At 35.2% G+C, this 72089-nt stretch overlaps 1 protein-coding gene and 2 pseudogenes across 4 annotated transcripts; 1 reads left to right on the top strand and 2 right to left on the bottom strand.

Moving 5' to 3' along the window:
• The first annotated feature begins 11919 nt into the window (after positions 1-11919).
• On the top strand, positions 11920-14997 carry LOC145016798 (protein FAR1-RELATED SEQUENCE 5-like; annotated as a pseudogene).
• Positions 14998-21679: 6682 nt separating this feature from the next.
• On the bottom strand, positions 21680-25266 carry LOC145017748 (uncharacterized). The gene is made up of 7 exons (XM_078975716.1): positions 24476-25266; positions 24189-24404; positions 23401-24085; positions 22690-23193; positions 22484-22603; positions 22266-22404; positions 21680-22074 (listed from the first exon to the last, which is right to left on the bottom strand). The coding sequence occupies exons 2-4, from the start codon at positions 24198-24200 to the stop codon at positions 22943-22945; spliced, it is 948 nt and encodes a 315-aa protein (XP_078831842.1). The 5' UTR covers positions 24201-24404; positions 24476-25266; the 3' UTR covers positions 21680-22074; positions 22266-22404; positions 22484-22603; positions 22690-22942.
• Positions 25267-27241: 1975 nt separating this feature from the next.
• Positions 27242-47224, bottom strand: LOC145017229 (putative long-chain-alcohol O-fatty-acyltransferase 5 pseudogene; annotated as a pseudogene). Of its 3 annotated transcripts, none has more exons than XR_013666436.1 (2): positions 46009-47224; positions 27242-27288 (listed from the first exon to the last, which is right to left on the bottom strand). The product of XR_013666436.1 is annotated as a putative long-chain-alcohol O-fatty-acyltransferase 5 pseudogene, transcript variant X3 (transcript). The 3 variants fall into 3 exon arrangements; XR_013666435.1 differs by lacking the exon at positions 27242-27288 and adding an exon at positions 33246-33827; XR_013666433.1 differs by lacking the exon at positions 27242-27288 and adding an exon at positions 41365-41552 and having other exon boundaries at positions 46009-47223.
• Positions 47225-72089: the final 24865 nt, after the last annotated feature.

Raw genomic sequence — 72089 nt, 5'->3', positions numbered from 1 at the left:
GTACCTTCCCATCCATGTCGGTCTTCTTCTTGAAGATCCATTTGCACCCAACTGTATTATGACCTTGTACATTGTCAACCAAGTTCCAAACTTGATTGTCATACATGGACTGAATCTCGCTGTCCATAGCCTCCTTCCACTTTGCAGACTCAGGACCTGCCATGGCTTCCTTATAATTATTAGGTTCATCCAAATCTATCAGTGTACTATCACTGATAAATGTATCACCTTCAGTAGTGATATGATAACCATAATAAAAATCAGGTGTGTTCCTAACTCTAGTGGAACGCCTTGGACGTACAGACTCATCTATCGGCTCAACAGGAGTTTCCTCTTCAGGTTGACCGATAGTATTTGAGGTTCCTTAACCACTTGACTCTTGAAGCTCTTCAAGGTCAATTTGCCTTCCACTGTCCCCTTGGCTTATAAATTCTCTCTCACGAAAGACTCATCTTCTTGCTACAAAGACCACATTATCACTGGGTCTGTAGAAGAGGTAACCAAAGGATCTTTGCGGATAGCCGATGAAAATATACCTCTCACTTTGAGGTTCAAGCTTGTCATGAGTCTCACACCTCGTGCCTCACAAAAGCTTCACAACCCCAAATCTTGATGTGGTCTAAATTGGGAACTTTCCCAGTCCACATCTCGTGAGGTGTTTTGGCAACCTTTTTAGTAGGGACTAGATTAAGGATATGGGTGGTAGTCTCTAAGGCATACCCCCATAATGAGATTGTTAACGAAGCTTGACTCATCATGGAACGAACCATGTCCAAAAAAGTTCGATTGTGCCTCTCAGCCACACCATTCAGCTGTGGTGTCCTATGAGGTGTTAATTGTGAGACAATCCCACATTTCTTAAGATAGTCAAGGAACTCAAGGCTAAGATACTCTCCTCCCCGATCGGATTGGAGCATCTTGATGTTCCTACCTAATTGATTCTCAACTTCCTGTTTAAACTCTTTTAACTTTTCAAAGGTTTCTGACTTATGCTTGATTAAGTAGATATATCCATATGTGTTGCAATCATCAATAAAAGTCACATAATAGCGATTAGCATCCCTTGTGGCAGTTTTGAAGGGTCCACACACATCTGTGTGTATGAGGTCTAACAAACCTTCACCCCTCTCACAAGTTCCAGTGAAGGGTGACTTTGTCATTTTTCCAAGTAAACAAGACTCACAACTATCATCCGACTTTAAGTCAAATTATTCTAAAACTCCAATCTTTTGGAGTTGGCCTATGCGCTTGTTGTTGACTTGTCCAAGACGACAATACCACAAGGATGCTTTATCCAAGCTATTTGAAGAATCAATATACAACACATTATTTCCTAGATTGTCTACAACATTCACAGCTTCATATACACCATCACAAGGTAATGATTTAAATTAAAATACATCATTGTAATAAACATTAATAGCACCATTATTATTATCAAACGAAAATGTAAACCCTTGTTTGTACAAGCCATGAAAGGAAATAATATTTCTTGCTATTTCGGAGTTCGGACAAGTAACAACATTTATTCAAATCTAACATTAACCTATTATTAAGCAATAAAGAATAAACTCCTATCTTGTAACGGGTGATGCTTTCCTATTGCCCATGACTAAGTTTATCTTCCCGTTCTCCACTTTCTCACTTCTTCTTAGGCCCTGCAACTCAGTACAAATGTGAATACCACAACCTGTATCAAGTACCCAAGAATTAGAATTAGATGAGTTATTAGACAATACTGTATAAATATTTGCATGAGTGGGTTTAAATTTCCCACCCCTTACATCTTGCAAGTACTTGGGGCAACTTCGCTTCCAGTTCCCCTTTTCCTGACAATAGAAGCACACTGCTTCCTTATGGTTTGAAGAAGGAGTAATGAGACCTTTCTTTGTCCCACTTGAAGAGGATCCATCAAGGGACTTTCCCTTGGTACCCTTCGAAAGGGTGCTCCTCTTCTTCCCCTTTCCCTGCTCAATTTCCAGAACAGGGGCTGTTGAAGGAGTAGGAGTAGAAGTAACAACCGCTTTACCCCTAAGGCCATTTCAGTTGTCCTTAAGAGTCCTTGAAGTTTGCTAAGAGTGACTTCCTCCTTGTTCATATGATAAGTCATACGAAACTGATCATAACTTGGAGGTAAGGAATGGAGAATGATATCAATCGCCATGTCCTCAGGGAAGTCAACATTGAGCTTTAGCAACCAGTCAACGAACCTTTGCATCTTCTGCAAATGACCGGTGATGGGTTCACCATCCTTCATCCTGGCTGTTATCATGGAGGAGATGATTTCATACCTCTCCTAACACGCGCTCTGATGGTACTTATCCATCAGATCCTGGTGCATCTCATAGGGTTAGAAATCTTCATAGGATTTTTGAAGTTCGGGAGTCATGGTGGCCAACATGATGCAAGACACTTTAGTAGCATCCTTCTCATGTGCAGTAAACTACGCAAACTATTCAGTAGTAGTAGTGGCTTCATTGACAACCTTAAGCTCCCTGTTCAGGACATACTCCTTGTCCTCATAGCGGGTAATCATCCTGATGTTTCTAATCCATTCATTGAAGTTGGACCCATCAAAAGTGACTTTCCCACAGATGTTCATGAGGGAAAAGGAGCCTGTAGGGTTTGAGCCAACAACATTTTTGGAAGACATCTGAAAGAAAGAAAGACAAGTTTTATTAGATAAAGAGTCCTTAATAAGTCACCCAAATGAAATATTAAGGATAGGATCCAACAAACTACTTATAGTTGGAAGAGGGATGCCGTAATCCAAGCTATAAAATATTTGAAGGTAGGTAAATGATGATTTACCAATTTCCACCATAAAAACGAAATATTATATTATTAGGTTTTATTGGATTTGAAACTCCTAGATCTTTTGAGATACATTGAACTTTTCAATGGCATGTTTGAATCTCGATTGTGCCCTCTCAAGTTTGTGATTGGGATGTCGAGGATCACAAACAAGGTGTGAATAACCATGAAAATTGACTTGGTACCCTTAACTTTATTACATAATCGATGTGCCGGTTAACCACACACGCTCCACCGATCTATAATAAAGTCAAGTTACCCTTTGCCACTCTTACTAGTCCTTGTCAGTGTACCGGTTATTCACACACGCTCTACTAACGACTTTGTAAGGTACAAAGTATAATTTCATGGGTTAACACCTTTTTCACATTTTCCTAAAGTAATTAAGATTGGAAATAAATAATGTATAGTTACTTTATATTTTCATTATACTTTTAATGAGGATTAAGGTCCTATCCTACCTTTTCGGCTAACGACCCTCCACCAGTAAAGGAAACGGTGGGTGAGAGTGGACACCCATTAAACTGCCATTTTATAGGCAGTAACCTTATACCCACTTATAGACCGACTTTGTGAATGAGGCCTACTAATGGTAAGACTGACTTATTCTTATACATACATATATATATATATATATATATATATATATATATATATATATATATATATATATATATATAATTAAACTCTTAATATTATAGAAGTATAAGGTTTGAATTTTAAACTTTTAAAATTCTAAGGTCTTAATTTGGAATTAAAGTATTAGAGTGTAAGACTTTACAAATTCCAAAACTTGAGGGCAAGTTTTGAAACTATTTCAAGACTCTTCAATTCATAACTTATGAGTTTACTGGTTCATAAAAAAATGAAGACTCTTCATTTTATGAAACCTCTTGTTCTTTAATGAAAGTTTTAAAGAAGTGACTTTTGGTTATCCATAACTTGAGGACAAGTTATGGACACCATCATTAAGCATTAAGATCAAGAATTAATCAACCATGTAAGTTACAAATAATTCCTATGATCTTCTAAAACTCATAAGAACAAACTTTCATATCAAACAATTTCAAGAAATCATATCAACACATATAAAACTTGAAATTTGATAATAGCCATTTGAAATAGATTAACATAATCATTACCACATTAAAAAACAGATTTTACAAGTCCAAAACAGTTTGGGGCAATGATTCTAGCCCATTTCCAGCAACAAAACTAGGAAAACTACGCAACACGCACCTACTCGTCGAGTACATGATCCTACTCGACGAGTAGGATGAATTTTTCCTTGGACTCGTAGCGTCCCCTATGAACTCGGCGAGTCCAGAAGAACATTGAGCAGTTTTTCGATTTTTCAAGTAGTTTGCATCAAGTATACAGAAAACAAGCCTAGGCTCTGATACCACTGATGTGTTTTGAGCAATCTAACACTCCTATGGTGTACATGCAACCATAGAAACCTTGGATCTATGTTTTCTCTAATATACATGCAATTTTGATTTTTCCAAGGTTTACTTCCTAGCTAGCATGGCATGGGGAACATGTAACATAAAACTAGTAGAAGAACATACCTTTCTTGTTGCTTGAATTCCCTTATGACTTTGTGAGCCTAGCACCCCAAATGTGATGCCTCAAATGCTTCACACAACACCACAACACTTAGAATAACTTGAGAGAAACTTGCTTACACTCAAAATCAGTTTTGCCCTCTTATTTTCTTCTAGTGGCCGATTTTGCTAGCTATGAGGCCCCTTTTATAGTGTGTCACAATTAGGGTTTACACATGTATGCCCTAATTGTTATGACTCTTCATATCTAATGATCCATGGGTTTATAACCCCTATGGACTATCCATGGAGCTCCTTATGGGTTATAGCCTAACTCCATAAACCATGGATCATAGCCCACTATAAAAGAATGAGTGATTTACATAATCAACCCCATATATTTAATTAGTCTCATCTTGATCACCAAATTAATTCTAAAATAATTCTTGATCAATACTAATTAAATAATATTATTAATATATTAGAACTTATAATATATTAATAATCTTTAAGTGTCCTTTTTCTCTCATTATAGTCTACCTAAGTGTTGCAATGCCATGCAACCCAAATGGACCATGCCGGGTCGGGTCAAGTACATACCAAATATAGTTATGGACTTAGACACTATATCCAACAAGAGCCACCAGATCGTTGAACCTGGCCGTGTAGGCTACTATGTCGGAGCCCATCATGGTTAGGCTCTAGTGTTCCTGTTCAAGTTTCTGAACCTCGCCCCTCGGGTAGTACTCTTCAATCATAAGCTCCTTCAGAGCTTCCCAGCCCATTGCAGTAGCCACTATCAGTGTAAGTGACTTAACATGACTATTCCACCACGTTAGGGCTCTATCCGAGAAGGTGCAAGCAACAAATTTTACTTGGCTTCCTTCAGTACAGGAGCAGATCTCAAAGATTGACTCTATCTTTTCAAACCATTACGACAAAGCAATGATTCCACCGCTGCCATTGAAGACTCTGGGTTTGCAGTTGGAGAAGTCCTTATAGGAACACTCTCTCTAGTGTACAAGGACATCACCTTGAGTAGAATGCACAGCTGTTCCACCTATGCTAGTACCGCTAGTGTTGAATTGAGCCAAAGCTGTCGCAACAGCCGCAACTACTGCAGCTTGAAGAGCTATTGGATCAAATTGTGGAGGAGGTGGTGGTGGTTGAGTTGGAATTATCAGAGGATTGAGCCTTATTGATTTACGTGGAGGTATATTTCAACTGTAAGTTTACAAAGATGAAGAATATGATAAGAATTCAATAGTAAGTCCAGTGAAAGTGATCCACGAACTAAATCACCATAGTTCAACAAATAGATGAGAGTGTGAATTTGATAGAGTTCTAGCAATATAATGATGAAAGTAATTGGACAAAGATTTACACCGCATATTAGATTTCTGTCAATATCATTGGTATTAAAGATGTAATAAGTTCGGGAAAATTAACCTTGGAGTAGGTCTTACATCATACCAGAAGTAAGAAAATTTTGACAGCACAATGACCTAATAGACTGAATGTTCGAGGTCTTAACATAAGCAGAAAAATTACTACTTGCGTCTAAACATAGACCTAATTTATACCCAAAAGATAGAGTGGAGCACAGTCTACTTCCTGCTAGATCATGCTTTGGATTTGGACAGCTAGCGCTCTAGCTCGTACATACACCTATCCTGTACCATCTGACGATCTCGCAGTTCTTGAACTTCGGCTTGGGATGACGCTAGCTCTTTCTGCAAGAAGTTGGTACGATCCATTGTTGCATTATGATTGTCTTCCAGATTGCGAAGATGGACAGCGTCGACACCAGTGGTAGCTTCATTCTGCATCATACGATCGATGATAGCTCTTCCCTGTTCAGCGTTACGATAAACATGACGAACCAGCACGGGAAGTGCTCTATCAGCTGAACCTCCAGCTTGTAGATTGTAGAAGCTTCGGTCTCCTTGGTAGGGGTGATTCTAACCTTGTTCATCACTCCACCTGTCTATGTTTATGGCCCACAGAGGCATCGGGCCCTGAAATTTTTGACAAGGGTTAGGGTGCTGAGCGATTTGAGGCGGGTTGTAAGCTTCTGATCCAAAATCATCTTCCTAGGGAAAGTCTTCATCAAATTCGTCGTCTAAGGGATTGCAGGTTCTTCTTCTAGATCGGCATCGTGCCAACCACCATTCCTTGATTAGGAAAGTATGGATCTCCAGAGAGATGGAATCCAACCATTTTTTATCTAAGCGAGAAATAAGGGTAAGAAATATTTAATAATTCTAAAATAAAGCGATAAACAATTATAAGTTTCCATAAGAGTAACTCGCAGATTACTTACTAAAGTAATTCTGTTAAATATGACTCTTATTGTATCCTTCTATTAGAACATAGTGCATACCGATTATATAACATTTAGGTCGAATAGATCTTCGAATAAATGATCATACTCTAAGTCCACATCCAAACAAGGAAAAGGAAGTAAAGCTTAGACCACACATTCTTAGTCTATAAAACCTAAAACCTAATTATATATAACTGTGATGCATGCACTTAGTACTCATAGAACTATCAGTAAAAGCCTTCTCTTCTCATGAAGTTTGTTCTTTGAATGAATAGTGCCTAAAATACTCCTATAGTATTTTACTTTATGTTTTGTTCTAACATTCTTCTGTATGCATTATATGTATAGTTAGGTAAGTTTTAGACCTGTCGCAACACCACTATCACTCCCCAACACATGTTCATCATATCTCAAATAAATATAGTTGATCAGGCTATATTGATCCCATATATGATTACATAACTGCTTAGGTTTGAGTGTAATGTCCAACATCTAATACTTTTGTTATGTTCTAGTATGACACTGTTCTGTAGTAAGTTGTAGATATGTATACTTTAGTTAAATATTTTATTATTTAAAAAGTATATACTCTTGGTTAGAGTGTTTTAATCTCGTTGTGTTTATAGTTGTATATCTTTTATGGGTTGATATAGTCAATTCACTATAAACAGAGCTCTGATACCAATCTATCACACCCCAAAATCGGAACGGCGGAAAACATTCTGGGTGGAGGATTTCATGTACAGTATCATAACAATGCATAATAGTAAAACAAGCAACAACATCATCAATTGCAATAATAACATAATGTTTTCTACTTGTATCCCTCCCCCCCATAAAAGCATTTAAAAGTAATAAAAGGAAAGTTAAGGGGTATGAACTCACCTGTAGTGAGTTATTCGAATGTAAGATCGATATAAGATGCAAGTGTCAAGTGAAGCCTCGAGCATGAACGGATCCTATTAAGTATATAATGGCAGATATATGTATATAATTAGTGTATATAACAACTAATCATGATAGGGAACCACCTTAGGGACTAGGAAATACTTTGATTGAAGTGTTACAATCACATGTGATTGTACTAAAGGGGTTTACGGCCGCACAAGTATGTTCACAGCCATATTGTTTACGGCCAAGGGAGTTTACGGTCAAAGATGTTCACGGCCACTGATGTTCTTCATAGGGGTTTACGGTCAAGGGAGATGCTATGGCCCCAAACTCTTATTGTTCTTAAGGAATGGTTGTTTTCAAGGGTGTATGTCAAGAGCTTCTAAAGGATAACTAGTATATGGAAGGATACTTACGTTTTGAAGCTTGAAGGGGGGGGGGGTGTTCACGACCCAAAGAAATAGTATGTGTTCTTGGTGTAAGTGATGAAGATTCGAAGATCTATCCAAAATAGATAATTTCATGGATGAAATCATAGAGTTTCACTAGAATAAGCAAGGTATCAACTAATAAATGGAAGAATCACTTACACTTTTGAAGATCAAGATGAAAGTTCTTGATGATACTTGAGAGAGAATCGAGTTTCTTGAGTTGGAATTGTGAGAAATGGTGAAAAATGAAGGAATATCATGTATATGGGAGGAGTTCACAGCCAGTTAAGAGATTACGACCGTAATCTCTAGTTTATGGTCGTAAACTCCAAGTGTTGGAGTTTTCCGGCTTGAATGATGCACAATGAACTCTAGCAAATACTTCCTAACACTCGATCCTTGAATGTACTAGGCTTAGAACATTCAAACGGACCCTTAAAAAGCTAAAAGATAGCAAAAACAAGTCTGACATTTGATTGAATTAACTAACTTTACAAGATAGAAATTTCAGGTTGTCACATTATTCGAGTATATGTTATATGCGTGGACATTTGACAAATATTATGTGTATATAATATTTGTGTAAAAAAAGTTTTATTTTTAAAACTTAATAAATGTGGCTAAAACAAACGTTAAAACTAAAAAGAGTATTTATGATAAATAATCTTAACGAAGGTTGTAACGAACCTAAAACTACAAATTATATGATGTAAATACATTTAAGGGTGAACCCACGTAGTGAAACGATAATTTTTCCGTTACACCCGTTTTTCGATAATAATTGATCTAATACTTTTTACGACATTGGTTATTGATTATAAATTTGGATAAGAACAAATTAAATGATTTGGATAAGATTTTATTATAAACGATATAATGATTTTATTAATAAATAGTTAAGGGACTATAGTGTAACTTGAATGATATATGGTGTTAATACAAGAATAACTGAGGGACCATAAATGTAAATATAATTTGTAAATTGCAAACCAACATACCTATAAGAAATATAAGAAAGGTCATACATATTTTATTAATTAAATATAACACATGTTGTTTAAATATGTAATCGTACAATTTCAGGTATATGAGTTTAATTTTTCTATAGCCTCTTGTAATTAGAATTATACGTGTCCACCAATGAATTTGATAGTCACCATGTAACACCCAGAATCAAGAAGGCTAATTATGAAAAATAAAACCTCATTTTAAGGTTAACTCGTCAATTTTAAGGCATAAACTCGACGAGTAGGAATTATGAGTCACACGTATTTTTGAAGAACATCTCCACGAGTTGGAGGGGACCAACTCGACGGGTTGGTCGTGGCATGGGAAACCCTAAAATCGGGACTTTGCACCCTATTTAAACAAATTAAGCCCTAGCGTTTGGCATTGTTTCCAGCCTCCAAATCTAAAACCCTAATCTCGAAACCCTAAGGCAATTGTTAGAGTTTGTGAGTCATTCTTGAGAGAGTTTTGTGTGCTTGAAGCTTGTGGAAGAAGGAAAGGCATGAGGACTCAAGAAGGAGCTTATAGATCCATAAACTCTGCTTCATTCTCATCATTTTATGGTAAACAAGTCTGTTGAATAATTGCTTAGATCTCCTTCTTAGCATTTTTACTTGGTTTTTGGTCACAATATCATGATCCTTGGGAAATGAACGTCCCAAGTGAATACCTTTTCAAATCTAGGGTCTTGAAGGGCTTTCATGGCATAAATGTGCAAACTTTATGGCCATAGAATCCCCCATGCAACCTATAAACCATCACTTTGTCCTTTTAAGCTCCAAATAGCCATGCATGAAGAGAAAGATGAAGACTTACGTGTTCATCTAGTCTCTAAGGTCTAGATCTCTGTTTGTATACCCTATCTTGAAGTTTTTATGGCTTTTGGATTAAGATCTAGGTCTTTTAGAGTTAGGGTTTGAGCTACATCTCCTAAGGGGGGGTATTAACGGGTAAAGTTGGACACTTTACCCTTTTAGAGGCATTTCTAGCCTAGATCCAGAAGATAGGACCTTGGACTTAAAGAATAAGGACTTAATGCATGAAGTGGTTTTGACAGACTGAAGAACTCGAAGAGCTCTTAGAGGGACTCGGAGAGTTGAGTTGGGATTGCTCAATCCTGATGAAAAAGGAGGCAACTCGTCGAGTTGCAGGGGAAACTCGACGAGTTGGGTCGGGACTCGGCGAGTTGAGATGGGATTGCCCGATCCCGAAAGAGTTTAATGTTATTTCACCCACCAAATGAATGCCCGAGAGGCCAGAGTTTCCAATGAATAAGTTTTAAACGCAACAAAAAATGAGTATCGCGAACAACATAGCAAAAAAAAATTCCTTACGAGGCAGTGTGAAACACTTTAAAAAGTCATCATTTTATTTAGAATTTATTAGTGATTGTAGTTGGATTTAATTTGTTGGTTCTTTTTTATTTTACTGTTTGTAATACTTCAATTATTTTTTCCATTTTAACTTTCATTTTAATTTTCATTTTAAGATTTTAATTTATATTTTATCATAGTGTGTTTTTTCAGTGAAATGTTATTTTTAATCTTTTTATAGTTTTTTTATTAAATTATTTAAAGTTTAATTTGAAAAATGAAAGAAAAATGAAAATTTAATAAGTTGGAAGAGATGTGAAAGATGAACTTTCATATGTTATGGGATGAGAAATGTGAAAATAAGAGAGTAAAAAAAGTGCATATTCTTTTTTTTTTTTTTGAATGTTTATTGGCATAAAAATATGAATACGAATAAAAAATGTATTTTTTATATTTTTTAATATTAATTTTTGAAATTATTATTAACTTTTTTTAATGCATTTTTTTTACAATGCACATTATATATATATATATATATATATATATATATATATATATATATATATATATATATATATATATATATATATATATAGGTTCATTTGAGATCACCTATATTTTGTGAGACATGGGGACCAAATCTGAGCCTTTGATTAGATTTGATCTTGTGGCTCATAAAAAAAGGATTAACATTAATTAATCTAGCTGATTAGTTAATTAGGGGTAGATTAGTCACTAGGTTAAATTTAAGATATCAGGTTCGCTTAATTTTCACGTCATCCAGAAATCATCTCACCTGTTTCTACCAATTTATACGATGAAACAACATTCATTGTTCTTCAATTCAATTTGATCGATATTCTATCTCCAATCTTATATTCTTTCAACCGATAATCGATTTTGATTTTTGACATTGATCGAACGATGCTAAATCAGAGCTTTTAAATTCACGATTTTTGTGTTATTCGAGTTCATGTTCTTGATTCTTCTTCATCTGCAATTCACGATAAGCTGAGTGATTTTGATCAATTTTAACTTTGTGATCATCGATTTCGGTAGAGGTTCAAGTGTTCAACGATTTCTTCTAATCCTCATCTTCAACAATTGTTTACGATCTTTCAAGCCGTGAATTTTACTCAACATCATGAAATCATTAATTGATGAAGGTTTGAGTTTTCATCGATTTCACTGTTAGTTGCATATAACGTATTCAATTTCTAACCTAGTTCATGAATTGAATCATCAACTATTATCGATTTCTCCAATTTTATATTTGTATGATTTGTGATTTCAGAAATCAAACATCATCTTTTGTTGAGACATCCAATTCAGCAATCAAAGATCATTTGTTGTTGAATTTGTTTGAGCTAGAAAACAATTTAATCTATAATATGTTGTTTGACAATGCATCACCTATTTCATTGTTTGTTTTTTAACTTTTCATTTAATCATTATGTTTTTCAGCAATATGTCATCTGTTTTCTTTTGATTTACATCTATTTGCTTTTCATTAACATCATCTTAGTGATAAGTTCATGAGACTGCATGTTATTCTTATAGAATATTTTACATACATTGATATATCAATAATGATAACAGTTATGGATGATTTGGATATGCATGACATCGAAAACAATCATCTTGATGAAGAAAATCATCAGTTCGGTTATACTGATTCAGAGTTTCTTCATAACGAGGAAAATCAATCGGAAACCCAAGGTAATCATTGTTTTCATTGTTATTTGCATATAACATATTCAATTTTTAATGTAGTAACAATTATGTATGATTTAGATATGAATGACATCGGAAATGATCATTACGATGAAGAAAATCATCAATTCAGATCTGGTGATTCAGAGATTCTGGATAATGATGGAAATCAATTGGAAATCCAAGGTAATTCTGTTACTGATATCGGTTATTCTTTATAGAATGATGTTGGTGATAAGTTCATGTTACTGCATATTATGCTTATAGAATAATGCACATATAAGATTGTGGTTTTTTAGATTACATTCATATGAATGCAAATTATTATGATTATATGTTAACATGGTAGTATATTCTTTTTTATAGTTCAAAGTGACAATGTTGCAGCACAATATGGCTCTTGCAAACAATTCATTGGAGCTGATGGTTCTTTATTTTGGATTCCAGAGGTTGAACCTGGTTGGATACCTACTTTGGGTTCAATTTTTAAAGATATCAAAGATGCTATTAAGTGGTATAAAGGATATGCATTAAGATCTGGTTTTGATATTAGAAAATCAACAGAGAGGAAAAAGAGTGGAATCACAACTTCGAAATATTTTATATGCAATAGAGGGGGATTGCCAAACACTTCTACCTTAGACACAATTAGTGATGATCATAATAAGCAATTGAGAAATAGTAATTGTAAACGCACAAATTGCAAAGCTTTTGTTGCATTCAAAGCTATACCACATTCTTCAGAAGTTTACCTGTGGCGCTTTGAACAACAACACAACCACAAATTGATCAATCAAGATTGTATGCATCTTTCAAGAGCTAAACGTCAGTTGAATGTTGTTGATCAAGCTTTTATACATAAGCTTTCGAGTGCAAAGGTGGGGGCAACTACAACATATAGACTAATGTGCGTTATAAAAGGAGGATGTGAATTTGTTGATGGAATAGAGATAGATTGGAAAATTTTTAAAAGGGATATAAATTGTCACATCCGGGGCACTGATGCAAATTTGTTGATTACAAAGCTTCAGAATCGTAAAGAGAATGTTACAAATTTTACATACGAATACAGATGTGACAAGAAGCAGTTAAATGCTCTCTTTTGGGCTGATGACACTTCAAAACAAAACTTTGAGTTATTTGGGGACGTTGTTTCGTTTGACGCAACATATCGTACAAACATGTATTTATTCTAGAAATATAAACATTTTTAGTTATATATTCTAATGGTATTTTTTTGTGTTTTTTTAGGTATTGTATGGTATTTGTACCTTTTACTGGCATTGATAATCACAAAAGGTGCGTCACTTTTGGAGCTGGTTTGTTGTGTAGAGAAGATACAAATTCCTATATTTGGTTACTTCGGTCATTCTTGAAGTGTTTTGGAAAAGCACCAATCATGGTCGTGACCGATCAAGATCCAGCAATGAAAAAAGCTATTGAGATAGTATTTCCATACACAAAACATAGATTTTGTATGTGGCATATCACAAGTAAACTTCCATTGAAGGTACTAACATTATTGTTATATTCTTATCAGAATATTCTTATCAGAATATTAAATGAAATATTTTTTGTAATTAGGATAATAGATTAAATGAAATGCCTTTTTATACTATATTATATTCTAACAGAATAATATATGAATTGTTTTTGAAGGTAAGCTGGGAAACAATGAATGAATAAGATTTTAAGGCGGACTTCAATAGTATAGTATGGGACTCCAAAATTGCTGTCAATGATTTTGAAATGAGATGGGATGCATTAATGGTAAAATATAAGTTGCAAGACAATAAATGGATGAAAGATATGTTTGATTTGAGAAGCAGTTGGATTCCAGCCTATTTTAAAGATGTACCGATGTCAGGTCTAATGAGAACAACTTCTCGGTCAGAAAGTGAGAATTCAACATTCAATAGGGTATCGCATCATGGTTATACGTTAACAATTTTATGAATGCTTTTGAGTCTGTTATGGAAAGGCAAAGGAATAATTAGATCAAATTTGATTTTGATACATCTACTATAATTCCAATCATCAAAACACCTCTTGAAGATATGGAGAAACATGCATCTATGGTATACACCAGGACTATTTTTCTCATGGTGCAGAGGGAGATTCTTCATTCATTGTCAAACACAAAAGGACAAATATATCAAAGAAGAAGGTAGTAGTTGAGAAAAAAGAAAAAGTTGACATCGATTATGAATGGAATTTTAACACAAGTGAAGGTGATTTTGAGGTAATGTTGACATTTTAGAATATACTTAATATTCTAATAATTTTGAAAAAATATTCTAATTTTTCTTTTTTGAATATGCTTATTATGCTAATACTTTTTGAAACAGGTTGAATTCAACAGAGAAGATCTAACGGTGAAATGTTCATGCATGCTTTTTGAGCGGTTTGGAATTTTTTGTAGACACATCTTCTGTATTCTAAAGATTTATGACATACAAGAGATTCCGTCAAGATACATTCTTAAGAGATGGAGAAGAGATATTATCCCCACCACAATTTTGAAAAGGACGTTTAGATATAGTGATTCGTCTGGAAATGTTGAGAAGGTTGCATACAAAGCTTTTTCCATGCTTGATCAATGCCTGTCTTCATTAAGTAATGATGACAAGAAGTTAGAAGAGTTCATGCAGAAGCTTGAAGTTTTTATGACTGATATTGGTGAACAAGGTTCAGACAAATTACTGGTTACAAAAGAAGCTCATATTGATAAACTTTACGGAGCTACTACGAATCCTGAAGTTGTTGATGTTGAAAATCCACCTATGGTGAAGAATAAAGGTTCTGGTACAGGAAAACGTTTAAAAAGTGCTTTGGAGAAGGCTACTATTCAAGGTAACAAGCAATCAAGATCATGCAAAACATGTGGGGTTAAAGGGCATAATTCAAGGAAATGTTTGACATTGTTGAATAACTCCAAGGTACAAAGTGCATAGTTGTGTCTAGAAATATATTTCGATTTTTTTTGTATTTCAATAAAGTTCAATAATACCATATAGATAAAAGTTTGAATTTTTTAGTTTGGATTTTTTTCTATTGTTTTGGTTTGTGATGATGTATGAGACATTTGGGTTGTGATGATGTGTTATACATTTGTGAACATATTGATTCTTCTAATATTTTCAATCTTTAATTTTTTGAAGTATATACGAATGATTGCAGTATAATGCTTTGTTATCAAAATATTATAATACAAGATTATGCATGTAAGAATGTTATATAGGTATATGCAACATCAAATATTATTCTAATAGAATACTGATGCCATTATACATTATTCTATTAGAATATTCTACCATGGTCATTAAGAAGTGATCATAATACCTACTATACATTAAGCATTAATCACCTAATAAACCATATCATTAAGAAGTGATCATAATACCTACTATACATTAAGCATTAATCACCTAATAAACCATATCAAGTTTCTTACATAATACTAGGCATCATTTTTTTTGTCTAATTTTTTCAAAATAATACAGATATTAGAAAAGGAATTGTTGTTAAGTCACCATCACCACATTTATAAAATTCCAAACTTCTATCAAATTCTATTACCCATTTCCAATTCATCCATCCTTTGGATACCTTCCTCTAACATCTTTTTTCTAGTCGCATGATCAAATTTTCCAAATTCGATTGCCTCTTTGATAACTCTATCCTTGTGGTTGTTGATTTCATGTGTAGCAATCTTAACAACATATAAGGCACGTAATTTTACAAATTGAACATCTTGCACATCACTTCCTTTTTCCATTTCCACATTCCACTTTCCTTGCTTTTCTCCATAATATTTTTCCATATGTCTCATTAAAAGTGCTCCATTCTCTGTTGTCAATTCCTTTGTGTTCCAGTCAATTTTCATCATCTTCACTGTTGTTGATCGCAAACCTTTGATTTTATTGATGATAAATGTAGTTTTCTCCAAATATCGTATAAAGTACAATTTCTGCAATGTATATTAACAAAATTACATTATTAAGTATATTATATTGTAACTTTAATACAATTAATAAAAGTAAATGAAAACTTACTAATGATGTTGGTGTCATTCCATAAGTTTTTTCTAACGATTTTGTTTGTATGCTGTCTATAATATGAACTTGTGGATATGTTAGGTTGAAAACAACAACATACATCTGATCACCGTTATGTATTGGGAAAACCACCTGCAATTCCAACAAATTCATCAAAAAGTTAACATAATTCCTATCTTTTAATAATGTAATATTTTAATTAATAAAATATTCTTACGAGTTTAAGATCATTGAAATCTACATTTGCCTTGAAATTAGATAGAAACTTATCAACATAAGTCTCAAAAGTTAAAAAACGCTCGTCAAAAGATTTAGTTTCATCTAACAACTCAGAACTCTGTAAACATAGAAAAACAGAAAAATTAGAATATCTTGTTACAATTTACAACTAAAATATAGAAGTTCCAATTGTAAAAGAATTTACCATAATTTTGGTATTGAAGAACAGGCGGTATGGTTTACTTTTTGATTTTTGTTCCTCGTAATTTAGAACAGCAGCCCAAGAATCAATCACACGATGATGTATAACATGTTCAGGCCACATGCTCTCAAAATCCTGTCTATGCATAATCTCTCCCATATTTGTTTCAAAAAGTACCTCCCTTAATTTTAAACATGAACAAAAAATATGTCATCAACATTAGAATAAATATACACATGTATTATACCAAGAGTTAGTGACTTACATTCTATTTTTCTCCTGTGCACATCTTATTAGAACCTGAATCAAAAGAACATTCTGCAAATCGATTCTATCAAATAAATTCACAGCTTTATCCATATATGGTGATTTGTAAGAACTTATATAATTCTCCCCTGTGTCACCATTTTGAGATTCAACCCTTTCATCACCATTTTGAGATTCAACCCTTTCATGTGATCCCTTTTTTTTTTGTTTTCATTGTTTTGATTATCAGCACTTGAAAAAATAGGATCTGAAAATAACTTAATGAACTTCTCTTTCAATTCATTTGTTATATTGACATCTCGGAACTTTGATATACAATCAAAAACAATTCCATACATGTCCTCCTTTATTGATGAAACTTTATTGAACATCTTATCAAAGTTATCTTTATATTCCTGAAAAATAATAAAATAATATAATTATGAGCATGTAATATTTTATCATCTCAGAATATCTAGAATATTTACTATGAACCATAAGCATGTAATATAAGAATATCCAGATTTTTATAAAATCATACTTTAACCTAATATAAAAAGACATTAGAATATTTTTCTTATAATAAGTTACGATATAATTAAAATATATTCTAAAACATAATTTAATAATATATTCTACTTAGAATATACCTCAATACGCGTGTCCTGATTTTCATTCTTCTCAAGCTCTAAATTTGAACTTTGTTCAATTAGATTCCCAACCCCAAATCCACCAGCTTCAATCTCAAAAGATTGTCTTTCCTTCAACTTATCTGCTGTCCACATCGTAACTAATGGTGTTTTACGTTCCATTTTTTGGAGCTTGCATTCAATTTCATCACAGTAAATTAGCTACATTATTTCAACATCATATTAGATATCCATTTTTAAGAAAAAAAAATAAGTATATGAAAAAACATACCAATAGCAACAACATCGGGCCTTTATAATAACACTTGGGGTCGTCTGGACGCCATCTCCCTTTTGAATTTGTCACACAGTACAACAGATATGCACACCAATCGATTTTAGAAATGTCATCTACTTCAACAAGTGCTCTAACTGGAACTAAGTTGTTTGTCCCCATAGGAATGGATTCTGCAAACGTATTAACAAATAAAGCTATGAAACCCAGCTTGAAATTCATATCCACGTGTTCGGATTTTTGAATAATCTTCTTGTAGTTTGTTGCATTTGCCTTTCCGTATTCAAGTTCCTTCATCCATCCATCAAACACTTGATGATCTTCACTAACCTTGTGCAAATCAAATAAGCTTTTTCCAGTTTTGGGTAAACCAAACACTTTATGAATTTTTTCCTTTGTGATCTTTATTCTTTTTCCTTTAATCAGATACTGTTTGTGCCTTCATCGTAATGCTTAAGCACAAAATGGCAAAGTTTTAAGGGAATACTCTTAATGTTGATCTTCAAAAAGGCTTTAAATCCCATCCGTTTCACCCAATCTTTTTGTTCTGATGTCAAAGAACTTACAGCATCTGTCATCAATCCAGGTGTTGATCTAGTGTTTATTGAAGGCAACTCCTTCAATATATCTTTCACAGTCTTTTGCTCTTTCACGGTTTTTTGTTTCTTTATTGCTGCACGATTATCCCCACTATTCGTCTTCTGTTTTCCTTCTTTAATCTTTGTCACTACAAAGTAATATTCCAAACAGAATATTATACATATACACTTATTATATCAGAATATTCTATGAAATTTAATCGAAAAATACTATATCATCTAAGTAAAATGTAGATATTTATTCAAAATATATTATTTATAAAAATTTAAACTCAAATGTTGCAAAATCCTATATCAGCTAAGTAAAACAACAAAAAAATCAAGTATAACATGATTTATGATATAATAATATATAGAATGTGTAATATGAACCATAAATATTTCATATCATAGAAACATACTTTCACATCAACAAACAATAGAAAATACTTTCACATCAAAATACCAAGAATTTTCAGTTATGATCCATAAGCAATTGATGTCAAACATAATATTGTTCCATAATATTGGAATTGTAAAGTATAAAATCATAATGATGTAAAATGCTTATGCTAACTCTAATTGTAAATGCATAATCAATAATAACAAATATGAATTTTATCTATATATGACATTCTTGCTATTAGAATAACATTAATACACAAGATATTATAGTACAAATACAATAATTGATGATATACCTTTTTTTTCTTTGGCTTTTGCTGTTGTATTGGCTGATTCATCAATAAGCTTCAATGATTTTCTTCTTTCAATTAGTCGTTCGGCTATTGAAGTTTTTTCATGAGTTTTATCCATATACAACCTTCTTGCTGTTTATTGTCATTTTCATAATCAAATTAGGAAATAATAATTGATTTATCATATCCAAATATCTAGAGTAACATTTAAAAATATTCTACTAGAATAAGATTAATAGAACATAGAAAAACATTAATAGAATATAGAATATTTTATTTGTAATACATAGAATAACATAAACAAATGAGATAAATATTTTATTAGAAAACATTGAATACACAATATATCATTTATTCTTTTATATTTTATTATAATACATAAAATAGTTTATTAAAGTATATAGAATAACAGAAACAAATTAGATTAACAATTAAAAATATTATATTAGAATAAAATTAATAGAATATAGAAAAACAATAATAGAATATAGAATATTTTATTATAATACATAGAATAATAGAAATAAATGAGGTAAATATTTTTATTAGAATAGAATAATTGATGATATACCTTTTTTTTGTTTTTCTTTTGATGTTGTAGTTATTAATTGATTGATCGACTTCGATGATTTTCTTTTTTGAACCAACTGTTTGCCTGTTGAAGTTTCAACTTCACTACTTCTACCCAGTGTCATCATTTTTATTTTTGATTTTGTCATTCTTGTTATAATATTATTTACATGAAAATAATTAATGTTAAATACAATTTAAATGTAATATGTAATAGAAAAACACTTACATTTATTTCAAAATTATATTCTAACTCATCATAATACATACACACAAAGAAAACAACATATAAAGATACACATAATAAATTTAAAGCAAATTGACCAATATACCCCTGCACTGTTTCTTTATGAGATTAAAATTACTCGAATTTTCTATAAACACAGTTACATACATACACATTAAAAACATAAGCAAATTGATGAATATGTCCTTGTACATAGTATTTTTTCCATCCACTTACCCTAGTGATGCTTGACTTAACCATGCATAAAGTTTATATAATGATTAAAGTTTTGTGTAAAAGAACAGTTAGAAGTTGAATCACATAGTAAGATGTCAAAAGTGGAATGATAACTCTCTATTTTATCAGAAAATGCAGAAAACACATATAATAACGTGATTGTTAATTACACAATTTTGTTTTTGTTTATGTGATGAGTTATATACTAATTCAGATCAAGTTCTGAATTATTACAGGACATAATATGCAATTGTTTAATGGAAAAACTTTATTATTCTTATTCAGACCAAGACCACCAGGACCAATACCATGAGAATGTTTCTTTTCATATCTGCCTTGAAAGCACTTGTGTATATTTCCTTTTTCACATACACACAAAATCTCAAAAGTAATAAATAAATGTGTTTGGTTGAAATCAAAACTGAATGCCCCTGCAAATAGATGAAAGGCTAAAGCTTTATTTATCATTAATCCAAAGAATCCCACATAAGAATGTATTAAATGTAATATAAGTAGGGGCATATTTTTGTTATAAATACATACTCAAACAACACAAAAACGCCCATATTCACTAAGAAACAAGAGCCCGATGCCCTAATTATTAGTATGTAGATATGGAGACTGGAGGAACAATAAAAGGTCAATTCTCAAAGATATATCGTCGTTTTCAAACAAACTCAGGGATATAAATGATAATTAACAGAACTAAAATACCTGGAATTTCTTGAGAAGTTTTGGTAATAATGGCATTTAGGTGATCTGATGGTGTAGATTCTGAAGCACGCATTGATGTAGCCATTTTCGTTGATAAGAAATACTCGATAAGAATGAAATTAAGTTTAGGGTTTTATCGATGTTATCAAGTGAAAATCGGATTCACAACATCGAATATTGAAATTGATACAGGGAGAAATCGAAGATGACGAGTTCAAGAGCACAAGAAGTTAGGGTTTTGATGGAGTATTTAAAACCGAAAATGATAAGAAGTTTTGGAAGACGGTTTTTGAGAACACAGATGAAGAAATTGAGTTTTTTCATTTTAATGTTCTTCCATCGTGCATAAGTATAAAATCTCAAAGTTATCACGTTTGTCCCTTTTTCGTCACTGGAAAATAAGTCCTAGTATTTTTAGTCCCTTTTAATTTAAAAACTTACAGTTTGGTTCAAATATTATTTTAATTGTAAAATAAAATTACTTAATTACAAATATTCTAAAATAAATATTTTCATTTATTCTAAAATTTTACTTATACTAATAGAGACAATGTATTTTTTTTTTTATAAAGTATACTAAAATTTATATTATCGTAATTTTTTATTATTGTAACATGATACTAAATCTAATTTCATTTATTATTTTTATTAAAATATTGTAAAACAAAATTACATATTATATTAAAACGTTTTATTATTAAGTATTTTAATGAAACCAGAATAATCAGAATAATTCACATAAAACAAATTAGAATAAGCTTAATACAGTATTAACAATATGTGTTTTAATCATTTATCATTTTACCAAACAATTTTTTAATCAAATAAATAGGCATCATCAAACAAAAAGTTTAAACGCAATATATCATTTACTATTAAGCAGTAAATATTTTATCAAGATACCAACTAACTGGTTTAAGCATATCATTTAGCAAAATATCAATGGTTTAAGTATATCCTCAAACATAATCATTTTAAAAAAACAAAATAGAAAATAAAATGTCTGTATGTAATAAGCCAATATAAAATTTTTTCAAACTTTCTTCATTTCCAAATTGTCTCTTGCTTCACTGCCTTCTTTCACCGACATACACCTAGTTTTCTTATCAAGTTTTGAAAATTCCAATGCTTCTGTAACATTCAATTTTCTCTGCTTGTTGATTTGATGGTTTGCTAGCTTAGAAACATAAAATGTACGCAACTTTGCAATCTTTTTAGATGCCTCATCAAAAATATACCATCATCATTTGTCTTAGTTTTTGTTTACCATGTCATTTTCATTTTCTTTGGCTTCATAGATTTAAACAAAGAAACCTTATCCCGCCGATTGTTGTCCAAAAACTTTGAAAAGTACATTTGCTGCAATGCATATTAATAAAATACCATTATTTTTCTAAAATGATAACTATATTAAGTAAATAAATCTTATAAGAATATAAATATTATATTTTATATTCTAATCAGAATTTATTTACTAATACAGAGTGGTTTTTTAAAGTAAACAATTATGATTAAAATAAAGTTTTTAGATTTATGGAAGAAACATTTACCACAAGTTTAGGAATCTCTCCATAGACATCTTCTACTTTTTTGGTGTATCTTATGTTGTCAATGATTATATGTTCTGGATTTGTAAGGTTGAAAAGAATACAATAAAAATGACCACGGTTGTGTATTGGAAAAAAACACCTGTAGTTCAAACATAAATACAAATGAATTTTTATAAATTTTAATATGAATATGTTATCTTGTAATCAAAAATACATACCAGATTAATAGAATTGAAATCCACTTTTCTTTTGATGTCATATAAGTAATTGTTTACAGCCTCATAAAAAAGTCGGGATCTTTCAACAAAAGGTATTGAAGAATCCAGTAATTTTTCTGTCTGTACATATAGAACAATAGAAATATTATAATACATTGTTTTAAATTATAATTAGAATATAGAAAATAAATTTAAAAATTAAGTACCATAATTTGAGTGTTGAAGAAGACACGTGGTGGTGATTTTTTGTTTCTCAGGTTTTCTTCTTCAAAATTAAGAACAGCAGCCCAACAATCAATAACGAAAGGATGTATCTTATGATTTGGACGCATACCCTCAAAATGCACCCTATCCATTATGTCTCCAGACTCAGTTTCAAACAGCATTTCCCTTCAAAACAAAAATATTGAATTGTAGTTAAAATATTCCAATAGGAATATTACACAATTATGAATTTACTTATATTGGATCTTTGTCTGCAACGCATCTAAACATGATTTGCGCCATTATCTCTTGCTCAGTACTGACTTTTTCACTTAAGTCAATTACCCTATTCACAAAAGGTGATCTAAAAATATCTGGATTAGTCACCTTCCTTTTCCCTCTTTCATTCACATTCTGTCCCTTTTTCCCTTTCTCATCTAAAATATGCTCTTCATTCCCTTCTAATTCTCCATCTTCATCACTACCCTCAGAATTATCACCAGTTTCTGCATTGTTTATTAGTTGGGTTATTTGAAGATCAAAGGAGGGAAATTCTGAATTTTCAAATGTTAGCTTTTTTGGAATAGGAGATCTGACAACTGGATTTTGAATTGTATTTGAATCTGGATTTCTGTTTGAGAATATTCTAAGCAAATCCTCATCCATTTTTTCTATGAATGAATCAGACCAAGGGGAAAAATCAATAGATATACCTTTTGGATTGTGTTTTGGTGTAACAATTGAGCTCTCACCTATGTTGTCTCCAACCACCTTCTCTACAATATTCCCCTCCCTAATATTCTCCCCACCAATAATTTCACCACCTTTAACAAGATTTTTGCTCTCAACATTGTCTTCTAAATTCTTTTTTTCAATAGTCTCGTCTATATTATTCACCTCTGAAGCAAAATTTATTTTGTCATCAACATTTATGCCTTCAAATTCTATTTGTCTTTCTGGATTATGCGGATGTCTAATCGTTTCCTCGCCAATATTATTCTCAAAACCCAAATTTATTCGGTCATCAACATTCATATCTTGATCTTCTTCTTGTGTTTCTTCATTCTCTGGAAACTTCTGTTGTAATGGTTTAACAGCTAAAAATGCAACCAACTTTGTATTCATTCCTTCATCTTTATCATCATCAGAATCAGAAATGTTTGTTTTATTAAGCTCTTCATCTCTATCTGATTTGACTTCAGTTCTCTCCTTAATAGTTTCTGATTTCTCTCGACTAGAAAAAAGTGTAGTTGAAAATATGTCTCTAAACTTTCTTATCATCTCCTTCGTTTTATTGTCTTCAGGGAACTTCGATAGACAATGAAAAATAATATCTTCCATATCATTCTTTTCAGTTGAGATATTGTTGAAAATTTTTTCATACTTTTCTTCATACTCCTGGGAAAAAAAGACATTAGAATATTTTTATTATATTAAGTTAGGATATAATTAAAATATATTCTAAAACATAATTTAATAATATATTCTACTTAGAATATACCTCAATACGCATGTCCTGATTCTCATTCACCTATTTTTCATTCTTCTCAAGTTCTAAATTTGAACTTTCTTCAATTAGATTCCCAACCCCAAATCCACCAGCTTCAATCCCAAAAGATTGTCTTTCCTTCAACTTATCTGCTGTCCACATCGTAACTAATAGTGTTTTACGTTCTATTTTTTGGAGCTTGCATTCAATTTCATCACAGTAAATTAGCTGCATTATTTCAACATCATATTAGATATCCATTTTTAAGAAAAAAAAAATAAGTATATGAAAAAACATACCAATAGCAACAACATCGGGCCTATATAATAACACTTGGGGTTGTCTGGATGCCATCTCCCTTTTGAATTTTTCACACAGTACAACAAATATGCACACCAATTGATTTTAGAAATGTCATCTACTTCAACAAGTGCTCTAACTGGAACTAAGTTGTTTGTCCCCATAGGAATGGATTCTGCAAACGTATTAACAAATAAAGCTATGAAACCCAGCTTGAAATTCATATCCACGTGTTCGGATTTTTGAATAATCTTCTTGTAGTTTGTTGCATTTGCCTTTCCGTATTCAAGTTCCTTCATCCATCCATCAAACACTTGATGATCTTCACTAACCTTGTGCAAATCAAATAAGCTTTTTCCAGTTTTGGGTAAACCAAACACTTTATGAATTTTTTCCTTTGTGATCTTTATTCTTTTTCCTTTAATCAGAATACTGTTTGTGCCTTCATCGTAATGCTTAAGAACAAAATGGCAAAGTTTTAAGGGAATACTCTTAATGTTGATCTTCAAAAAGGCTTTAAATCCCATCCGTTTCACCCAATCTTTTTGTTCTGATGTTAAAGAACTTACAGCATCTGTCATCAATCCAGGTGTTGATCTAGTGTTTATTGAAGGAAACTCCTTCAATATATCTTTCACAGTCTTTTGCTCTTTCACGGTTTTTTGTTTCTTTACTGCTGCACGATTGTCCCTACTATTCCTCTTCCTTTTTGCTTCATTAATCTTTGTCACTCCTTAAACATATTTTCTATCACCGGTTCTCTTTTTTACATAGATTTCTTCATCAGATTCATCATCTAATTCATTACATCAGTCATAGATGTTAGTAACCCCACAAAAATCCAAAAATCATATTTCATTTAATTACAAAGTAATATTCCAAACAGAATATTATACATATACACTTATTATATCAGAATATTCTACGGAATTTAATCCAAAAATACTATATCATCTAAGTAAAATGTAGATATTTATTCAAATTATATTATTTATAAAAAATTAAACTATGTTTGCAAAATCCTATATCAGCTAAGTAAAACAACAAAAAAATCAAGTATAACTTGATTTATGATATAATAATATATAGAATGTGTAATATCATAGAAACATACTTTCACATCAATAAACAATAGAAAAATACTTTCACATCAAAATACCAAGAATTTTCAATTATGATCCATAAGTAATTCATGTCAAACATAGTCTATGAAAAATATTCTTCGAAACACTCTAATATTTATATTGTTCCATAATATTGGAATTGTAAAGTATAAAATCATATTTCACGAAAAAAAAAAGTTTAGATTATTTTACCCGTTGAATGTGTGTATGATTCTTTCTCTGATTCTGTTGAAGAATCAGAAACATGTTTTTTCTTTTTGTGTTTCACATCATTATGGATTAATTTCTTGTGGCGCTTGAAATGTTTTTTGACTTTTCTTTTTTTCTTTTTATTTACTTTATCTGCATCAATAATTATTCTATTAGAAAAATATAATATACTTTTATTGGATGTCAACATATATATTATAAAAAACAACATATTTTACCATATTCATCACTCTCTGTTGTGGATGTCTCTGACTCTGATGTCTCTGACTGTAAAGATGAAGAATCTGAAACATAGTGTCTTTTTTTCTTTTCAAGTATTTTCTTCTTTTTTGTATTTTTAGCTGTATGAAGAAATTTAAAAATTGAAATAAATTAGAATATTTATTTTAATCAACTTGAATGTTCATAATAATCAACCGAAAAAAATAAATCCAAAAAATTAGAATAAGTGTTTTAAATAATGATTGTTGATACCTTTTTTTAATTCTTTTTCTATGATGTGAGGATGAATCAGAAGAAGAATTGAAGTCGCTTTCAGAAGTAACAACGTTTTTTTTTTTAATTTTTTTCTTTGATTTTCCTTCATCTGCCTTCTTTTTGTTTTGATTTACAATTTGCAAATCTTTTATCATGAAATTTAAGAATTAAAATCAATTAGAATATATGATAAAACAAAATTAGAAAAATCAATCCAAACATTTGTTTTTTTTTTTTATGAATTATTTGAAAGAAAGTGTGTTCATACCTTTTTTTTAACCCTATCTTGACTCGCTGAATCTGTATGAAGAAATTTATCAAATAAAAACAATTAGAATATTTATTAAAAGCATTTAGAGGTTAATAAAAGCAATTATAATATTTAATCTAAAAGTAATCACAATTTATACCTATATCGATATAGATTTCTTTCCCTGTTTTTCTTACAGTTGCATTTGTTTGCACTTTTTTAGCTGCATCAATAACATCAAATTCCATTAGAATTTACAAATCTTTTGTCATGAAATTTAACAATTAAAATCAATTAGAATACATGATAAAACAAAATTAGAATATTCAGAATAACTAACTTAGAAAAATAAATCAATTAGAATATATTAGTTTATGATATATAATATGGTCACAGTTCTATAAATACATAACAACAAATTTCTATTTATCAATCAACATAAGGTTTGTCTTCTTTTTCTTTTGATTTACAATTAAAATCAATTAGAAAAATAAATCCAAACATTTGTTTTTTTTTTATGAATTATTTGAAAGAAAGGGTGTTCATACCTTTTTTAACCCTATCTTGACTTGCTGAATCTGTATGAAGAAAATTATCAAATAAAAACAATTAGAATATTTATTAAAAGCATTTAGAGGTTAATAAAAGCAATTATAATATATAATCTAAAAGTAATCACAATTTATACCTATATCGATATAGATTTCTTTCCCTGTTTTTCTTACAGTTGCATTTGTTTGCACTTTTTTAGCTGCATCAATAACATCAAATTCCATTAGAATTCATATTAGTTTATGATATATAATCTGGTCACAGTTCTATAAATACATAACAACAAATTTCTATTTATCAATCAACATAAAATTCACTAGAATACAAAGATTTTTTTTTTGGCTAAACAATATACTACAATCATAATAAGAGATTTGTGTTACCAAAATCTATAGTATTAGACAATTTATGGATCTAAATCTAATTAAATGATGAACAATTAGTTAGAATAACATAACATCTTTGCTGATTTTGATTAAGAATATTTAGATCAAATGAAATGGGGGAATAATTAGAACACTCTGTACAGTTAACATTTAGATACATAGACTCTATATAAATCACACACTGAGATTTAGGTTTAGATTGTATGCTTTATAATGATATATTCCTTTACATACTGACTTCGACATATAAATAGTTAGTGAACTATCTCGATTATTACACATTTATTGAATACACAACACGATTTAAAGTGAAAAAACTTTCTATAATAAGAACAGATAGGTTTATTGTGTAAGAACAAGAGGTTTGTAGTATTATACTTACTTGGAACAGCTGTTGATACAAAATCAGAATCAGAATCTGTAGAATGAGCCATTTGATTCGATATCAAATTCAAAATCGAAATGTTTTTAATGTTCTAGTTGATTATCGAGTGGTTTTCGTGTAATAATCGGAAGATGAATTTTAGGTATAATCAGAATTAGAGTCTGAAACAATGATCGAGATTTGGAAGCAGAATGATGATCGGGATTTTGGAAGCAGAACGATGATCGAGATTTGGATCAAATGGGTTTTAGGGTTCATACCGGGTGTTTGTTTTTGTGTGTTGAAAGAAAAAGAATGCAAAATTCCATTAATGCCCCTCCATGTCTTGATCTAATCCCAAAGTTCCATTAATTTACAAAATTGTCAACGCCTATTTTATGGTTTAACCTGAATTAATATTAGCCTTTGATTATTTAGGATGAGTGGTCAAGATTTGGTCTTCCCGTCTCACAAAATCAAGTGGTCTCACATGAACCTAACCCTATATATATATATATATATATATATATATATATATATATATATATATATATATATATATATATATATATATATGAAACATCTTAAAGAAAAACTTTCAATTTTTTAGAATGCGTTAAACGAAACAAATAATAATTTTTTGTATTTTTTTTTAAAATATATTATATAGAAAAAAAAATCTCTTAAAATAGTAACACTATTTTAAAACAATAATAGTTTTGTTTTGTCATGTAGCACTCTAATACATCGTATAATTAATATGATGTCATTTGTCACTATATTACTTTTCCATTGTAAGATAACATATGATAACCACTATATGCATTGTTATATGAGGTCAAACATTTTCAATTTTAAATTTCGTTGACCCTAATCACTTATATTTTCTAATCATCATTTAGGCTATTATAATAAATAAATATTTTTTTGTCACATGTTATATTCTCATTTATTTTTGCGAAATGTCATTATGTGGTTAGTTTGAATTAATTTTTTTTTCACATGCCATTTTATGGGTTTTTATTTTATTAAATTTCACATAATATTTTAATGTAATAATTACAATAAATATTGTAATAAATGGATATCAATTTCATTAATGGACACATCTTCTAATTTAAAATTTTCAAAATTTTTTGCTTATTAACATAAATTATTATTTTAATTTAAAAACATAAAAACAACATTTCAATTTTAATAATTCATTTTTTTTATTTTCTTATAAATTCAAAGCTCTCAAATATTTATACATACATATATATATATATATATATATATATATATATATATATATATATATATATATATATATATATATATGTATATATTTAACTTTTTTTTAAATTAACCCATGTAATACTTGAGTCTTACAACTAGCTCTTATCTTATTAAATAGGGTAGCTTGTTGAAATTTAAAATTCTAATCCCTTATAATAAGAAAACATATATCTTTGTGTAAGTTAATTAGGATAGATTTGATAACTTTGAAAATTGGCAGAATTTCATATATGCACTTGCTAAATATCTAAATATTGTATTTGCCCGACCTAAACTTTAAATATCGTATTTTCCTTTCTTAATGTTTTTTAATATCATATATACCCAAATTTATTTTTTTGATCATTTTTATTGATTTATAATCATTTTTACCATTTTAAAATCATTAAAATTAAAAAAAACTAAATGGACGATAATACCCTTTCTTTACAAATCAAATGTTTAATCACAGGAGGTTTTCTGGTCGTCTTTCTCACAGATCATCTTCCTCTCTATCTATAACCATCCTTACTGTTACCCTCTATTTCATTATTAGTCAAGATTTTAACTTCATTTTCCCATGGTGTTGATGCCTTTCTGTGACACCAATCAAGAAACAAGATTTAGATTATGCACATCCATTTGGGCATATCCTTATGATTTGGCTGCAATATTGGAACAATTGCTTGCCACAAGTGCAACAACTAATCGATCTCTCCGACATACTAATGATGTAAAAAAAGAACATAAAGTTTGGAAATGAAAGAGAAAAATTGTGTAACAAAATTTAGAAAGGATATGTTATACTTACACTCTAAGTAGGAAAGGCCAAACTTCTGACCTGATACTTGCATCCACTCCCAACAAATCAATTATGAGAAATTAAGTACTAAATTGAAATGCAATGTAGTGAAATCTAATATTTAAGCAAGGAATAGGAACATGCATACCCCACTGCGAACTTTTTTCATAAATTTAACACCATCTGGAAGTTTTCCTTCTGGTGCGAACATATTTCTCCACTATTGAGGAGTGAGTGAATGTTTTCTTTTCCTGCATGACCATGGTGATTTCAATCACCCCCTGCTGTGTTGTGGCTAATTAATATATCGTTTTTCAAACCCTATTGTTTTTATCTACAAGTAATGCGTGAGGAGACTGAATGGATCGTGAGGAAGATGACAATTGAAAGGAAGATGACTCCAGGAAGACAACCATAAAACATCGTCTGAAACCTCCTGTGAATTAAACGTGGAAGGGTATTATTGTCCATTTAGTTGTTTCTTTAGCTTTATTGATTTTAAAATGGTAAAATGATTATAAATCAATAAAAATCATCAAAAAAGAAAAGATTTGGGTATATATATGTAACGCCCCGACTCTCAGGTATTGATTTATATAAGAATATTCTTGATTTCAAGGTCTACTCGACGAGTTGGTTGCCCTACTTGTCGAGTAGCAGGGGGTTTCTCCACGTGTTTTAGTGACCTACTCGCCGAGTCCAAGAAGGGGCTCGATGAGTACGAGCTGGCAGATGAAACCCTAAATTTCAGGGTATTACACCCTATTTAAAGGATCATTGGCCCTCCCCAGCCTCCCTTTTACAGCTCCTTGGCACCCTTAAACCCTAAATCGTGTGTGTGTGTGTTCTTTGTTGTGATAGATCATGGAAGAGAGATCTTGGTGAGGAACACTTGGGGAAACAAGTAAATTGAAGCTAGGAACTCATAGGAAGCAAAGATCTACTTCAGTTGACACTCTCTGGAAGGTATTAGGCTGTCTCTTTGGCTCATCTCATCTTTAATCCCTTTTTGGTGGGTTTTAGGAAAGGCTTCTTGTGTTTGAGCCAAGATCTGAAGTTGCAACTTCAGATCTGGACTCCCTTTAGCCTCTAGATTCATAAAGTTATCAACTTGGGCAAGTATGAGCCTTCCCTCAAGTGTTAGATTTCATTGCAAGCTTAGTTTTGTCATTTTAGGGCCTTAAAGCTTTGCATGCATGTAAAGTTTGCAACTTTACATGATGTAAAGTTTGCAACTTTACGTGATAAGCATGTCTGGGAAGGTTGGGTCTACAATTTAGAGCCTTTGCATGGCTTAAAAAGCATCTATACGGATGGAGGTTTGTAGGGACTCGGTGAGTGGCATAGTCGACTCGGCGAGTCCGATGAAGATGGTCGTGGGCTCGGCGAGTCAGATGAGTGACTCGGCGAGTCCGATGAAGATTGCCTTGGACTCAGCGAGTCAGTTGAGTGACCCGGCGAGTTAGCAAGTTAAGCAAGAACTCGCGAGTAGTTGAGGATACTCGACGAGTTGAAGGCTAACATGGACTTTTGACCTTGACAAGTTACTTTGACTTTGACCAAGGGTTGACCAATTGACTTCTGGAGGTATCTTGGGAATTTATGAACTTTGTGATGTGTTGGATATAGGTGGTGGAGTTTGTGGTGGTGATTCGAGAGTTGAGCTTTCTATTTCCAGTCAGCAGTTGCGAGGTGAGTTATCTTCACTATACTCAAGGGTCTAAGGCACCAAGGCCGGCCCTTTGGATTGTTATCTGGTTATGTTATGCTAGTATTATCTATTAGATCGGTATCCTAGAGGGTAGGATAATATTATATGGTATGTGGTATGATCTGTTACATCGGTATCCTAGAGGGTAGGATAATAGTATATGGTATGTGGTATGATCTGTTAGTTCGGTATCCTAAAGGGTAGGATATTATTTGGCATGTGGTATGACCTGTTAGATCATATACTGGTGAATAGGATGGTATTATGTGATATGTGGTATGATCTGTTAGATCAGTTATTGTCTATAGACTGTTAAATGTGACTACATGTTATACATGCACATGTTTGTTTGGCAGTTGAGGCTTATCTGCTTTGTGCGAAAGCCAATAGACCTGGGCATTCCAACCGGTTGGTTGTGGGCCGTGAGTATTCCATCCCGAGGATGATTGGACTCATAGTATGTGGGCATTCCACCCTGTTGGTTGTGGGTCTGGGGTATTCCATCTCGAGGATGATTCGACCCATAGTATGTTGGCATTCCAACCTGTTGGTTGTGGGCTATTTCAACCCGATAGTTGACTGGACCCATAGTATTTTGTCGATGATTATATGTGTATTGTTGTAGGTACGGGTATTTTAGGGGAACTCACTAAGCTTTCGGACTTATAGTTTCAGTTTATTGTTTCAGGTACATCAGGGGATCGCGGCAAGGCAAAGGCGTGATCGTACAACTCCTCATATTTTGTTATGGTTTCTGGGAAAACTCTGATATAGACTATTTTGGAAACAAATTTGTAATACTTATTGGTTTTAAATGTCTTTGAAAAGTTTAAAATTGGCTTGAATTTTATGGGTGTCACAATATATGATATTAAAATGCATTAAGAAGCAAATACGATATTTAAAGTTTAAGTCGGGCAAATACAATATTTAGATGTTTAGGTTGGGCATATATGAAATTCTACCTTACTAACTTCATCCCTTAAAATAAGTAAAGTAAATCGATTTTGTCTAACAAATTAATAAACATTATTTTAGAATAAAGTAGCTATATATTTAAAGCATTTACCGTCTCTTAAATTTACCCTTTCAATCATCATTATATCATTTTATTGAAGTTGTTGCGGTTGTTGGATATCTTCATTTTTTTCCAAATAACTTCAATACATCAGGTAATTCAACGGTTATTCATTAAATGATTAATTTGTGTGTTTTCTGCATTCATAACTTCAATACGAAGCGACTGATACCATGAATTAATTTAACTTTTTCTATCTCACACGAAGGGATATGCATGCCTTTTATAAATGATAAAAGTTACACAATACTTACACCAAGAATAGGAGAAATACACAAAAGGCACAACAAATAAATGATAACAAAAAGTTACAGAGACATATTAACAATCTTGTATAGAGGACAGAAAGCAAAACATAGCATACAACACCATTTTTCATACTAATTTTAATATAAGATCATCTAAAAAATGTCATAGTTGTAAGAAATATATTATACTTAGAAGTTCATAAGCGACATGAACCACGTAAACACCCACTTTACAAAAGACCCATATATTTGTACTTAACTCAATAGATAACAAAGATTTGTAATTATAACTTTTGACTTGAAAGTAACTTAACCAGGTAAACGATAGAAATAAATGCACTAAACAACTGGTGGTAAAAACTTATAATGTAAAATAACTCAGACAAGAACAACAATAAGCACGTTCTAATCATACAATGCCAAAGTGCCCCACCAAATTTATTTACCAAACAGTAACACGATAAAAAATGCCCCACTCGTCCCGCCCCTCTATTTCGAGATCTTCTTATTCAGGCCGAGTCACATGAACTTTTTATGCGCTCCTTTCATGGTGTGACTCCTACCGCTGTGGATTTTGCTGCTGAACAATCTGCTCGTCCAGGTCAACATGCGCAGTCATGATGGCGGTAAAAACCAAATAGGTGGTAACTACAGTGGTCGTGGAAGGGGTAGACGACCGCCCCATTGTCAATTATGTCGCTCTGAGGGTCATTATACCAAATGTTGTCCCAATTTCGCTTAGTTTGCTTCAAAAATGGTCTCCTTTGATGTTGATCTCGCTAAGGCATTTCATGCTCAATGTCATGTCACCTCCTCGGGTCCTGATTGGTTTGTGGACTTCGAAGCCACCGATCATATGACACCATCTAAAGATATTGTACCGCAAGCTACCCTGCATGCAGGCCAAGCACATGTCACTTTTGGTAATGGTAATAAACTTTTCTGTTTCTCATGTTGGTCATACTTCAATTTCAGATCGTATTCTCTTGACTGATGTATTGGTGATTCCTCATCTTATGAAAAACCGATTATCTATTAGCAAGTTAACAACCGACAATAACTTGGATGTGTTATTTTCGCAACCACATTTTTGTATTCAGGACCGCAAGACGAAACAGGTGTTGGCCAACGGAAAATGTGAAAATGGATTGTATGTCTTGACTTCAGGATCTCATGCTTTTGTTGCTGAATCACAATTGAAGGCCTCCTTTGAACTTTGAAATTTGCGATTGGGTCATGTGTCATTTGACACCATTTTACTTTTAAATAAACCGGAATGTTTATCTGTTACCTCCATTTTACCTAAACCAAGGCTATGCTCACCTTGTCAAATGTCTAAGGGACACCGTTTTCCATTTGAAATTAATGAACAAAAAACATTGCACCCGTTAGATCTCATTCACTGTGATTTATGGGGTCCATCCACGGTTACATCGGTTGATGGTTATTGTTTTTATGCATTGTTTGTGGATGATTTCTCACGCTTTAGTTGGATTTATCCATTAAAAAGGAAGCCTAAATTTCCAAGCATTTTTTTTCGGTTTTCATAAAATTTATACAAACTCAGTTTTCTCGAAAAATCAAGTTAATTCAAAGCGATGGTGGAACGGAGTTCACCAATCATAATGTTCGTCACATCCTTGAAGACAATGGGACGTTTCACCAGTTTTCTTGTCCGTATACCCCTCAACAAAATGGGAGAGTTGAGCGGAAACATCGTCATGTGATTGAAAATGGATTGGCTATGCTCTTTAATGGTCACCTACCACCTTCATATTGGGTGGATGCGTTTACCTCGACAATCTACATTATTAACCGTCTCCTAACTCATGTATTGGATGGTTAATCCCCATTCGAGGACTTATTTTGCCGCAAGCTTTCGTATGCAAATTTTTGTGCATTCACATGTTGTGTATATCCATACTTACGTGATTATTCGAGCCATATGTTGGCTCCACGAAGCATCCCTTTCATCTTCATGGGCTATTACTCTCGGTACAAGGGTTATCGGTGTCTTGATCCTGTTAACTCTCGGATATACATTACATGTCATGCTCGCTTTGATGAATGCATATTCTCGTTTTCTGAGGATAAATCAGTGCAAACATCTCTCTTATTGCCCCTACACTCCTTTCTAGATGATAACCCATTTTGCTCATCGAATTCTCAGCCGATTCATATCAATGATACCCAACCGGAGCCGCCACGCCCTTGTGGCATGTGTTCTGATGACATATCCACTCCGGATCTGCCTGTTAAGAACCAGGCAGTTTCTACGCCAGTCTCTGAGCCAAGTTCCGAGTGAGTCTCTGACGATGTGTAGCACCGTAAATTTTCAACCAAAAATTTCAATTTAAAACACATTTATCACAGTAATATATCTCAAAATGTCACAATTTCCAATCATCAATTCTCTTAATCAAAACAATATATAAAACTCCAGGATCCTCTAAATCATGACTCAATCTCTGATGTGTGTACAATCAAGTTGGCGCCCTCCCGCGATCCAAATAAGAGCGTGAAACACATAACACATAACATGGTAAGCATGAAGCTTAGTGAGTTCCCCAAAATACCACACACAACTCATTAGCCACTCGAGGCTATATCACTGTAAGACCCTCCGGTCAATGTGTCTCAGTGGGACACTCCAGTCCCACAACTCTGATGGACCCTCCGGTCCTAACTCTGTAAGCTCAACATAACATACAACATAAATCACAAAGATATAATGCAGGATATCACAATACTCAAGATAAGCACATAAGGCATCTCAGTCACATAAAAGCTACCACTCATGGTAAGTTTACTGAGAAGACTCACCTCGGATGATGAAAAACCTCTATAAATGTTGCTGCTACACACCGGACTCTAACTCTGTGCCAAACCCACAATTATCCCAATTAAGAACTAAGTCCAAACTCTCACTCATTAGGTATAAAGGTAGCCCACTAACCAGCCCATTAATGACCTAAAACCCATTGGGCCCACCAAGGCCCAATAATAAATGGGTTCTCCTGAGGCCCAACTCTCACATCTAATGGCAAGCCCAACACAAGGGCCCAAAGATATATATAATCCTCTGGTCCAAGACTCTATTGCAACAAGCCCAAACTACAGGCCCAACACTCTACTTGGCCCAAAAGCCCACAGTGAGGTTACACGGGGCGTACCTCTCTTGGTACGCCCAGCGTACTCACGAATCCATATTGGCCATCGGGAACACTGGGGCAGCATGCGGGGCGTACAGGAATTACACTCAGTGTACTCCCCAAATTCACTCTTTCTACTCATTTGGTCTTAACCCGTTAAGACATTAACTCAAATTCCACATTTGGACTCCATAAGGGCTCTTACTCCAAAAAGTCAGTGGCTTTAAGCCTTAGCATTGTTGATAAGGTCACAAACACACAAAACTCTTACTCTCTTAACTCAAAATGCTCATTTACATGGGTTGATTCTCACGTTCAAGACCTCATTTTTATGGATCCTCTCCGCTAGAAACACTTAAAAGGATGGATATTAAGCTCTGGAGTGCAACAATTCATAAAGCCTCAAGCTTTGGGACCAAAAACCCTAAAATGGACCATATCATGCACAAAACAGAAAGGATGGGAAATCTTTGAGCTTTATACCTTTAAATGATGCTCCAGCCACAGAAAAGCTCAGATCCAAGGCCTGGACTCCAACTCCATTCTCCTCCATGCTCCTTCTTCACTCCAAAAGCCCACAAGAACACTTATAAACTCACAATGGTCACACACAATCTCAAGAACGAGGATTGGGGTTGGAGATGGTTTATTGACTGAGGATGGTGGCTAGGAATGAGGCCATCTCATTCTTTATATAGGGACACTCCTCTGAAATAGGGTTTTCCTTTTGTGCCTAGTACGACCAATGTACTAGGTGGCTCCGCTTGAAGATCACGCACATGAGTACGCTAAGCGTACAGACACGTACGCCCAACGTACTCTGCTGCCACCTTTTCCAATTAAAGGACTTATCCTGCCATAACTGCAAACTTCTTGCTTACTCGCTATAACTCTGTTTCCAATGAATCTCATATCCTCGGACAGGTGTCAAGATGCTCTACGATTCTAGAAACTCGTCGCAACCCTGAGACTTCCTCATGCCCGGGTTGCAGCCCACATACCCTAATTCTCGGACGATCCGAAACAGGATGTTACAATTCTCCGCACTTGAATTAGATTTCGCCCTCAAAATCGCTCCTTACCAACACATAGATCGAGCCCAAAAACCTGAGATGCACCACTGAAGGTCCTCATATCATACAACAATCACTTCCAAAGACACTCGATCCCAATAGGGACTTCCAACCCGAAGAAGGACAGACCCAACTGCCGCTGCGGTACTCGATATAACTCTCTGGCACTTGAAAACTCTAGCGGTCTATTTCCCTGCCAAACCACCCTCGCAAATCACCATCCTGCTAATCGCTCATCGACTAACAGACTCTAAGAAAACTCTTCAAACCCTGATTCTCTAATCAATCCCGATTGCAACTTAAAAGGAACAGAAAGGTCATAATCTCCCCCTCCCTCCAGGACCCACTGCATGAACAACTATCAGAACTCATCGAAGAGGATGAACCCAAAAAACTCTGACATCGAACACAAGAAAAAGATCATACTTGCCTGGAAGTATCCTATGGCCTCTATAGACCCAAGCCCTAGCTCTCTCTCAAACATTCCCTTCAACACTAAGCACCAGGTCAGCTCTCGACCTAATAGATGAACCTCCAAGGTTACTCATTTCATAACAAGAAGGTCTCACCGACTTCCCTCTTAGAGTAACTATCTTGGATCAACATGACACACAAGTCACGAAGTTCGCTTTACCCCAAGCGAATACTACAACTCGTTTGAAATCGTCTCACCTTCGACCTCTGTCATCTACCAACCACTGACTCCACACGTCTTGCGGTTCTTCCCATACCGATAAAACTGACTCACTCGGGTCTAAGACATCTGGTGGAGAACAATACTTCTCAAATGAACCCATCTACGAATCCGAAACCTCATCTCGCCTACTCAACACACGAACGAATCCAGACTCAAACTCGAGAGTCTGATTCACTAGCAGAATTGGAACCACTCAATTCCAATCTGGTACTCAACTCATGACCCAAGATTCGCGAATTTAAGCATACACCATCTCTCTAATTCCTTCCAATTATGATAATCCCTTCTCAACCTGGGATATAACAATTCTCGACCGACACAGAGACCCCAGTCTCGCTCCTGGTTCGGCACTTAAGTTCTCGAAGACTCAAGTGGTAAGGTTGCACAAGCCTAAGGACTCCCCTACGTCATGCTCAGACTAGTGAATACTATAGCTCCCGGCAGGGCAGTATTCACCCTTAACGACTACTGAGTGCTACGGTCTACCCCGTAGTCTTGCGACACTCTCTTACTGACTCGAGTATGCTACGGCTCCCTGCAATATCACAAAATTCTCTCTTTAACCAGTGAATACTATCCCCCCCCCCCCGGCAGTATCACGACACTCCCTCGCTGACTGGTGAATATCACGACTCCCCGCAGTATCACGATAACCTTTCTCTGATTTACGTATGTTGCGGCTCTCCGCAGTCACATGATACCCTTTCTCTCACTACCTCATGGATGTTATGGATACCCATAGTCTTACAACACTATCTTACTCACTGACTCGCCATGGGCTCACTCCATGGTTTTTCCCCTATAATCCAAAGTGATTCCCCCCACTCGGATCCACTTGCTCCCTTATCAGCTCATAATCTCATCATCAAGTCATCACTACAATGAGTTCACTAACTCATGCTCCACAACCCAACATAGATAAGTGCACACACCCTCTCGGTTTATGCACCATCACTCGTGATGTAAGTTCTCATAGTCAAGGCAATTTTCTCAACACATATACACCCTTAGACAGTCCCACTCTGACGATAATTAACTGTTGGGTTCCCACTGGAACAATAAAATCGCTCGGGTACTTCGGTACACCATCACAACATCTCACGATGTCTTGCCTCAACCACTGATCCTCCACTTACGCAACTTGAAACCTCGAAATATTCTCATCTCACAAACTGAAACACGAAATAAATCGTCGACCACTGAAAACATTCGGACGAAAATCCAAAGCTCCATCCTCTACTGATCACCATCCGTACATAACTAATCATATCGACTCTGCAATTGGTTGACAAATCAACTGCTGCCCCTCCTGGAGTATAAATCACAATCTATACCAATACCCACAAATCTCAGCAATTGCACCTTGAAATTAGTGATCCAATTGCCTCGAACTCAACATTTGCAAAACTTGCACCTCGCTTCATCCACCAATAACCCAAATTTCCTGTGTTCGAACCGCTGATCTCCATAACCAACTATCTAACAGTACCTGAACAAATCTCTGATCCTCTTCATAAAATACTCAGTCCTCCCCCACTCAGGGTTCGACCCATCACCAATTGGCATACCCACAGTCTACTCCATACACAGTTTCATCAGTTACATCATACTCAACCCTTGAAACGTACCACGTAATCACATCAATGATCTTCTTGATGGAAGCCAAGCAACTCCAAATAACCTGTAACTCATAAAAAAATCTCAAAATCCTCTCGACGTGTCTGCCTCTAGACATCTCAAAGCCTCAGACCGTCACACCGCCGGATACCCCAACTGTTCCGAAATAATCCTGACTCTTGGTCCGGAAATAATGCACTATCACACACCTCGTCTATGACTCCTAGACCATCCTCCCAATACAGGAATCATCATCAAAGCATGAGACCTCACTCTCGCAGCCGATACACAGCATAACGACGAGGGCCACTGCCCTAGTATACTCCTCTTGATCACTTGGAATTGCTGCTAAAAACATGCCTGACTCGACTAAGGCATCTATTTGTCCTCGTCTCAGTCTCCACTAATAGTTCTCTCGTGGCATAAGGAATACCTCGCAGCAAACATACTGCCCAAATACTCTGGTGGAAAGGTTACAACCCTATGCTACCCCATGGGGGTTGCCTCAAACTTTGAACCCGAAAGCTCAATATCTCGTTTTGTTTCTCCCAGGAAATGGGAACAGAGCAACTCTTGTCACAGAAAGTGACATCTCAACTATCGGCCGATTGCTCAACTCAGGCCACAATTCTCTATAGAGTCTCGTCTCTACTCATCCATATGTCTTGCGAATCCAACTGGCATCTCACCACTAAATCTCTCGGAAACTAACTCGATTCCTTCTTCCGGTATGCTCCATTAAAACTCTTTCGACATGGCCCTCTAGCCCCACACTCTATCACATTTGATCTCATCTTGATCAATCACAATGGAAAATAACTGGTGAACCAGAAAAACTAGCCTCCACGAATCATGGTACTCGAACCATGTGGTCACCTCTCATTCTGCTATGAATCATGGTACTCGAACCATGTTATCTCTTTTCTCAGTCAGCTACTTAGAACATCTGGAATTCTCCCTGTTTCAAGTATGGGTCCTCTACTTTCAATAGTACGGGGCCATACTACCTGCCATATCTACCCATACTTTCCAAACATATCATCCCATATTTCCTAAGTAGCTTCTCAACCTTCCCGATCACCAATCCCGCTATACCTGGTCGCTCTCCAACGAATACTCTCCTCTATCAGCGTACCCATCCGACTAAGGGCTCTCCCTAGGTTCTCACACTTCTCTTCCATCAGCTGCTGAAGAACTCCTTATGATGCCAACTATCTACCTCCTGAATATCGTCATATTCGCTTAGTATCTGACTCCCATCATCAAGAGTCCCACAAAGCACAAAGCAAGCAACATTCGGGCATCAAATAATCTCTACCAACACGTAAAGCCACTCTAGGTTACAACCCCACTTGCTCTACTTGCACTCAAAAGGTGTAGCCGAACTCAAGCAACTCTACCCCTTGCACATATCTAACTACACTCATAGTAGGCTCCTCCGATGCTCATCTAGGTATCTCTCCTAGATTAATCCTTTACTTAAAGCTCTCTCTCTCTCTCTTTCTAAAAGATTCTTGTTGGATACTCTTACTCCGCACATACTCGAAGCACATCACAGATAGCAAAATTCCTAGGCTAAGGCATCATAAATTAGGCAACTCTAGCCCTAAGATATGAAATACCTATCCTATCTCCTAGCATGCATCACTAATATCTCAATAATAACTCATAACACAAATAGGTAAGGGTATTTTGGGAAATCACTGTTCGGGCTCTGGCTGATTGTACACACTACCCCTTCTCGTTTTCTCTTAGATACTCTTGATCGTTTTAGAAAAATCATTTCTTTTGAATTTTTTTCTCAATTCCTAAGTTTGAGTCCAGATATACCCGAAGGTGCATCCGAATCCCTCAAACCAAGGCTCTGATACCAACTTGTAACACCGTAAATTTTCAACCAAAATTTTCAATTTAAAACATATTTATCACCGTAATAAATCTCAAAATGTCACAATGTCAAATCATCAATTCTCATAATCAAAAGTATAAATATAAAACTCCAGGATCCTCTAAATCATGATTCAATCTCTGATGTGTGTACAATCAAGTCGGCGCCCTCCTGCGATCCAAATAAGATCCTGAAACACATAACACATAACATGGTAAGCACGAAACTTAGTGAGTTCCTCAAAATACCACACACAACTCATTAGCCACTTGAGGCTATATCACTGTAAGACCCTCTGATCAACGTGTCTCAGTGGGACACTCTAGTCCTACAACTCTGATGGACCCTCCGGTCCTAACTCTGTAAACTCAACATAACATACAACATAAATCACAAAGATATAATGTAGGATATCACAATACTCAAGATAAGAACATAAGGCATCTCAGTCACATAAAAGCTACCACTCATAGTAAGTGTAGTGAGAAGACTCACCTCCGATGATGAACAACCTCTATAAATGTTGTTGCTACACACCGGCCTCTAACTCTGTGCCAAACCCACAATTATCCTAATTAGGAACTAAGTCCAAACTCTCACTCATTAGGTATAAAGGTAGCCCACTAACCAACCCATTAATGACCTAAAACCCATTGGGCCCACCAAGTCCCAATAATAAATGGGCTCTCCCGAGGTTATGCGAGGCGTACCTCTCTTGGTACGCTCAGCGTACTCACGAATACATATTGGCCATCAGGGACACTAGGGCAGTACATGGGGCGTACAGGAATTACGCTCAACGTACTCCCCAGATTCACTCTTTCTACTCATTTGGTCTTAACCCATTAAGACATTAACTCAAATCCCACATTTGGACTCCATAAGGGCTCTTTCTCCATAAAGTCAGTGGCTTTAAGCCTTAGCATGGTTGATAAGCTCACAAACACACAAAACTCTTACTCTCTTAACTCAGAATGCTCATATCTCATGCATGGGTTGATTCTCACGTTCAAGACCTCATTTTTATGTATCATCTCTACTAGAAATACTTAAAAGGACAGATATTAAGCTCTGGAGTGCAACAACTCATAAAGCCTTAAGCTTTGGGACCAAAAACCCTAAAATGGACCATATCATGCACAAAATAGAAAGGATGGGAAAGCTTTGAGCTTTATACCTTCAAATGATGCTCCAGCCACTGAAAAGATCAGATCCAAAGCCTAGACTCCAACTCCATTCACTTCCATGCTCCTTCTTCACTCCTAAAAGCCCACAAGAACACTTATAACCTCACAATGGTCACACACAAGCTCAAGAACGAGGATTAGGGTTTGAGAGGGTTTATTGACTAAGGATGGTGGCTAGGAATGAGGCCATCTTATTCTTTATATAGGGACACTCCTCTCAAATAGGGTTTTCCTTCTGTGCCTAGTACGCCCAACATACCCCCTGGTACGCCCAATGTACTAGGTGGCTCCGCTTGAAGATCACGCACATGAGTACGCTAAGCGTACAGACATGTACGCCCAACGTACTCCGCTGCTACCTTTTCCAATTAAAGGACTTATCCTGCCATAACTTCATACTTCCATTGCCTACTCGCTATAACTCCGTTTCCAATGAATCTCATATCCTCGGACAGGTGTCAAGATGCTCTACGCTTCTAGCAACTCGTCGCAACCCCGAGACTTCCTCATGCCCGGGTTGCAGCCCACAAACCCTAATTCTCGAACGATCCGAAACAGGATGTTACACGAGGCGTCTGGATCCCGATCCAATCCCACAACCGAATTCATTAGCACCGTAAATCATCCAACGGAGTCTGGCCCTATCCCGATACCGCCTTTTCCACGTGCTCCTTCTCATCCGATGTAGACTCGGGCAAAATCAGGAATATTTAAACCAAAATATCGTGCTGACTTTTCACACACTACTCGACATGACTTGTTTTCTACCTTGTTCTCAACCCGTGACCCAAAAGGTTTCAAAACTGCAGTCAGAAGCCCACATTGGATGACAACCATGCAAAAGGAACACGATGCTTTATATAATAACAATACTTTGACGTTAGTTCCAAGACCAAACGGAAAAAATGTTGTTGGTTCAAAATGGTTATTTCGCACAAAATACCGTTCCGATGGTACCATTGAACGTCACAAAGCTCGTTTTGTTGCACAAGGCTATAGCCAAATACCTAGACTCGATTTCTCCCACATATCCAGTCCTGTTGTGAAGGCTTCTACTATACGAGTCATTTTGGCCCTGGTTGTTCTTAATAGTTGGGGACTCCATCAGCTTGATGTAAATAATGTGTTCCTTCATGGTCACTTAAATGAACATGTGTATATGGAATAACCTCTAGGCTTTGTTGATTCCCGGTTTCCTGATTATGTTTGTCAACTTAACAAAGCTATTTATGGTCTAAAGCAGGCTCTCCGGGCATGGTTTCAACGACTAAGTCATTTTTTGATCCAAAATGGGTTTTCATGCAGTCGATCTGATCCCTCGTTCTTCATCTTCACACGGGATTCGTGTATTATGTACTTACTGGTTTATGTTGACGATCTTATTTTAACAGGCAATCAACCCAACCTTATTACATCTTTCATTGCTCAACTTAATCTTGATTTTAAAATAAAGGATCTTGGCAGTCTTACTTATTTTTTGGGACTAGAAGTCACTCGCACTGATGATGGCTTGTTTCTAAGCCAATCTAAATATGCTCGGGAAGTTCTTCAACGAGCTGATCTTCTCGATGCCAATTCACACTCCACTGGCCACTACTGCATCATTTTCCACAGTTGGGGAACCGCGTAAGGATCCCTCTTCTTATCGGTCACTTGTGGGGGCTCTCCAATACTTAACTATTACCAGGCCTGACACCGCGTATGTCGTGAATCAAGTCAGTCAGTTTCTTCAAACTCCCACCACTACTCATTTGCAACATGTTAAACGAATTTTACGATACGTCAAGGATACAGTTTCCTATGGGCTCTCCTTCACGAAGATGTCACATTCCTCTGTTCTGGGCTATTCAAATGTTGATTGGGCTTGATGTCTTGAGACTTGTCGATCCACTTATGGCTACTCCATCTTTTTAGGTGGGAATCTCATCTTTTGGAGTGCAAAAAAGCAGCCTACTGTTTCCCGCTCCAGTTGTGAGTCAGAATATCGTGTTATGGCAACCGCTGCTGCTAAGATTATTTGGCTTACAAATCTTTTGCGTGATTTGTGTGCCTTGCCCCTGATCGACCGACACTCTTGTGTGACAATCAAAGTGCTCTGTTCATGACTCAGAATCCGGTGGCACACAAACATACCAAGCATATTGATATAGATTACCACTTCATTCGTGAACTTGTGACCTCTGGTAAACTGTTCACAAAATTTGTTCCTACCAAGTTTCAAGTGGCAGATATTTTCACTAAGAGTCTTTCCTGGTCTCAATTTGAATTCTTTTGTTCCAAGCTTTGTCTCGGTCCTCCGCCCTTTCGCTTGAGGGGGATGTTAATATGTCTCTGTAACTTTTTGTTGTCATTTATTTGTTGTGCTTTTTGTGTATTTCTCATATTCTTGGTGTATGTATTGTATAACTTTTATCATTTATAAAAGGCATGCCTATCCCTTCGTGTGGGATAGAAAAAGTTAAATCAATTCAAAGATAATTAACTTAAATGATATTAAGACCAAATTTGTATGATTATATTTCATGTTTTACGCACTTTGTTAAATTGTGATATTTTCTTTATGCTGAATTAAGTGTTGGAATTTGCCTTACTTCTTCGTATGTTGTAATAATTGTATGTTTGTGTTGAAACGAGTCCAAAACTAAGTTGCATGCTATTTAATCCAATAATTCTCAATACTGTTTTGTTCAAATATGCTATGAGTCATCTTTTCTCAATACTGTTTGTTAAATTCTGATATTGGTTATGTTCTCTCCACCTTCTCAATATGATTAATTCATAGTATCGTACTTTCTTATTTAATTGTACTTCTTCAATATTGTGGGTTTGTAGTTTATTGTTTTATTAACTCTTATGTACAATTGATGTAACCTTTAAAAAAATGGACCATTTATGTAAACTAATTTTCCATATACCAATTTTCATTTACATCATTGATTGTGGTAGTATAAATATAATCAGTTTGTTTTTTTTTTGAATAAAAAATATATTAAACTAATCGTAAATTATTACCTTAAAGATGGAGGGAAGGATAATACCGGATACCACTGGACAAGAAACTATTTAGTTTTATATTTCATTATATAATATCATTATTTTTCTCATTTATTTACACAAAAAATGTCTCATATGTCTTAGAAACATATTTATTTTATTCAACCGTTATAAACTTACGTCAAAATCATATTACATATTACTTTATGAATTAATAATTTTACGAAAATAATTGATAAGTTATTATGATTTTTAATATAAACCGCCATTTAATTTTATAATAATGGTTTCCATCGGTTATTGCATGCTATTAAAAAAGGAAAGTTTTGATTGTAGGGCACAAAAGGGACACCATGAGACGAAGATCCGGTAACGTGTATATATATGTACCACAAAATATGACTCTTTATCTTTTTGGAAAAGTTATGCAAAACTACGCAAGAATAATCATTTTAATATACATACCTACACCACTAGCTGTGGTGGTGGTGGTGGTGGTTGTGGGCCGTTTTTTGGTTGGAATACGTCACAACTCACCACCGCAGCATCACTTCATCAACTATACTTTTCAAATAATCGGCAAAAAGTTTAAACTCCTGTAGCACTTTCACATCTGCACCACCGTCTATCAACGGCGGAAAAAACAACCAAAAGCTCGTCACAACCACAAACCCCACCGTTAACAGCCGTGAAACAATCGCCGGCAATTCAAATTTTCCTGTTAACGCTCTCTTCACCAATAGTTCCACGACGACACATATACCATGGAGCACAAAAAACGACGTCATTTCCCATGTTGGAATCACACGCATCACATAGTAAAACAGTAATTCATGCATCAGACCGGAGACCACGAAGGTGGCGATCAACGCCGGAACTGAAGCCCATTCCTCGCCGGAAAACACAGACTTCACGGGTTTGTATACTGTGTGACGCAGGATGTTTGTTACCATGAGGTTCCATCTCCGACCCCAAAAATCCTGCAGTGAGGTCGCCAAGTAAGGCTCGTCCGACGGCGGCTCAAGCTCTACTCCGACCACCGCCCATATCACGGCGTTAGAAACAAAGACCAGAATATCAACCAGTAGAAAAACTAGTGCACAGTAGATGCCTAATACAATATGATGATTCAGATTTTCTTTGTTTTTATACACAAAACTGATCAGTACGGGGGAAATTAAGATCTCTATCCATAAATTAAACGGCGATTTCTTTTTGAGCTTGAAGGAATCTGATCTAAATTTGACTGGTAGAGAAGCGATGGTGATAAAGCGGATGAAGGATTTGGGGGGATAAAGTGGGCCTTGATTGAAAGCAAAAAGGAGGAGCTTGAAATTGGCCAGCCAGGTAATGAAGAGGGTGGCAACAGCGGTGGCGAAGGTGGAGGAGAGGAGGAGGGGTACAATTGCTAGAAGGCAGAAGATGGGTATGAGGGAGATGAGCCTGTAAATACCTTTGGGAAGCTTTGAAGAGATGAAATAAGAGTAGGATAGAGCAGCTACAGTGGTGGAGAAGAAGATCAAAGTATTGGTTTCACCTTCTGCCATTGATGACCACAAGAAAAGCACCCAATAAAAGGTGACGATAATAAACGACTAAAATCAGCAAGAGTCACGTTTTCATCAAGAAAACTTTTATTTGTATCCAATTAGGCAATTACCATATCACAATCACTTTTATCAATAAAATAGGTTATAACCCGTGGGAACCATGGTTACAACAGTAAATAAATTTTTATATTAAAAAGTCTTAATTATTAATCAATTATAGTAAACGTTTGAATATAAACAACTTATCATGATCTTTGGTGATTTTAATACTACTTTTAGAGACTCCAACAAAACTCACCAAAATATGATATAGAATATGCTTAATCAGATGTAACAATTTAAAGCCAATAATTTGATAGAACTTAAAGCGCACACCGGCCTATAGAGCATGAAACAAATCTTTGACTGCAAAAGCATTTTTTTCGAAAGAGTGACTACAAAAGCATTAACCACTTGCAATACTTGAAAATTACTATGAGTAAACCATTCAAAAGTGAAACCTTAAAACAACAAGAGACAAAACATCCTTAAAAAACAATGAACAAACTGACTTGCATGCTCATGAAAAATAACAATAATGAAAATGTGGTGCTAGGAGAACCAGATACCTCTTTCAACTGTTCCAAAAGTAAACACTTCACTTCTTTATATACAATATTCCAATGCAAACACATATTTGTTCCAAGATTACTAAATATTTTTCTTTTACTAACTATTTTCCAACTACATAATCTTTCTCTACTCCTTCTAATTTCGATTTAAAAAAAGAACCATTTTAAGAAGTAGGATGCTATAAAAAAGATTTAAAAAAAAAAATTCATTCGATGTACGAAATACTAAAAAATAAACTATTTTACAAAGTATAATGCTATAAATGACCATTTTCAAAAGGTAAAATGCTATAAAAGAATATATATAATTTTTATTTGCCGGTCTATGTTTGAAATAAATAAAAAAAACATTTTACAAATGAAATCAAAATAAACTGCTATGAATGATAACACAAGTCGTTTAACATCAATTTTGTTACAAAATAAAATTTTCTGTATATTATTATACTTCATAAAGGTCGCATATTTTTCAAATATACAAAAAGTTCAAATCTTATTTATACCAAATGAAATCAAACCATGTTTTGTAAAACAACTACTAAACCGAAGAAAATACCTCCGATTTTCGTCTTTCTTCTATAAAATTTGTAACTCAGTTACGTAACTTCTAAAGCTTAGTAGTAGAAAACATGGCCTGCACAAAAAAAATATAGAATACTAAATTATTTATAGAAATAAAGCCACCATCATGAAAAGAAACTTATTTCAAGGTATTACATTGGGTGACATCTTAAAAGCCTAGGTATTACATTGGGTGACATCTTAAAATAGGAAAATAATAAGCAACAAAATTCGAATCAAATTGTGTAACTAAACACTAAGAAATTAAAAAAAAAGAACTAATAGTTGTTAGAGTGTAAATTGACTTTTATGACCCAAAACATCTAGTTGATGCGAACTCATAGAAATCTAGGCCGAAATGGTATATGAAGTTGGAGCTTTAAAATGATGTGAAAATAGATTTGTTAGTATATTTGTACAAATTCATCAAACCCACCATCCCCATCTCACACATGATCGGATACATGTCAGTGATAAAAAAAAGATTTGAAAATGGAAAAAATAAATTGATTAGATTTTATAACTAATTATAAGCAAGGTTAATTTTTTTTTTTCTAATTTGACAGCTACAAAACTTCAAGAATAGAGTTGAGAACCAACTTATATTTTTATTTTTAATAAGCTTGCATAAACTATAAAAAGTATTATACATGTTTTAACATTCCATGATAAAGACTATAATGTTGTAACGGGCGATAACATATACTAAAAACAACATACGGAAAAAATTAAAATTGTCATTGTTTAAAAAGATTAGTATTTTTTAATTATTGTTAAAAAGGAAGGTAGATTGCTATTATTTGAAACTACAATGCCATATTTGAGTTGTATTTTCAAACTTTATAAAAAAAAGTGAAATACAATGTTGCAAAAGAAAGAATTCTAGCCTTTAGCCCTTTTAAGCAAATCAAGACCAATGTAGATCTGATGTTTAGGTTTGTCTAATAGCAAAAAAATAGCAATAAAGTTTATTATAAACAAAAAATCACAAACATAGAGCATTTATAATCATGGAAAAGTTATATGAAGTTTTCACAAAATTAACATAATCAACCAAAATCTAAATCACAAATTTATTTTCAGACCAAGACCAATAATTGTTGCTAAATAATTCTAGAACTTGTGTGCAGACTACAACAGTAAAGTAGGATGCTATTTATTATATAGATGGAAATTATAATAAGGAAATATTATCATCTTAGTTGTTATTTGTTGACTTTTATTTTCTTGGCTTGAAAGTATAATGCTGTTTTATGCATATTTTTAATAGTTTTATTGTATTATTATAATTATGTAGGGATTAGATAGTGTTTTTGGCGAGAAGATGATCAAATGTGGGACAATCTTTATCAGGAGACGAATGATGTTACAGAGAAATGGATTTCACTATTAAAGGTTAGTTTAGTTGCATTGTGAAACTTTAATTTAATCTAAAAAAGTTGTTTATAATCGGTTCATTGTATCTACAATATAGAAAATCCAATATATTCTACCCGGTTCATAGAATAGAAAATTTCTAATGAACACATTAACACACACATACATAACACATTAAAACACACTACAAAATCGAAAATTATATAAAGAACATCCAATATTATTACTCCAAATAGACACAATTTTATACACATACAAAACAGAAAAACGTTTATTTTTTTACTTCAAGTTTAAACTATTACAGATAAAGTAGCTATTTTACTTTTGATTCATGCAAGAAACAAAAAAAAATAATAATAAAGAAAGAAAAAATAGTACGACTAAAAGAAGAACAACGAAAAAGAAGAACAATGTGAATGAAATAATAACAACAAAGAACAGAACAACCAACCTGATGTATCGTGATTATGTGATGCAGATTCTTGATCAGATGCAAAATACACACGTCAAACTATGGAAAATTGTGGAAGGTTAGAATTTTTTTATGGGATGAGGATGATATTTATAAGCATTAAAAAAATATGAGGATGAAGAATAAAATCCATGAAGAAGATATTAGTTATTAATACATTCACATAACACTGAATCCTTTACATACCTACAATAATTGGCTCGTTGTATATGAATTAGTTTCGGAAAGTTCAAGTGGATTCTATTTGTTATTCAACAGCATTAGAAGAATTCCAAACCTAAAAAAACCAATAGACTTAAATTAAACCTCATGCCAATAGGACATGTATATGGTAAAGAAGATGAGAAGTCAAATCCACCTAAAAACCCTGAAGAAAAAAAGGAAACCCCCAAAATCTTGAAATTTCAGACCCATCTGTATTGATGAAAATAATGGAAATAAAGAATCGAGCAAAGAATATAGTATTAAGAAAGAGATTATAACAGAAACAAAACGAACCTTCAAAACATACCCAAGTGTAATTATCATCGACTCTTAGTGGAGTGTGGTGTGGGTCTTCATAATGGTGGTTAATGGATTGGCGATGTTGAGCGGACATGGTTTGTTTCTAGGTTTGAGAGAAGAGAGACGATATAAAAGGATGAATGGAGATCAAATTAACAGATCATAAGAGGGATTTAGAAATTAGAAAACTTTAAAAAAAATCATATATGAAACCTTGGAGATCAAATCTTTGGTATTTTGAAATTTGAATCAGTTGATTTGGTTTCCAAGAAATTGATAAATTACCATGGTTGCATCTTTTTTTTCTCCTTTATTGTTTTCGCCATGGTTGCGTCTTTTCAACCTCAAATACGTCCAAGTGAAATGATAAAAAAAAATACTCACCAGTTCGGATGAACATATTCAGATAAAGAAGGTTGAGAGGCGAATCATTGTTGTACCCCATACCAAAATCAAAACCCTAAATTCGATGCTCAACAACTCTCACCAATAAGATCGTGACTTCTCTTTGCTTCAAATGGTTACTGAGAATCGAAACTACCCCAAAATTGACTGCTAAATTGTAGGGAAACAGATTTGGTATTCGATTTTCTATTGAATTAAATGGGCGGGAAAAATCTTAGTTAAATAGGTGGAGAGAATGACACGTGTCAACTTGCTTGTGTATAAGATGGACACGTGTTGTTTAAAGGAGGTTTTTATTAAGCATAGAGATTATGATAGCTATCACCAGGGTCGGCTGGAGAACTTGAAGACCCTTTGCAATTTAATAATAAAAATTAAGCCTGGTAAATTCGAAAAATATGAACAATAAAATTATAATTTTTGTCCAATCTCGTAACTTAGGACCGAAATGCCCATGACAAGATATGCTTTTTATAGTTACTATATATAAAAACTTTTATAGAGGAAAAAGTAAAATAAATTTTTTACCATTAAACAAAATCAATATTAATACAAACCAAAACCTACAAAAATCATAACAATAGCTTCATGCATTTTCTTGAAACAAATATATATTTATTTTACAATAATCAAGATTTTGTAAAAATCGACTTAAGATTGTTTTAATTTGGTAATCCATTTATTCTTTCTTGTGTCATGATATTTCAAAGATATTATTTCAAGAGCTTAACTTTGACAAATTTCTCGAAAACAACCATAACCTGTATCGTCGATAAAATTTTATATGCAACCAGCACAATAAGAAACATATCCATTGTTTTTGCAAGCTCCATTATTTAGATATTTGTCCAAAGACTTGCAACTTCATTTGCTTTACCGGCATCATTTTCTACAAAATTTATAAGGAAAATCTTCAGAATAATCCCAATATTTACGGAAAAGTTACACTTTAGTCCCAAGATTTTTTTTTTTGAACGAAAAAGTCCTGAAAATCAGCAAAAATTTGTAGCTTGACCCTTTTTGACCAGTTAAAACCGGTACCAAATTAATTTGAGACTATTTCGTAAACTAATTCAAAATATTGGGACTTTTCTGTAAACAAAAAATATTATGACTTTTCTGTAAACAAAAATATTATGACTTTTCTACAAACAGAATCCTTATTATTATTATTATTATTATTATTAAAAATATAAATAAGAATACTATTTTTTTCAACTTGTTATTATTAATATTATTACTAATACATATAAATGCATTAAATGAAAAAATAATATTAACAACATTGTTTAAGGGTGGAGGTGGAGGAGATGGTGATGTTTTTAGCATTGAAATCATGAATGTTTGTTTGAATAGTTTTTCTTTGTATATGGTCATTTCATATTTGTTATTACTGTTTTCAATTCAAAATATTAATACTTAACAATTTGAAAGAAGTAACATATTAATAGTTTAAGGTAGTAGGGTTTCTCACTTTGTATATAAAATTGTTTAAGGTAGAAGAGTTACTTTCCAAATTCAACAAATTCACTACAAACATTTGCATAGGTAACCTATATCAAAATTCAAAAGTATTAATTACAATATTTTGTTTAATAAAAATTAATAGGAATAATTCAAAAGTATTAATCAAAATTCAAAAGTATTAATCCAAAAAACATGTCCTATTACTTTTTATTAAACAAGATATTGTAACTAATATTTTTGAATTTTGATATGGGCTACCTATATAGATGTTTGTAGTGGATCTGTTGGATTTGAAAAATAATCCTTCCAGCTTAAACATTTTTATATACAAAGTGCGAAATCATTCTAGCTTAAATTATTTATAAACAATTTTACAAATATGCAACTTATTTTAAACTGTTAAGTATTATTATTCTGAATTGAAAACAATAACAACAAATGTCAAATGACCATATACAAACTAAAAATATAGAAGCAAATATTCATGATTTCAATGCTAAAAGCATCAACATCTCCTTGACCTCCACCTTTAAACAATGTCATTAATATTATTTTTTCATTTAATGCTTTTATATGTATTAGTAACAATATTAATAATAACAAGTTCAAAAAATAGTATTCTTATTTATATTTTTAATAATAATAATAATAATAATAATAATAATGACAATAATAAAAATAAGGGTTCTGTTTGTAGAGAAGTTCTAATATTTTTGTTTACTGAAAAGTCATAATATTTTTTGTTTACAGAAAAGTCCCAATATTTTGGATTAGTTTACGAAATAGTCTCAAATTAATTTGGTACCGGTTTCAACCGGTCAAAAAGGGTCAAACAACAAATTTTTGCCGGGTTTCGGGACTTTTTCGTTCAAAAAAAATATATATATTGGGACTAAAGTGTAACTTTTCCGTAAATATCTAGACTTTTTTGAAGATTTCCCAATTTATAACTCAATAATTATATCATTTCCATTAGTATAACATTCTTTCCTAACAATGTGATTTCTAACAAAATATTAAAGACCATTCTTTTAGTATTAGTTATTTCTTTGTTTTTTGTTTTTTTTTATCTATTTAGAACACCCAATGGTTGTTGTCGGGGATAAAGCCTTACCAATAAACCAAACTTAATATTTATGTTTTGATTTTAAAAATGCAAGTAATATGGAAAAAGAATAAAATAATGAATCATAAATCATTTTTTTTAAATAGCACAATTGAAAGAAAATTATGAATCAACACAAAATGATGCTCACACACCCAAAAAAATAAGACCTTTGGATAAAGAAGTAAACTACCTGATACAAACACACACACAAAAACCAAGTTAAAAGACATAACTATAGAACTGTAGAAAATAAGAACAAAACATAAAAAATATATCTATGTCATATACCTCCTGAATCAGATGTACAAACTCAGAGTTAGATTAATTAGAAATTAATGAAAAAAATACGGAATGTAATCACTAGAATAGTAAAATGTGTACAAGTCGAACAAATTAGAAATCAGGATATCATATGAGGTTAATAAAATCGAAAAGCATACCTATGAAGGCTAATATGTCCAACTCTCTCTTATCTTCACCTTTAGATTTCGTTATTTCAATATCCAAAATTGGGTAAAAAAAGAAACTGGGACAGTGGGTGAGATGGTATACATAAATCGATTGAAAAGTGTATTCAAAAATTGCAAGAGAGGAAAAAGATTTTGAAAATGTCGATATATTCAGTAATAGATTGAAAAGAGTATATATTCGGATTTGTGATGGTGTACATCCAACCCTAATGCTTTGAATCTAAGTTTTCTCTAATTATACATGCAATAAACATTTTTCCAAAGCATGAAGCCTAAACTAGCATGCAAGGTGATATTTGAATAAAAAAAACTAGTTAGAATATTACCTTGTGTAGTAGCTTGAATGACTTGGCCTGAAGAAAGCTTAGCTCCCCAAGTTTGATGCCTCAAATGGAATCACAAAACACCAAGAACAACTACGATGAATATGGAGAGATTTAGGAGGCTAGAAATCAGATTCTACTTCTTGGAATGCAACGTATAACCAATTTTAGCTTATGAATACATATATATATATATATATATATATATATATATATGTATGTATGTATGTATGTATGTATGTATGTATGTGTGTAGAATATCAAGGGTCATGTGTAACCCTAATCCATACCCATAAGCTTATGATCCATCCATTTGATCTAGATAAATACTTCATGGCTATGCAGTGATAGCGGTTCAAAATCAAATATCGGTCAAGGACCGATATTTGATATATAGGTTATCGCGATGGGATATCGGTATTTTTATGTTATGTAGGGCCTTTGTAACCTAGTGTTTTATTGGATGAATACATGGTCATTAAGTAAAACATATAGTAAATTAGAAAATGTTTGAAGCAAATGTTTAACAATCTCATAAAACCCCCACCATATATCTACATTTTAATAATAAATGAAATTACTTAATAAAAAATTTAGCTATAAACGCTATTTCACCGCTATCCCACCGATATTTGTCAAATATCAGTCAAATAGCGGTCAAATATCGGTTACTATCGCCGCTATTTGTGGTACCGCTATTTAGTACCAATATTTTACCAACTACCGATAACCGCTATCCCACCGCTATTGACTGCATAGCTTCATGGATTAACCCAGAAGCCCATCACAAATCAAACCACAAATCATTAGCCCAACTCATATGTATCAATTTATTTAGTCTCTTTTGATCACTAAATTAATTCTTGATCAATACTAATTAAATAATATGATTCCTCAATTAATATATTATACTTATAATATATTAATAGATCATAATTAACCTCTTACTCAATTATCCTTCCTAACATATTGCTTTGATGAATGCAACCCAAATGGACCATGCTACTATCGGGTCAAGTACATACCAATTATAGTTATGGACTTAGACACCTTTTCCAACATATTTTTGGCTTCATAATGGACATATTGCATGAATGGGACATGGAGGCTATTAAAGTTTGTAGCTTTAATCCTCCAGAGGTCATGTAGGGGCTAGATCTACACCCTCAACCCCTGAAAATCTCTTTTCTTTGGACACTCAAGTCAATATCCAAAACTAAGCCACAATTACAAGAGGTGAGATCTAATAAGCTACATGTCAAGGTTATGACTTTATACCTCAAAGATGTAGGCTTTGTTGTAGAGTTTCTGAATCTAAAGTCACTCCTCCAAGCTAGGTGCTTCTATCTTCAAGAATCCTTTCAAGAACCACCAACAAACACTATTTAAGCTCTCAAAACTCAATATGCAAGAAGGAAGGCGATTCTAGGGTTTTCTCTAGGCAAGGAGGCTGGTAAAGAGATCAGCCCTAGAAGTTAATGTTCTTTATATAGGGTGCAATGCCCGAAAATTAGGGTTTTCATTTCCCAGTGTCAACTCGTTGAGTTCGTGTAACGCCCCGATTCTCAGGTATTGATTTATGAATCCTTTTGGTCTTTGGGTCTACTCGACGAGCTGGTTGCCCTACTCGTCGAGTAGTAGCGGCTTGGTCCACGCATTTTAGTGACCTACTCGCCAAGTCCAAGAAAGGACTCGACGAGTAGGAGCTGGCAGATAAAACCATATATTTCGGGGCATTGCACCCTATTTAAAGGATCATTGGCCTCCCCCAACCTCCTCTTTACAGCCTCTTGTTTCTCTTAAACCCTAATTCGAGTGTGTGTGTTCTTTTGGTGAGTTTAAGCTTGGAGGAAGGATTTTTGGTGGAGGAAACACTTGGGGAAGCAAGCAAGTAGAAGCAAGAACGCATGGGATTCAAGATCTACATTAGTGAACACTCTTTTGAAGGTATTAGACTGTTTTCCATGGCTTATTTTAATATAAGATCTCTTTTGATGGGTTTTAAGAAACACTTCTTATGTTTGAGCTAAGATCTGAAGTTGTAACTTCAAATCTGGACTCCCTTGGGCCTCTAGATCCATAAAGCTATCAACCTTGCCTAGGATGAGCCTTCCCTCAAGTGTTAAACTTCATTACAAGCTTAGTTTTGTCACTTTAGGGCCTTAAAGCCTAGCATGCACATAAAGTTTGCAACTTTACGTGATAAGCATGCCTAAGGATGTTGGATTTGCAATATGGAGCCCCTGCATGGCTTAAAAGGTTCTTTATAGTTAAAGGACTGAAGGGACTCGGCGAGTCGCATGGGCGACTCGGCAAGTCATATGAAGATTGCCGTAGACTCGACGAGTTGGATGAACAACTCGGCGAGTCCGATGAAGATTGTCGTAGACTCGGCGAGCCAGCATGGTGGCTCGACGAGTCGGTTAGGGTTTTTCCCAATTGACTGTTGTATGTGAACTTGTCGGGATGCAAGTGGGAAAACTCGATGAAGGGCCTTAGAGTTTCGACCGCGAGCCTTAGGAACTTGACGAGTCACTCTGGTGACTTGGCGAGCGGGCGAGTATGACAAGGAACTCGACGAGTAGCTGAGAGTACTCTACGAGTTAAGGTCAACATGGATTGTTGACCTTGACTAATTAACCTTGACCGAGGGTTGACTAGTTAACTTATGGGGCACTTTGGAACTTGGGAATTTACGAGTATGGTTTTATTGTGATAATAGGTGGTGGAGTTGGTGGCAGTGATCCGGGAGCTCGAGCTTATATTGCGAGTCGACAGTTACGAGGTGAGTTACCTCTCTATACTAAGTGGTCTAAGGCACCAAGGCCCGCCCATTGGATATGTTATTCTAGTGGGTTAGTATGATTGAATATGACGTGGGTTTTTTCAAGCTAGTGGTTATGCCATTTAGGTAGATCTGTAGAACTACCTGTGTTATTATATGTTTATCCGCATGCTCAATGGTTATTTTATTATGTGTTGATATGTTATGTGGGATGGGTTGAGGTGAGACTGCTTCGTGCGGTGATCCAACAAACCCGGGAGCATTCCAATTACACGCTAAGGGAGACTCGTACTATGGGCTTGATGGCAAGCCAGATGTGAGTTGTGGGCCAAAGGCAACCCAGACTCACACTGTGGCCCAGGGGGCAATCCGGTCTATAAAGCTACGAACCCATTACATGTTGTTCAGTTTGTTATGTTATGATATTTGTAACGACGTAAAAATCAAGAGTAAAAATTTCATTTTTAATATAACTAAAACGTTGATACCATTTAATCCAAACATTTCAAATCATAGTCAAACAAATCATTTATCAGAGTTTATCCCAAAATCATTCATTGCAGAAAGCAAGGTGTGTGCTCTGCGATTGATCCGAGCCCTTCATTTCCAATACGATGATATCTGAAACCATTAACAGAACCTGTAAGCACGAAGCTTATTGAGTTTCCCAGAGCATACCATACACACCATCCACATATCACATATCCTGATAGCTATAAAAGCTACCTATACCACATAACACATAAGCCATGCATACATAAAACCTGTAAAAATGCCATGGGCTACCCCACATGGTCTTCATTCCTAGGACTGCCATGGGCTACCCCACATGGTCTTACATCCAATGCCATGGGCTCCCTCACATGGTCTTTACCTAGGAATGCCATGGGCTACCCCACATGGTCTTATATCCAATGCCACGGGCTCCCCCCGGGGTCTTCCATGCAAAATGCATAGTCACATATCATATCAAATCACATAATGACCAACACATATAACATAATCACATAATGGGCCGGACTTGGTACCTTAGACCCATGGGTATGGTGAGAAGACTCACCTCGAATGCAGAAGCTTCCTGAAGTAATCCTTAGTTGTTGCCTCGCTAACTTCCCGAGCTGTCGCTACCAATCAATATACCCAATTAGCAGTTGGGTCCCATACCAATATCCTTAATTCATGCATGGGGTAAAATCATTCTATCCAGTATGATCCAAACTAAGGCCCAAAACTCAAAACAACAGCCCAACACTATAATGTCCAATCCTATATTGGGTCACAAGGCCCAATTAGGCCCAACCATATCATCCATGCTTCAAAACAGCTAAATTAGTCCGCTAAATCCAAAACGTGACCAGGCCCAAAGACTCATTGGGCCTAAAAGCTCAAAGGCCCAAAATAGATCCAAGTCCCCCCGCTGAGTGTACGCCCTGCGTACCCGGGCCTCGGGCTGTACGCGCTGCGTACTCCAAGCTACGCCCAACGTAGCATCAAGTTAACCACTTTCTCCATTAAGTGCTTAATACTAAATTTACTTACGTCCAAAAGTCAGATCTAAGCTTATTAAGACGATCTAGGGCATAAAGTTGGCAACTTTATGCCTTTGCATGTCTCATATGCTCCCAACACTCCCATTAAGACCTTTCCAAGGGTCTTAATCCATGCATGAGGTCAAAATACCCATCAAGACTTCATTTTTATGTTGTAAAGGGACCAAGGGACCTCAGATCTAACATTTCCAGCCTCTGGAGTCGCTCAACTCACAAGAGGAGACCCAAAACCAACAAAAGGGACAAAACTAGAAAACCCTAACTAGATCTAACACATAAGATGGAAAGATCAAAGATTTATACCTCTAGAATCTCTTCAAGATGAACTAGATGTAGATTCTTGCAGCCCAAAGCCAACTTAAGCTTGCTTGACAACTTTCTCTTCTTGAATGAACTCCAAAATGGCCTCAAATGCACTCCTTAAGCTCAAAATACCCTCTCTAATGGTATTAGGGTTTTCCAGAGACGTTGAAAGTGAAAGAGGCTGATTAGGGTAAGGCTCAAATGAGATAAGTATGCTTATATAGGTGCCAAATCTGAATTTTAGGGTTTTCAATCAGACCCTCGTACGCCCAGCGTACCTTCTCGTATGCTCTACGTACAAGGCCTCGCACCCCGATCCGGTCCTCGCTTATACGCTTCGCGTTCTTCCAGCTACGCCTCGCGTAGCTCCTCTTCATTCGGTATGCCCTGCGTACCATCTTGGTATGCCCCGCATACTAGGGCTTTTTCCAAAACCCCCAAATTCATCCGAAGGCAATATCTCACCTGATACAACTCTGATTCCAACCATTCATATATCCATAGAAAGGTATCGAGACACTTAATCATACTAACAAATTCTTGCCTGCTACAAAACGTCCCGAACCAACATCCTCTTCCCAAGATACTTGCACTGACAAATTACCAAAATACCCTTAGATCCAAAACACAAACCGAACCTCTGGATCACTTCTAATACAACACTCGCATCCAAAAGAGCCTAGATCTTAGCTTCTCAAAAGCCATAACCCTCATGATGACCGACCTTCGGCCCACATCCTCATACTAGGAGTCAATTCGGAACAGAGCGTTACAATACTGCTGTTGGATAAGGTGTCTAAGTCCATAACTTATTTGGTATATACTTGACCCGACCCGGCATGGTCCATTTGGGTTGCATTTCATCCAAACTATTTATGGATAATTTTATGAGAGTTATACACATATTAATATGAATTCATGTTATTTAATTAGTCTTAGTCTTAAATTAATTATGAATTAATTTAGAGATTAAAAGGAAGACTAATTAGATTGTGGGCTATTGGTTTTATATGGTGTCGGCTTACACTCATTTGTTAATGGGTTAGGCTTGTATGGAAGTCCATGGAGCTTTTAACCCATGGATACTTGGAAAAGGAAAGGTCATGGGTTATTAGGGTTTCACCCTAATCATGTACACTATATAAGCATGCTTATATTGCATGAAATAGCCACTAGTGTCACTAGTGTGTGGGTGTTTGTGTGTGACCGATTTTATAAGTGTGTATACATTCTCTCAAAGTTTTCCAAGAGTTTGTGGTGATTTGTGATTGCATTTGAGGCATTCACACTATTGGTGCTTGGCCCTCAAACTCCTTAGGAATCAAACTCATCATCAAAGGGTATGTAATCTCATCTAATTCTTTTATGTTTAAAAGTACCTCATGCCATGTTAGATAGGTTATGAACCTTGGAAAAATTATTATTTTGCATGTATTTAGACAAACATAGATCCAAGGTTTATTAGGGTTGCATACACACTTAGGAAGTGTTAGATTGCTCAAAACCCAATAGTGGTATCAGAGCCTAGGCTTGCTTGTTTGATACTTGATGCAAAATAGTGAAAAAAGGTCGAAATTTTTGCTGTCTGCATGATGGACTCGTCGAGTCCATGGGGGGACTCGCCAAGTCCAAGGCAAAATTCATCCTACTCGCCGAGTAGGTTCGTGCACTCGGCGAGTAGAAGGTTCAGAATGCAGATTTTCGACTTTTGCTGCTGGAAATGGACTAGAAACTTTACCCTAAACTGTTTTGATGTTTTAAAACTTATTTTAGTTGGTATAATGGTTGTTCTAATCCATTTACAATAACATATATCAAAATTTCATGCTTTGTATGTGTTCATATAATTCTTGAAACTTCGATAATCATGTTCATGTTCTTATGAATTTAGAAGATGATAGGAATTATTTGCTGAATTGTTTAGGATTAATTCTTGATCATTTATGTGTTTTAATTGAATCCATAATTTGTCCTCAAGTTATGGATATCCAAAGGTCACTTTTCTTTAACACACATTAAAAACACATAAGTTACATAAAATGAAGAGTCTTCATTTTATGAACCTTTAATTCATAAGTTATAAAATGAAAAGTTTTGAAGAGTTACAAAACTTGCCCTCAAGTTTTGGAATTTGGAAAAGTTTCACACACTTTAATAAACTTTAATTCCAACACTTAGAATTTTATAAGTTAAAATTCAACACTTATACTATTTATAACATTAATGGTTACTTATATATATATATATATATATATATATATATATATATATATATATGTATAAGAACAAGTCGTTTTACCGTTAGTAGGCCTCATTCACGAAGCCGGTCTATAAGGTGGGTATAAGGTTGTTGCCTATAAAATGGAGAATTAATGGGTGTCCACTCTCACCCACCGCTTGCTTGATCGGTGGAGGGTCGTTAGCCGAACGGGTAGGACAATGACTTTAAATTCTCATTAAAAGTATAATGAATATTATAAAGTAACTAAATGTTTTATTTAATTCCCAATCTTAGTTACTTTAGGAAAAATGTGAATTTGGTGCTAGCCCATGGAATTCACACTTTGTACCTTACCAAGTCGTTGGTGGAGCGTGTGTGGTTAACCGGAACACTAACTTGGACTAGTAAGGATCACGAAGGGTGACTTAATGTTTGTCAGAGATCAATGGAGCGTGTGTGGTTAACCGGCACATTGATTAGGTGATAATATTAAGGGTACCAAGTGAATTGGTATGGTTATTCACACCTTGTTTTGTGATCCTCGGCATCCCAGTCACAAAATTTGAGAGGGCACACTCGAGATTGAAACATGCCATTGAAAAGTTCAAAGAATCTCAAAGATCTAGGAATTTCAAATCCAATTAAAACCTAATAAATTATTTCGTTTTTCATGGTGGAAATTGGTGAATCATCATTCGCCTACCTTCAAATATTTTATAGCTTGGATTACGGCATCCCTCTTCCAAATTATAAAATATTGTGTTGGGTCCTAGCCTTAATATTTCATATTGGGTGTTATATTAAGGACTTTGAATCAACTAACTAGATTTTCTCCCATTATAGATGTCTGGTTCAAACAACTATGATCTTCCCAAATCTCTTGAAGATGGTGTCCCTCAACATCATGCTTCACTTCCTCCACATCCTTCAATTATTCTCCCTCACCCACAAGTTCTTGAAAAGTTTAAAGTCACTCAATCCCTATTGGCAATCATAGTCTATGTGTGCTCACATCTTGGAGATAAAGTCACATATTGACAATCCGGGAGAGTTGGGTGTCAAAGTCTCATGAAAGTTGGATGTTCAATCACTTTCTTAGTAACATAGTGAGTCTCTTTGGGTCTACTATGAGATAGACTATGACATGACCCTTAATGGTCTTATCTATTTGCTTGGTGTTGTGGAATCAGCAATGATTTGGAACACCAGTAAAGCAAATTTGATTAAAAGAACAACTTCCCAAGTCTTAAATGGACATTGACAATGGTGGCATTGGATATCTAGAAAAGCATTTCTCTTCCCAATGGAAAGGGATCGGCCATAGTCAACTCGATTGACCAAATGGTAAAGAGAAAGGCTAAGTCTGAGATAGTCTCATGTGTCATTACCAAAGGGTCTATATGTTTTATTTCCAAAGGGAGGGACACTGATTGTGAAGCTGCCATATTTACCTAAAAGATCATAAGATTGATCAAGTCAAAATGTTTGACTCTACTTCAGTTAAAGTCCACTGACTAACTCTATTAAGTTTCTATTTGGAGATTCTTATTACATAATGTGAATGGGTCACATGTTGATGTTTTTAAGAATCAAAGAAAAGATAGGAAGCTTAAAGTAAGTATATGTTGATTCTGATTGCAAAGGTGGGTTTCAATCGCATGGTTCGGTAATTAGAATTTTGAGTTGTTGCTTAAGAGTTATAATATATTGCTTATGAATAGATAACAACAAGGTTTTCATGTGGATTGTAAGGATAAGTTTTTCTGCAAAGTTTTAAAATAAAAGAAAAAAGGGTTTTAATTTTATTTATTTTAAAATATCGTTACAATGGCATCTATGGAAAATTGTTACTTATATGTTTCCAGTAATAGCAATATTGGAAAGTGGATTTGATTCTTTCATTTGTGGTAGTGTCTGAATTTACCAAATGAAGAAAGTTTTTCATCACCCAAGTTTCAATTGGATAGAAACTTGGAATCATACAAGTTGTATTGTATGATGAATGAGAATTTTCATCTTTGAAAATTAAGACTGATTCTTTGATCACATGTATATGTGAGTCAATTGAAGGACTAAGGAATTAGGTACACTGGGTGTGCGCTGGTCAAGGTCCACCACAAAGATTGATTTGTCATGATTTGCTAAAGATTAGTAAATATGATTATACTTATAAGGTTAAGTATAATTCTGTAACATTGGAAAGGTTACAATGTATGACAAAACAAATGAGAAGAATCAAATTAGGCAGAAAGATAAAAGTTTCTCAAATCTGAAAGGATGGGAGAGTACTTTAGTATCATATTTCATGATCATCTTAATGATTATGAAACCATATCACAAATTCATACTCTAAGGATGTCTTAGTGCATTGTTATGGCTAAGAAGAGAGGTCATGAATTGTTGGATTGGTTAAAATCAAGAAGATGAGTCATAATTCGTTCCAAAACAATTCTTAGAGTCATACTCCAAGATTGTAACATTGAGTGACATAAAGTAAGGTTTAAAACGCTTATCAAATGTAGTGTAAAATGTTTCTACCCTTGTACATTTGAGATTGGTAAGTTGTGATGTCTTGGATGAGACAAAGACCAACTAAGACCAATTGTGTGAAGTGTTAGTCTTGATAAGAATCCGCACTATCCCTTGAATATTTGTTTTGTCAAGGAATGGTTCTTGACTGGGGAAACTTATATGTCAAGGGGACAGTGGGAGCCTTAAAGATCCTGGAAGAGTTTCAAGATTTAATCAAGAGTAAAACCTGTAATTTATCACTAGCACACGACTTAAGGTTTGCAACCTATCGTGTTGACATAATTCTTATTTCTGTACCTACTTCAAATAAATTGAATTTGCATGTGAGTTATCAGAGTTCAACTTGGAAGCATTGGTGGACCTTGTGTTACCAAGGTGACAAGAAACTAAGATTGAACAAGTTTAATCCATGTAAGGCTGAATTTGTCACTAACCTTATCTTGTGATTATGGTTTTGACAAATTCACATGGATAGGAACTCATACAATATAAAATCTAAGTGTCATAAGGTTTTTCTCCGATTCATGAAAATGATGGTGAGGAAACGCTTTCACTAAGTAGATTTTAAGTAGATAGCAATTGTGTCATTTGCAATTTCAAAAGTCGTTAGTGGAGCGCGCGTGGTTAACTGGCACACTAACATGGACTTGTGAGAAATGGCAAAGGTCTAAAAAATTGAGACTATGATTACGGCATCCCTTTTCATAGTTCTGAAAATTGTTTAGACACACATGTGAGATATCTAAGAAAGGGTGTATGAATCTAAATTTCAGAAGTCCAGCAGATTTCTGGAAATATGTCAGAGCTAGTGGGAGCATAAGTGTTATGTTGATAATCATCATGTTAGTGGGAGCATGATAATTATTATTAGTATTGCAAGCTAGCAATGTTAATTATAGAAAAACAAAAGTTTCAATTCGTGAAGTTGCAGGGGTTGAAAAGTTGTTTTGCTATAATTAAGGGAGAGGAAATTATACTTCATTTCAACTCTAGAAGCCTAGATTGAGATTTTAATCATCTTTAGTCAAGGATATATATATATATATATATATATATATATATATATATATATATATATATATATATGAATTTTATGTTGGAATGGTTCAACTTGAAGAAATTCTATATATATTGCGTTTTCAAAATTCGATTATGATTACGGCATCCCTCTTCATAGTTAAATTTTGAAAACATGGAAAATAAAAAATATTGTAGCAAAAGACTGGTCTGGTATCATGTCTTTATGTCAAACATCATGAATCGTGTCCCATATGCTTCGGATATAGGATCGATTGCATGTGCTATAATATTCATCTTTTCTAAATTTTCCAAATGCTTAAGGCATTGAGAAGGGAAAAGTCTAGAACTGGATATGACTAAAGTGATTAAGCAATTGTCGAGGACAATCTGAGGTTTGCCAAAGATTGGTTGCTCAAGGACATTTGGAAGTATAGTGTTAATTTTGGCAGGACAGTATTGACATGTTCTGAAAAGAAGTAACTCTTGTTCGGAAGTGATAGTCAAAATGGGACTATGGAAATGTCTCCATAGGTGGAAGTTATTCAATCTATGTAAGATTAGAAAACCTTAATGCAAGAAGGATGTTCAAAGCAATGTACTTTGAATATGAGACTTTCGTTCCATAGAAGTTGACCTTCTTTGGAATACTCTGTAATGACTGGTGACAAGGTTTTGGTGACTTTGTGAATAATCATTACAAGAGGAACATTGCATAAAAGTTTAAAATCTAACAGATTTTTGGTAAATGATAGGAATCGAGGATTCTCACATTTCCAATAAGGATTTGGGATTGTGAAATGAGTATCATTGGAATCATGTTCAATTGATCTACATCACAATGTAAGGATCATAGAAAAACATAGTGTGCATACTTGAAGTATGGAATAACTATTGTTTAGAAAAACAAAGTGTACATGCTAGGAGCATGGGATAACTATTGTTTTTATTCAAGTCTTAAGTTGATTGTTTGAAACATTATACAATGAATAATGTGTAATCAATATGGTGATAAATAAAAGGTGGTTCTATTTATATTCAAAAGGGTTCTGAGACCATATTGGATTCGATTATTATTGTGTTTCACTTTGCATGTTTTGACTTCCAAAATAGCTAGGTTAGTCTTTCCGAATGACTAAGTTATTTAAACACTCCACAGTTGTTCATATGTTGGAAGTAGGTATGAATCAAGACTGTCATGAATCGAGTTTGTAGATGGCTAAATGGGTTTAGTCATAGCAATGGTTGCTACAACATTCATGAGTGCTCATAAGTTATGAGTATTGGAATAAACCCATGCTCACTTGTATCACTTCATGGAATTTATCTCGAGTGATCGTGATACGGTAATATCATATAAATCTTCAAACCTAGAGATATGAGTTGTTACCTATGAGTTGGTTGTGAATTGATTGCACGTAAACGCATCAGTAACTTGATGTTATAAAACGTGCCTTTGTGTACAATTCAGCAAGTAGTAGAACAAGCATATGAGTCGAAGTTTATATGTTCCTTCTAGAAATAGAAGTGATATCTGGGCCCCTCGATGATTTTGTTGTGACCTATGTACCAGCCGGTTAGAACTAAATTGATGTGTTTGATTAAGTTCTTTGTCAAACAAATCAAAAATCGGGAAACAAACTGCTGGACAATAAGTATGACGTTGTTCCATGTATTTGTCCGGCTGATATCATGAGAACAGAGGATTATATGATCACTTATCTAAAATGGCGCTTCATAGTTCAACAGAGTTTTCGAGATCTACGATTGCTGGTTGGTTCCTGAAGTAACATACACAAATATAGTTTTTAGACTTATCCAAGTGGGAGTCTGTTGGATAAGGTGTCTATGTCCATAACTTATTTGGTATATACTTGACCTGACCCGACATGGTCAATTTGGGTTGCATTTCATCCAAACTATTTATGGATAATTTTATGAGAGTTATACACATATTAATATGAAGTCATGTTATTTAATTAGTCTTAGTATTAAATTAATTATGAATTAATTTAGAGATTAAAAGGAAGACTAATTAGATTGTGGGCTATTGGTTTTAAATGGTGTGGGCTAACACTCATTTGTTAATGGGTTAGGCTTGTATGGAAGTCCATGGATGATCCATGGAGATTTTAACCCATGGATCCTTGGAAAAGGAAAGGTCATGGGTTATTAGGGTTTCACCCTAATCATGTACACTATATAAGCATGCTTATGTTGCATGAAATAGCCACTAGTGTCACTAGTGTGTGTGTTTGTGTGTGACCGATTTTATAAGTGTGTATACATTCTCTCAAAGTTTTCCAAGAGTTTGTGGTGATTTGTGATTCCATTTTAGGCATTCACACTATTGGTGCTTGGCCCTCAAACTCCTTCGGAATCAAACTCATCATCAAAAGGTATGTAATCTCATCTAATTCTTTTATGTTTAAAAGTACCCCATGCCATGTTAGATAGGTTATGAACCTTGGAAATATTATTATTTTGCATGTATTTAGATAGACATAGATCCAAGGTTTATTAGGGTTGCATGCACACTTAGGAAGTGTTAGATTGCTCAAAACCCAACAACTGCTTACATGGTCATGTGGATTGTATGTGTATTGGTATTTTGGGGGAACTCACTAAGAGTTCGGGCTTACAGTTTCAGTTTATTGTTTCAAGTACATCAAGGGATCGTGAAAAGGCGAAGACATGATCGTACTGCTCCTCATTTTTATGAATCTGTTTCTGGGATGCTCTGATATAATACATTTTGAAAACATGTTTTGTTATAACTATTGAATTTGGAATGCATTTTAAAAGTTTAAATATTGGCTTGATTTTTATGGGTGCTACAAGTTGGTATCAAAGCCTTGGTTTGAGTGAATTGGAGGAACACTTGTGTGAATCCAGTCTCAAACCAAGGAAAGGAATTTCAAAATAATTTTTCAAAAAGGCTTCCAAAATATCAAAGGAGGATGCAAGGTGTACGATCAGCCGAAGCCAGTAAGTAAACCCCAAAATACCATATTGTAATGGATTATGCGATATGTTAGAACAACATGCTAGTGCTAAGCTAGGGATCTTCAGGAATTGCATGATATACTTTCCTGATTACATGATGCCTGCTAGCCTAGGGTTTCATTTATATGAGTTTGACATCATTACTGTAGTTTTCTGGTGTATGCCTCATGGTTGTACATAATCAAGATCTTATAGCCTGAGAATGTTTAATTCGACCTTAGGGTAGGATTGGATATTTGAAAGTCTATAGGGTCTAGCGTTATGTATGGCTAGCATACACTAGTCCTGCATGGTTGATGGAAGTTTCATGGATGGGTGGGTCATGAGAAGCCGTGAGGCTAGTTATGAGATAGTTTAGCATTCCTCTAGGAATGAGGGTTGAGCACTCACTATGTTTATGTATATTTTTAGGGTGTTGTGGTGATACTTGAGACAAATATGGGTAGGTGTGGAAGGTAGTATGAGCCCGTACTACTAAAAGCATAGGACCCATAAGCGTAGCAAGGAAGTCACAACCCCTAGGGTTTAGTCAGGAGTTGGTTCCCTATTATTATGCGAATCGTTTGATACCTGTTGGTGTGTTTTCAGTATGGTGATGACGAAATGTTTTGTGACTGCATCCGGGTCGGGATCAGGATCAGGAGACGGAGGCCAGGAGGTGCCTATAGCACCTGAGCTTGTGGTATAGATGGGCACGGATGAGCTAGACTCTAGGATTCAAGAGGTCCTGCATGATGAGGTTGCCACTTTGTTCCGAGAACAACTACCAGAGATGTTTAGGTCTATTAAGACCGTTATGGTTGAGTACTTTGACGAGCGTTATGCAGGCCTTGCAGAGATGGTTGACGCCACAGCTGCATCAGCTGTAACAGCGGCAGGAGGAGATGGAGCTGGGCAGAGCTTCCAGTACCTGGACTTCGATAACACAAAGCCCCCGACATTTGATGGTACTCAGGATGCGATTAGAGCCATGAGGTGGTTATCTGGCGTGGAGGGCTGTTTCTTCACGTGTTCATGTCCTACTGACTAGAAGGTCAGGTGTGCCCTGAACCTGCTAAGGCTAGGGGCCAAGGACTGGTGGAGACTAACAACTGGATTCTACACTTATGATCAGAGAGCTGTTGTTACTTGGGAGCAGTTCCGGGAGATGTTCCGTGCCCGCTATGTTCCACGGATGTAGCGGGAGCGGTTAGATCAGGAGTTTTTGAGCTTGAGGCAGGATGGAGAGTTAGTGATGGAGATCCCCCATATGTTCACAGAGAGGGCAATGTTTTGCCCAACATGTGCTTCCGAGCAGGCTCAGATGACTTGTTATCTAAGCATGCTCAAGAGTAACATTCGTCAGTTTGTTGCCATGCAGTGTTGTGATACACTGTTAGACCTACACGAAGCCGCTAGGCGGCAAGAGTTGGAGATAGAGTTGTAGTTGAGAGAGCAGCGTCCGACCCTGACACAGTCTCAGCTTGTGCTGAAGCGGTCTAAGACCGCTGATTCGAGGACCGGGGGTCAACAGAGCTGCACATGTGGGAAGTGCGGTGGGAGTCATTCTGGAGTATGTCGAGCTAGTAGTGGATGCCACAGATGTGGCAAGGAGGGGCATTATGCAAAGAATTATTGCTAGGCCGCCCCAGTTTCAGGTATGAGGTTATGCTACCATTGTGATCAAGTTGGCCATGTGAAGGCTAACTTCCCATTGCTAGCCGCCAAACCGGCATAGGCTCCAACACCATCTACATTGAGGATCGCTGATGGGAGGACAGTTATGGCTGAGCTTCTGAAGGCTCAGGGGCGTGCTTTCCAACTTACGGTAGAATAGGTCAGAGCAGCACCGGATGTGGTTTCTGGTATGTTTCTCTCCTTTACCTCATTTATTATATATGTGTAATGATTATATGTTGTACCTGTGCTTAGGTACATTGTTAGTAAACTCCTTGCCTACTTTGGTTTTAGTTGACTCGGGGGCGAGTTGGTCTTTCATTTCTCAAACATGTAGTAGGGGGTATGGTGTGCCAGTTGGCGAGCTAGAGTGTCTGTTGTGAGTTTCTATCACCAGCGAACATGGAGTTTTTGCTTCTTCGGTCTACCGAGGATGCGAGTTGGAGATCTTCGGAGTGGTCTTTCCGATAGATTTGATTCTGATTCCCATGGGGGAAGTATGCGTGATTGTGGGTATGGATTAGCTTAGTCAATTTGGTGCAATGATAGATTACGAGGGCCAGTGAGTGGTTGTTTGAACCCCGAGTGAGGGAGAACTAATTCTATATGGTGAGGGAACCAGAGCGGGGTTAGGGTTTTATTCAGCTGCTAGAGCTCGGCAGTATATTCAGCACGGGTGTGCGGGCTACCTAGCGTACGTGGTGGATACGTGGATTGGAGACCAGACTTCAGTTTCAGAGGTTCCAGTGGTTAAGGAGTTTGTCAACGTGTTTCTAGAGGAGTTTCTAGGGATACCTCCGGAGATGCAGGTCGAGTTCCGGATCGACCTGGTGCCGGGTGCGTCTCCTATTGCTAAGGCGTCGTATCGTTTGGTACTACCCGAGATGCAGGATTTGTCTTCACTGCTGCAGGAACTTTTGGGCAAACAATTCATTCGACCTAGCAGCTTTCCATGGGGAGCACTGATCCTCTTCTTTAGGAAGAAGGATGGACCGCACCGGATGTGCATTGACTATAGGGAGTTGAACAAGTTGACGGTGAAGAACTGTTATCCACTCACGAGGATAGATGAACTCTTTGACCAGTTACATGGTGCATCTTGGTTCTCCAAGATTGACTTGAGATCGGGGTATCATCAGGTCCGGTGTAGAGAGGAGGACGTGGAGAAGACCGCGTTTCGGACTCGTTATGGTCACTACGAGTTCGTGGTGATGTTGTTTGGGCTCACCAACGCGCTGACAGTATTCATGGACCTGATGAATCAGGTCTACAAACTGATGCTTGATCGCTCTGTCGTCGTGTTCATAGATGATATATTGGTGTATTCCAAGACCCGAGAGCAGCACGAGGGGAACCTCAAGGAGCTGTTGGAAATTCTGAGACGAGAATGGTTGTATGCCAAGTTCTTGAAGTGTGAGTTTTGGTTACGAGAGGTCTAGTTCCTCGGACATCTCGTTAACCAGGAGGGGATTTTGGTCGATCAGGCCAAAATCGAGGCAGTTATGCAGTGGGAGGTGCCGAGGTCTCCTTCGGATATCAGAACTTTTCTGGGGTTAGCAGGGTATTACCCGAGATTTATTAGAGACTTCTCCAAGATTGCAGTACCTCTCACTCATCTAACAAGGTAGGGGGTGGATTTCTGGTGGGGCCCCGAGCAGCAGAGGGCGTTTAAGATCCTCTGGCGGTGTTTGTGTGAGGCTCCAGTTTTGACACTCCCCGAGGGAGTAGAGGATTTTGTGGTATTCTGTGATGCATCCATCATAGGTTTGGGGGCGGTCCTCATGCAGAGAGGACGAGTGATAGCCTATGCATCACGGCAGCTGAAGCTGTATGAGACGAGATACCCTAAACATGATCTGGAGTTGGGAGCGGTGGTATTCGCTCTCAAGATTTGGAGGCATTACCTATATGGGGTGTGTTGTACAATATACACGGATCACAAGAGTTTGAAGCACATCATGGATCAGTCCAACCTGAATATGAGACAGTGCAGGTGGTTAGATGTAGTCAAGGGCTACGATTGTGAGATCCTTTACTACCCTGGTAAAAGCGAATGTGGTTGCGGACGCTTTGAGCCGCAAGTCAGTTGGGTCTTCCACCCCAGCAAGTCAGTTGCGGACGCTTGTAGCAACCACCAGCTCGACACGCCCCCTCGTGACCCTTGCCGCACTTCGCGCAAGTGCGGCCCTTCGGACCTCCCATCCTCGAATCAGCGGACTTGTTCCGCTTGGCTGCCGGTTGAGACTAAGCCGGCCGCCGATCCACCTGCCGAGACTCGGCCTCCTCCCTCGCCTGAGTCTCCAACTCGATCTCGCGCTTCCTGGCGTTCGCCTGAAGCTCAGTGAAAGTACGATAGGTGGAGTTTGACACAAACTCCCAGATATCCCTCCTCAGAACGCCCAAATACCGGCTCATCCGTGACTGCTCTGTAGATACCAGCTCAGGGCAGAACATCGCCCTCTCATGAAACTTCCGCGTGATCACTGCCACGGAATCAGTACCCTGCTTAAGGGTCAGGAACTCCTGAATCAATCGCTCCCTCTCCACCGGGGGAACGTACTCTTCCCTGAACATCTCAGTGAACCTCTCCCACGTCACCGCTGTAATCTCCGCCAGAGTGAAGTTCGC

The sequence above is a fragment of the Lactuca saligna genome, chromosome 9 (genome assembly GCF_052625555.1).
Source record: "Lactuca saligna cultivar CGN05327 chromosome 9, ASM5262555v1, whole genome shotgun sequence".
In the NCBI taxonomy this organism is placed as follows: Eukaryota; Viridiplantae; Streptophyta; class Magnoliopsida; order Asterales; family Asteraceae; genus Lactuca; species Lactuca saligna.
This window is presented reverse-complemented; position numbering and strand designations above follow the sequence as displayed.

Coding starts and splice junctions, on each gene's coding strand:
- LOC145017748 (XM_078975716.1), bottom strand. Junction 23,194..23,400: donor ACCAAAACACAATCCAAAAG/GTATATCTATTG, acceptor TAAACAATGCAG/AAACTGGTGATAATTCTGAG.